Genomic DNA, 72089 nt, shown 5'->3' on the forward strand with positions numbered 1-72089 from the left:
CGTCCGTCCGTCCTTCCGTCCCCCTTGGGGCATTTTTGTGCGGCCTACAACTTGAAAACTACTGCATAGATTCCTTACGAACTTTGTGAACACTTTCTATACCAATAGGGGAGGTGCAATGCGAATTTTGAGTATTAGTGTAATAACCATATAGGAAACTAACGTCCAGGCGGAAACTGGAGTGCGCGGGTCAGGCAGAAGCAAATTTCGGACATACAAGTCTTTCTAGAAAGGGGCGGGGTATATACATGTAGTTATAGAAAGGAATTCCGTCCATCCGTCCTCCTTGGAACATTTTTTGTGCGACCTACAACTTAAAATCTACTGCATAGAATTTTGTGAACACTTTCTATACCAATAGGGGAGGTGCAATGCGAATTTTGATTTCAATATTTGGATTGTCTGACAAAATGCAGCTATTTCTAATATATTTACTAAGAATATTTTTGCTCAAACAATTTTGCGACCTATAACTTGAAAACCACTTCATTGACTTTTTTCCTTTTAAGACCCTTGAGGAGATTCAAATAACAGTAAGGCCTCGGTTTGGGGAATTAGCTATTGCGAGCTAGCCTTGAAACAAGAGAGAAGAGAGCTGTGAGGTCCCTAGGGTTTATTCAAGTAAGTGTGTCATACCATTCAAATTACATCAATTAATATATAATAGTGACGTACAATGATAATAATGATAATAATATGCTAACACAGCGTCCATCTAATAACGGCATAATAATAAAGGCAATGTATTTGATATTGGAGTATGTACAGTAACAATATTATACAACAGATGCAATATTTACTAAAGTCATATCGGTATTGCCAAATAACATTTCTTAACAGCCTAATTGAGTAGTCGTAACATTTTAATAGAGCATGTACGGTAGACTGCGCAAAACTGCTTAGATGAGAAACATGACATTTACTTATGAAAAGACGGTAAACATAAATATTTGTAGTTTCACAACATAATAATTTCGGCAAATACAGAAAGTAAATACTTGATCCAAATAAAGATACGAATGTACGCAGTAGAAGATTTAGCTCGGTTTTAGTTAGTGCAATTATTAGTTTTAGTAGTGACTACTTTGGTGACTACGATAATGAATCACGGCAGCTGTGTTCCAATTGAGCTAGACGATAACAACTAATAGAGTGAATACGGTAATTGTATACCTAAACGGTGCGCGTTTGAATGTACGTTGATATAAAGTTTGATGGATGACTATAACAGTATTTAAATGACTACGGTACTGAAATTGTGGTAAAGGCTGTGTTGTAGCATATGCAACTATATGAGGGACGGGACTCTTTACAATATATTCAAAAACTTACTTAATGAGGATAAAACCTAGGAAATATGGAATGCGTTGTTATAGCCTATTCTGTAAGCGCACGCGGAAGGTAAAGCAGCTCATATAACCTTTGATCGGTGGATTGTCGGAAAATATGGAATAACCGACCTACGTATTAAATAAATCTTGCTTGAAACAGTTGTGTTAACTCTAGGAACCGTTTTGTGACTAAGCTACATGTACGCTACGCTACTGCACGGAAATATAAACTGTATATGTATCTGGCATTTTGAACAGATGATGTTAGACATCGAAGGGGGATATAATCATGAATGTCGAAATATAGGAGAGAACTATTGGTGCCGCATATTAATGACACATAAACTGGAGGAGCCCACGACGCATTACACTTCAAACAACACTGGAAAGTGTTAAACGGTAAATAATTTATAATGAGCAGTCATTTAGAACTTGTACACAGTAAATTGAGCGTTACAATATGGCAGTAGTGATTCAACTTAACTATAACATTTTCTAGACAAAAATAACAATGAAATAAGAAGATTAGTCATAAAATAGGAATATTTAAATATTTCTTACCGTGAAACAAGAGGGAAGAGAGCTGTGAGGTCCTTAGGGTTTATTCAAGCAAGTGTGCTGAGGACCAACACCAAAGGTATTACATTGTATATACCCCCACAGCTCTACTCGTATCACATTAACAATTACCATCTGCCCGTACCTGCCGACTTTATCTATGATTACGTAATTTACTGTTCGCGTGAATGAGCTTGCCAAGGGGCAGCCGTCATGGTCGACCACTGGCGATAAAAAAGAGAAATACTGGTCTAGCAACTTTCGAATTTTAGAAATTCCTAGTTTAAGTTGAATTTGTGAAAAATATAAAAAGTATAATGAAATATGTGCACTGTAATGCTACCCCTGTGCGTCGTGGAGCTATTGTCCTCAAAAGCCAAAAAAAAGAGACCGAACTGAAGCGAATGTATACATAGATAATCAAAATACAATGATACAATAGATTACGTTGGACATGAACAAATGTGTGCATGAAGATAGTTTGATAAGTTGAAAACATAAGGCACACGATTTCCATTACAAAGATTCTGAAACATACCTACACATTAAACTACAAGAAAACTGACAATTTGAAGTAATGAACAAGCATTTCTGTGAAGTGGAACCCGGTTAACATGAACATACATAATATGGATTGAGGAAAGGTTGTGTGATGAGGGAGTTTTTAGCGTTCGCCTACAATTTGCCCTTACACTGTCAAACATTTCACATCACGCTAGGTCTACGATTTTGAAAGTATCCGTGGTGAAATATTAGGATATACGCGGAAAAAGGGTGCTTAAAGAGTTTGTTTCACTTGGAAGTGAGACACCAAAAGGCGGTTGGATTTAAGTTTATTTGTGAAAAATATAAAAAGTATAATGAAATATATGCACTGTAATACTTATTGAGCGAACGGTTTCCATACTTACAGAAGAGTTGCAGTGCTAAGTTTGATTTAAATATGTGGATTGTCTGAGAAAATATGAATTTGTACATTTTGATTACGTTTTTTTTTACTTCCACATTTGTGCGACCGATAAACTTGCGACCTTAAACGTGGCTTCTTTAAAAATTTAAGAAACACTTTCTATTCTAATAGGAGAGGTGCAGTGCAAAGTTTGATGTTGATATGTGTATTTTCTGAGAAAGTATTATTTTTTTCATATTTTGAACTTTTTGTCTTCAAAATGTGAAACCTATTTCTTCTATTCCAATTGGAGGTATAGTTTCTATACCAATAGGAGAGGTGCAGTTCAAAGTTTGATTCTGATAAATGTATTTTCTGAAGAAAATATTGGGTTTTTTTCATGTTCTGAACTGAGAACTATGTTGGAGTCAAAGTCGGGGGTATTAGTGAGCCCTGTTCGCTTTTTGCCATGTTTTCATGTATTTAGCTAAAGTACCAGTATCAACCATTGTTTGTCCACCCTTTAAATAATCAGTAACAATCATTGTTATTTTTATTCCTTGATGTTTCCCGTCTCTCATAAATGTGTAATGGCAATGTGTGACAGGTACATGCGCTCACTTTTTCGCGAACACCTGGTATAATCTCTATTTGATAGTGATTCATGAACACATGTTCATGATATAGTCGGAATCGTAAATGAACGATGTGTTTGGCAGAGATTTATTATGAATATGGAAAGAGTTTTGTCGCTTTAAATTAAGTGTATAAATTAGTTCTGAAAGATCTACACGTATCTCGGATCTATCTGAAATGAAATTTGTAATATCTGCTTGAAAATCTGTGCTATGTTAATTTACTTCCTCTTAAAGTATGCAGTGTTTGGGCGACTGTTATCAGCCAAGTAATACTTTGGTGACGTTTTTTGGTTACAGGTTGTTTCATATAAAATTTAATGTTTAAGGCCTTGGTAAATCTAAATACAATTACATATAGAATCGACTGTCGTCCGTTCAACCGGTCAGAAATTGCTGAATGAAGGGAATCAATCAGGACTTTGAAAATAAATGTACTTCTGTACTTGTGTTTTTTAGGGGCGGTCGGGTAGCCTAGTGGTTAAAGCGCTCGCTCGTCAAGCCGAAAACCCGGGTTCGATTCCCGACATGGGTACAATGTGTGAAACACATTTCTGGTGTCCCCCGCCGTTGCTTAAAGCGGCGTAAAACCACGTACTCACGCACTTGTGGTTTTAAGTCGAATGGATGAGCAGACATCTGGAAAATTGGTTTTGTTCTGATTTTTCCCTAAACCCCAGCTGGGATGTCTTGCCACTTCTATCGAAATCAGTCTTGCAGGTGTCTTGCTTAATCCGGATTGAGAGGGGGTTGTCTCAAAGCAAAGGGTAAATATATCAGGGTTCAACCAAATTAGATGTGTATTACATGGCCTACATGAGCGAATACATTGATATACATTAACAGTTTATTTGTATTACAATATTCATATAAACTACACATTCAAGTGGGTTTGTGTATTTAGATAGTCCGTCATTGGAGCGACCCTTTGAATTAATTTCAGTGCCAATACACATGTCTTTATGTATGCTCACAGTGTTCAGGAATATCGATGTGCGTTCTTACTGCAATTCATTGAGGGGCTGTTGAAGTGTAATTGAAGACATCAGAGTCAGAGTAAGGTTTCGTTTCAGTCAGGTCGTGTCACCATGATTATGTGTGTTGACAAAGTAGAGTATATCAGTGTGCTTGTGAATTGTCACGCTTTCAAATGTGGCGGATAAAAGTGCAATCTGACTACTTTATTTCGCAAGGGCTTATTTTAATACAGAAGCAACCTGAGTATAACGAATACTGGCTGTCCTTCATCGTCCTGTGCATGACATTGCGTAAGACTACTGACCTGACAAGTTGACTGTCTATATACAGTCGTGGTATTGTTAGTTGTAGCAGTGGTAGTCGTAGCTCTAGACATTAACTAGTAGCATTTGTAGTAGTAGTAGTAGTAGTAGTAGTAGTAGTAGTAGCAGCAGTCGGTGCAGTGACAGTAGTAATACTGGTAGTAGAAGAAGTAACAGTCGGTGAAGTGACAGTAGTAGTAGTAGTAGTAGTAGTAGTAGTAGTAGTAGTAGTAGTAGAAGTGTAGGTGATGATAGTAGAAGTAGTAGTAGTAGTAGTACTGGTAGTAGTAGTAGTAACAGTTGGTGCAGTCACAGTAGTAGTGATGGTGGTGGCAGTAGTAGTATAAGTAACAGTCGGTGCAGTGAAAGCAGTAGTAGTAGTAGTAGTAGAGGTGGTGGTGGTAGTAGTAGTAGTAGTAGTAGTAGTAGTAGTAGTAACAGTCGGGGCAGTGACAGTAGTGGTAGTAGTAGAAGTGGTGGTGGTAGTAGTAGTAGTAGTAGTAGTAGTAGTTGTTGCAGTAGTAGTAGTAGCACTAGTAGTAGTGGTAGTAGTAGTAGTGGCAGTAGTAGTAACAGTTTGTGCAGTGAAAGTAGTAGTGGTGGTGGTGGTGATAGTAGTAGTAGTAGTAATAGAAGTGGTGGTGGTAGTAGTAGTAGTGGTTGTTGTGGTTGTGGTGGTTGTGGTGGTTGTGGTGGTGGTGGTAGTAGTAGTAGTAGTAACAGTCGGTGCAGTGACAGTAGTAGTAGTAGTAGTAGTAGTAGTAGTAGTAGTAGTAGTAGTAGTAGTAGTAGTAGTTGTAGTAGTAGTAGTAGTAGTAGTAGTAGTAGTAGTAGTTATTATAGAGTGTCACTAGAGTGTGGAGTAAATTGACTCACGTGTTAATTGGTCGCAGCCGACTTAATTGGCAGTCAACACATCAGGGCCCACCTGCACAAAGCGATCTTAGCGCTACGACTATTGTAAGCCTATGTTAAAGTATTTGAGTTACGATCATCTTAGCGCGGTCCGTATCTTGTCAAAGTGTTGTTTTAGCTACTCTCCTTTTTATCGCTGTAATACTGTTGTGTAGCTAAACTGGTTGTATATTTGCGCTGATGGAATTAAATTGTGATCTCTGTCAGCGCAGATAGGCTTTACCTTTTCTTTAATTGTCAATTATTTCTACAATTAGCCGTCATTAATAAACCTGTGAACCTATGACCAAGTTTATTCTTTTTTTATGACACCCCTGATCATTGGAGCACAGCTCCGTGACACCTGACTAGACTAACATCTAGGCTCTCAAATGAACATCATTTACAGAATAAAAACAGTCTTAATTATCTAAATGAAATATAATAACAAGAGTCTTCAATATTTGATAAATAAACACAAGTTTTGTGAACTACTCCTGCCATATATAATGTTGCCTGTAAATACTGTTTTTGACACGAACCCTTGCTTTATTGTGAACTTGCATGGTGTTTGTTGTCTTGTACAAATGTGCATGTATATGTATCGAAAAGGGGCGGTCGGGTAGCCTGTCGGTTCAAGCGTTCGCTCGTCACGCCGAAGACCAGGGCTCGATTCCCGACATGGGTACAATGTATGAAAATCATTTCTGGTGTCCCCGCCGTGATATTGCTGGAATATTGCTAAAAGTAGCGTAAAACCGTACTCACACACTGATAAATACCGCTTTGTCAATGATGTTATCACACGTGATAAGGGGGCGGTCGGGTAGCCTAGTGGTCACGCCGAAGACCCGGGTTCGATTCCCAACACGGGTACAATGTATGAAGCCCATTTCTGGTGTCCCCGCCGTAATATTGCTGGAATATTGCTAAAAGCGGCGTAAAACCGTACTCACACACTGATAAATACCGCCGTGTCAATGATGTTATCACACGTGATAAGGGGGCGGTCGGGTAGCCTAGTGGTCACGCCGAAGACCCGGGTTCGATTCCCGACACGGGTACAATGTATGAAGCCAATTTCTGGTGTCCCCCGCCGTAATATTGCTGGAATATTGCTAAAAGCGGCGTAAAGCCGTACTCACTCACTCACTCACAGTTGAGATGTTTATGAGTAAACCACACAGTCGGTAATAATATGACGTGCATTACCACCCAGCTCCTACGCCATGGCATTGGCATTAAACAAACACCCACACTTCAATGTCCATGTACTATACCCTGAACATAATTGGGAATATTTAAACAATTCTATGGGATGCATCGAACGTCTTGTCATTTGAACGCACTTTGTGATACCGCACACAGGACCTCCTTGCAACATTTATCTGCATATCATCAGTTATATGATTGTGTGTTGACACATGTGAACACACAGATAGTGAAAGGGATATGTCAAGGTGTAGGAACTATATGGATGAATTGAGGACAATTGATGTACATAACACAACGCGATGTGAAGCTGCCTAAGGCTCTATGTATTGAATATTGTTAATGCCCAGTCCATTTGTTCTGTGTGCAGAGTAACTGGCTTCGAGTTGTGTTGAAACGTGATCTATATCAATGTAAAGTGTGACGGCCTAGGGCAATCCACTCCCTTTGTTTAGCATTACATTGTGTTCCCAACACTGCTCGCTAGCACATCCAGGCAGGCAAAGCATCGCTATTTGGGTGTGTGTGTGTGTGTGTGGGGGGGGGGGGGGGGGGGGGAGGTGTTCAACGTATATGCATTCCGAAAGACGGAATGAATGTTTAAATGAATGGATGGCTGTAAATGAATGAAGAGACGTTTATGCTGCCGTTAGCAATATCAACGTTTACCAACGTGAACAACGCTGTTTGGACAAGTTGACACACAATCATTAAGGTCAGACATTGTGGCCAGGGCTTCGTGATCCTAAAATGTCAGGTATTGGGATTGCCTGGAGGTAATATAGACACATTTGACTTCATCATCAGTAGATGATTAGGCGTTTAAGGATTGAGATCGTCAGTACTGTCAGATACAGTTGTGAAGTGTCGGGAGTTTGCAATGGCTTCAACTTCGTACAATATTGTTCGATACGACTCATCATTCAAACGTTCACCAAACTCGCTGAGAAGAGGAAAACGAACCTGGTCAGACGTTCCCAAACGCCAACGATATGGCTTGCTGATCTAGGGTTGAATTTCCAGTCAATATTACCTTTCAGAAGGTAAAGACTGATTACGTTCCTGGCTCTTTTCTGCTCCTGCTTGTTGCAGTTCTTTAGCTGCACTGATAAAGTTAGTACCATTGTCACACCATATTTCTTTGACAGGTCTTTTCGGGCTATGGACATTGAAGCATGAAGGAACGAGTCTGTATCCAGAGAATTTGCTGTCCCAATATGGACGCCTCTGCTCACAAGACATGTAAAGAATGCACCAAAGTGTTTTATATTATTATTAACATACATTTTTAATCATTTGAAACATTAGAATTAAAGTGTTCGGTTCGTACAGTCATAAACATCAATATTTATATTGGCATTTGTATCAACACAAGCCTCCAGCGTGACCATCAGCATCACAATCAGCACAAACACCTTTGTTGACACATGCAACATCTGGATCTTGAACACGTGTATTGAAGAGCACACACAGAGAGCAAACATAGAGTTAGTTCTTTAACAAGTGTAATACAAGAATCAACTAGGGATTACAACTGCCTCGTGTGCAAATCTTGTATTGATCTTCAATGATTATGACACGTTTTTACATTCCCAAGCACTACGGCAGATCTTTTGGCTGTTCTATGCACTTTCCGTCCTTAAGCCATTGTTTCATATCTGTGTGAGATTTTCTCGTAAAATTTCCATGTAACTTGGCACACAGCTGACACCTCCAATCAAAATTTGTTCTTGAATTAATGTATTCATACTTGTGCTTCTTTTCTAAAATTGCCCCCATAGCTGTCTCATTCCTCTCCAAATATCGGATATAGTTCGCCAAACTCTTTGGACTGTCAAATGATGCTGTGTTGATGAAGGTTCCTTCTGGCAGAAGACGTGCATAGTCAGCGCCTCCACGAACGATGGGAATAGCTGAAGTCATGAACGTGTTGTAGAACTTCTCTGTGATGTAGTCTTTACATAGGGAATTTTCAAACGAAAGATAAAATCTATACGTGGTGTTTAACAGACCAAGACACTCGAAGGACCTTCCTTTTGGACAGTCATAACTCTTGGTATTTCTGCAGGCGCCATAAATGTCGACATCAATATGTTTCCGCAGTTCTCGAACATACACTTCCCTCTTTGAGGGTGTACGACAGTTGCTTACAAACCAAGCAATAGATCGGCTTTTCCGTCTCACAACATCACTTATATTCACACTGCCTCCAGTGTACACTATCCTATTGTAAGGAAATGGTATATCCGAATCCAGTCGGTATGTCAATGTCCAGTTAAAACGTCCATTCCAGTCAGGACGGAAAATCGTGTTAGTTGAATAGTGGGGAGGTGCTTCCCATCCATACATAATCCACACCTGGTTCATGTCCGTGTTTGGGTGTTTTGATGATGGCAAATTAACACCATTGACAACCACAGCATCAGCTGATGAAATATGTGCCTCGTCTGTACTTATTTCACACGAACGAACGTAACAGTGGGCGAAAGATGTAACTGTCTTGTACCAGGGTGGGACGTTCATCCACACAATGCGTTTAGTTGCATGAGGAGAATCTGCTGAAGTGATGACCACATTTCGTCTACGAAGTACGAGGGGATGCTTTTGAGAGACCTCGAGGATGAATGTTTCTCTTATGGACGTGTTAACTTTTGTTGAATTGAAAGTTGTGATTTGGAACACACCCACATCTGGATTAACTGTCCAATAGAAAGCTACAGCAGCGAGAGTTGTCATTGACAGACATATAAACAAACATCTTTGGTAGTTGGAATTCATTATGTCCGGAGCTGGAAAAAAACGTTGTAAAGAATTATTATTATGGCATGCTTTATTACTTTTATGGACATACATTGTGTCCTGAACACTGATGAACTAAGATTCAATATTCCGTGGTGTTGTGTGTGCATGAAACTTCTACATGTATTTGCCCACGTGAATTCCGGCTTTGTTGGTTGGTTTGTTGTTTAACGCCGCACTCGGCAATATTCAAGCTATATGACTGCGGTCTGTAAATAAACGAGTCTGGACCAGACAATCCACTGACTAATATCATGAGCATCGATCCACGTAATTGGGATCGATGACATGTATCAACCAAGTCAGCGAGCCAGACCCCCCGATCCCGTCAGTCGCCTCTTACGACAAGCACGGTCGCCTTTTACAGCAAGCATGGGTTGCTGAATACCTATTCTACCCTGGATCATCACGGGTCTCGGGTTGGGAAAGGACCCCAAATCGAGTGAGTGAGCATGGTTTTACGCCATCGTGAGCAATATTCCAGCAATATCGCGGCGGGGTACACCAGAAATAGGCTTCCCACATTGTGCCCATGAAGGGAATCGACCCCGGGTCTTCAGCGTGACGAGCGAAACGCTTTTACCTATAGGTTACCCCACCTCCCCACATGTGTTTGGAACATTGCCGACAAAATAAGACAAAATAATGTTTGAAAGTTAGAATACTACGTTTGATTGTTTTTTAAATAACTCAATCATGCACATTGTAATGACTAACTGTGTCCAATCAATAGTCTAATGCTGATGCTTATATCGTGAAAAAATAAGTCCTAGAAATGTTACGTTGTGCACCCGGTTCTACAGAGGCGAACTCGCTATCTTTGACGTTTTTAACAATCAGCATGTGTTGTAGTGTGCAGCAGTAGGCGAAGTGTTTATTCTGCACACGTAAAACTCCACACAGTCAACTGAGTACGGGGTATTGAGAGAGCTGGTTATATTTTACAACACAGTTTCAGGGCGTAAGCCAATCTTAAACCACTTCGAATATCGATTTCCAAACCAAATGGGAAAACCCACTGCTACTACTATTATGAGGTTAAAATGCGTCTAAAAACTTAGAAAATGGTAACAAAATTGTAACAAATCAAACTGTTGATAACTGCAATGGTGTGGTTGCATTAGGTATATAAAGTTCGTGACAGAGAATTATGAGTTAGAAATGAATTAATGGAGACATGACATTTCATATTTATCATAAGAGTATTCTGGACATTTCATATTTATCATTGGATTGGGGAAGCGTATTAAATTACTTTTGCTTTCTGCATGTAAGACGTGCGAACTGTCTTTGTTTTTTGTTAGCGCACTCTGTTAGGTTTATTTTGAGGGGTTTTTTACATGAAGAAAAGCCACGCCCTTACAAATCCGTGTGGCTGAGGGGTAGAGATTGAGATATACAGACTTGTAGAAAAGTTAAAACTATATCTGATTGATATAACCAAAGTAATCAATGATGCGGTTACTTCAATGTTGAGCATTTGTCCATTTAAGACCCGTGGTCTTCACAATATATGATTTGTTCTATGGTGTTGAAGTGTTGCATCTATTGTATAAGATTTCTGACCTCTGAGTTATAGTTATTAATTTACACACACATATATAAATGATGTCAAGACATTACTGACGTGCATGTAGAAATATATCAAACGTCATTAATATTTGGAGACAACAAGTTAAACGCAATAGAAAGAGTATAAATGACGTTTGATATGTTTCTACATGCGCGTCAGTAATTTCTTCACATCATACTTGTGAAGAAACTATGATTTGATAACTTTTAAAGCATCTAGAAAATGGATTTTCAAGAGATTTGTATTCATCACTGCATAAACAACAGTGATCGTTTTCTCTTTTTTCCAATTTAATATAAACATTACCACAATTGCTACAGTTCGGTGTAAAATTATATAAGGAAGATTTTATGCATAACTATCTTCAGAAAATTTATGAATTATGTCGAAGCATTTTTGGAGATAATTGTGTATTAGCGTGGTGTTTAATTTAAGTTCCCATTCCCTGTATTTAGGGACTTCACAAGATCAGAAAGTAACTTACAAATTATATTTTCTTTGTTCTTCCGTTTTTACTGTACCAATGTATTATGACGATTTATCCAATAATGTGGAATAGAATGTATAAGTTTGAAATAGAGAAGATATGTTCCAGTTAGGCTAAACTCGTCTTTAAAACATCAAATTACTTCAAATGTCTGTCAATACGTCAGCAAAGGTCCGTCAGTGGTTAAGCGTTGCTGTGCATTGGGCACGAATGAACACCACTGAGAGGAGAATTAACAAACCAATATTTATTTTGGCGGATAAATCTACAAGAAAGAACTTGAACTTTAGAATCAGAGCTTATCTACAGAATATTATACCGTATATCACAAGTTCAGCTATTCCTGTGGAAAAACGGCTTTTAGTTAAGACTGTGCAAAACGCTGCTTTTAATAAGTATATAACCATATGGGAAACTAACGTCCAGGCGGAAACTGGAGTGCGCGGGTCAGGCAGAAGCAAACTTCGGACATACAAGTCTTTCTAGAAAAGGGCGGGGTATATACACGTGGTTATAGAAAGGAATTCCGTCCGTCCGTCCGGCCGGCCGGCCTTCTTGGGACATTTTTTGTGCGACCTACAACTTGAAAACTACTGCATAGAACTTTGTGAACACTGTCTATACCAATAGGGGAGGTGCAATGCGAATTTTGATTTCAATATTTGGATTGTCTGACAAAATGCAGCTATTTCTAATATATTTACTTGGAATGTTTTTGACCTATAACTTGAAAACCACTTCATGGATTTTTTCCCTTTAAGACGCTTGAGGGTTTATTCAAGTAAGTGTGTCATACCATTCAAATGACATCAATTAATATATAATAGTGACGTACAATGATAATAATGATAATGTCCAAGATTATTGCGCTTATATAGCGACGTGCATGCACGTCTGTGCGTGTGTGGCTGCTTGTACTAGTCCGAACTGATGCCGATTTATAGTGCTAGCTCACTGAGATACCATGCCGCAGTTTAACATGAATACCCCACTTAGACACAGTATACTGACTCCGAGCCGACCAGTCCTTGTTTTAGCCCCTCTTTACCCCCACAGCTCTACTCGTATCACATTAATCATTACCTCGAAGTTGTAATTTCGGTCTCTGTTATCTGCCCGTACCTGCCGACTTTATCTTTGATTACGTAATTTACTGTTCGCGTGAATGAGCTTGCCAAGGAGCAGCCGTCATGGTCGACCAGTGGCGATAAGAACGAGAAATACTGGTCTAGCGACTTTCGAATTTTATAATTTCCTAGTTTAAGTTTAATTTGTGAAAAATATAAAAAGTACAATGAAATATATGCACTGTACTATTCTAGTACATATTGGCTCAAATGACCTTATAGGCCTTATAGAGGGTAAAGAGATGTGTAATCTCATGGATGCAGACATGGATGAACTACATAAGATCCTGCCAAAACCTAGCATTATCCTGTCGGAAATGTTGCCGCGCAGAACAATAGTTCTTGTGATAAGGTGTTTTATTGAAAGCATTTGAGATAAAATTCATTACTGGCAATTGAAAGCAACGTACAGGGTGATAACTCGACAACTTTTGGATAGGTTATTCAGGTCATCCACACGAATTGTCCTTTCCTGTTGAACTTTTAAAGTGGTCTACACGTAGGTAGCATTCTCCCACCCTCCCTCCCAATGTATGCTATTGTGCTGTAAATGCATATTTTAGAAGCAATTCATTATTACATTTTGCTCAATTTAATGTCATGTATGTTTAAGACCATATTTTAACATGTATGTTGTTTTTCTCATCATTTATCTTTCAGCACTACCAGCAGTTGACATCCCCTACAAAGCATGAGACATTGACAAATGGAGCAGGTAAATTGGTTTGGTTTGGTATGGCTATGGTTTGGGGTTGGTCCAGCGGCCGATGTTCCGACGGCCCGTCGGGTTTTTGCTTGATTTAGCAGGGAGGCTTGCCGAGTGTTATTCGACGGCTTGTCGACGGGGGCAGGGAGGGGAGTTGCTCATCTGTGGTTACCCTCGTGGGTTATCTATCCTGGGGTTTGAGATGTTCGGGTGTTTTATAATGGCGATAGGATATTATTTGTGAAAGGTATCTCTCCCAGGGTACCGCCACCAATACTGAATAAACTGCGCCGATATTCTGCCACACACAAGTGTTTTGTTTTGTTTTCATGTTGGACGTTTTAATTGTTTGGTTTTTATGAATGGATATCACAATAGTTCTTTCGATAATGATAATAATCCCTTTGTATTGCTTTTTTCCATGCTAGATATCATGCTCAAAGAGCATTATATCAAAACATGACGTTTGCCTGGACCGGATTCGTGTATTTTCAGTCCGCCGTTACATAGCTGCAATACTGCTTTCTTCGGCATTGAACAACATTTCTCAGTCTTCATTTGATTGCCCGTAAGTTAAACATGATTTCTTTGCACAGTTACTTATTGCTTACTGTTTGTATCGTCAACCTCACTTCACTGACCCATGTGCTATCTAAATCAATCACGATACTTGTCAAAAATTGTCACTGGTGAAATATATTGCAACCACTGTTAAGACACGTTTCCGCCTTTATCATTCCAATCAACATGTGCAGATCTGGGAGTATCAAACAAAATAATATGAAGTCTGACCTCTCCCCTTTCTTCCGTCAATAGCCACGACACTATTACATTCTCCACGATTTTTATTCCAGGGTCGATCCAAAAACGGACACACAAACGCACGCACGCGCACGCACGCACGCACGCACACACACACACACACACACACACACACACACACACACACACACACACACACACACTTTCCCTCTGAAAATTACGCATAAATCTGCCATGACCGCCATCTTTTCCTCCCCGCAAAAATATAATTACAAATTACGTTTGAAAAATAGTCGAACTTATAAGTATCATCCGTCAGAGGAATAAAAGAAATCTAAAATATATCCAACTTTGTGTCCTGATTTACAAAATTATTTATCCGTCTCTAATCGATATCCATATGATATGATCCAAACACATTTAAAACACGATGACCTAATAAGGTAAGATACAAGAAAGCAAACACCGACAGGCCAGCGAGGTCATTGTGACCCTGTGTTCAACACCGAAGCGATCAAATCTGGTTGATTGTGGCAGCTTCATTCAACATCACTGTGCTTTTGAAGAGATTGTTTCTTCAAGCACCAGACTGTACCCGAACTTAGCTCTGTCCTTGAAAAGTCATGCCCTGGCCTATTATTGTGTTACAAAGTGACATGAAAATTTAGAACGGACATTATAAACCAAATGACAAGTTTTACGCTTCACTGATATAGTATTGTTTTCTTACGTGCAGTAACAGGAATGACAAAACAAGGGATGGCTTTGTTGGCATCAAAATGAAGACGTACCTTGGACAACCAGAATCCAGTTAGGTATCCGACAGCGAAATAGAATCCTGTATGAACTACACCCACCACCCCATATACTCCAACCAGCAACACACCTCACACAAATAGATCTAGAGTTACCTTCAGGTGATCACACTGATGTACAATAAGCTGTTTTAAGCTCCGCTTTAATCCTCTAGATAAATATGTATGGACTCATCTCGACATTCAACTGGGCCCTGGGTTTACGTCATTAAGTTTCTGCTAGGGGTGGTTGCTATGTGGTTGATGAGTGCTGTGTTGTAAGTGTGTCAGGCTTCGGGAAGCGTATGAAATTACTATTGTTATCTGCATATTAGACGTGCGAACTGTCGTTGTTTTTGTTAGCGCAATGTGTACCACAAGACCACTCTTTTGGATTTATGTTTTGTTTTTGTTAGATATAGAAAAGCCACGCCCTTACAAACCCGTGTGGCTAAGGGGTGGAGATAGAGATATACATACATGTTGAAACTACTACGTGGCTTCTTTTCAAATTTAAGAAACACTTTCTACTCTAATGGGAGAGATGCAGTGCAAAGTTCGATGTTGAGATGTGTATTTTCTGAGAAAATATAATTTTTTATTTAATTAGCTGAAGCAACAGCATCAACCATTGATTGCCCACCCCTTGAATAATCAGTAACAATTATTGAATCATTGCTATGTATATTCTTTGATGTTTCCCGACTCTCATAAATGTGTAATGGCAATGTGTGACAGGTACATGCGCTCACCTTTTCGCGAACACCTGGTATAATCTCTATTTGATAGTGATTCATGAACACATGTTCATGATATAGAAGGAATCGTAAATGAACGATGTGTTTGGCAGAGATTTATTATGAATATGGAAAGAGTTTTGTCGCTTTAAATTAAGTGTATAAATTAGTTCTGAAAGATCTACATGTATCTCGGATCTATCTGAAATGAAATTTGTAATATCTGCTTGAAAATCTGTGCTATGTTAATTTACTTCCTCTTAAAGTATGCAGTGTTTGGGCGACTGTTCACAGCCAAGTAATGCTTTGGTGACGTTTTTTGGTTACAGGTTGTTTCATATAAAATTTAATGTTTAAGGCCTTGGTAAATCTAAATACAAATACATATAGAATCGACTGTCGTCCGTTCAACCGGTCAGAAATTGCTGAATGAAGAGAATCAATCAGGACTTTGAAAATAAATGTACTTCTGTACTTGTGGTTTTTAGGGGCGGTCGGGTAGCCTAGTGGTTAAAGCGGGATGTCGTGCCACTTCTATCGAAATCAGTCTTGCAGGTGTCTTGCTTAATCCGGATTGAGAGGGGGTTGTCTCAAAGCAAAGGGTAAATATTTCAGGGTTCAACCAAATTAGATGTGTATTACATGGCCTACATGAGCGAATACATTGATATACATTAACAGTTTATTTGTATTACAATATTCATATAAACTACACATTCAAGTGGGTTTGTGTATTTAGATAGTCCGTCATTGGAGCGACCCTTTGAATTAGTTTCAGTGCCAATACACATGTCTTTATGTATGCTCACAGTGTTCAGGAATGTCGATGTGCGTTCTTACTGCAATTCATTGAGGGGCTGTTGAAGTGTAATTGAAGACATCAGAGTCAGAGTAAGGTTTCGTTTCAGTCAGGTCGTGTCACCATGATTATGTGTGTTGACAAAGTAGAGTATATCAGTGTGCTTGTGAATTGTCACGCTTTCAAATGTGGCGGATAAAAGTGCAATCTGACTACTTTATTTCGCAAGGGCTTATTTTAATACAGAAGCAACCTGAATATAACGAATACTGGCTGTCCTTCATCGTCCTGTGCATGACATTGCGTAAGACTACTGACCTGACAAGTTGACTGTCTATATACAGTCGTGGTATTGTTAGTTGTAGCAGTGGTAGTCGTAGCTCTAGACATTAACTAGTAGCATTTGTAGTAGTAGTAGTAGTAGTAGTAGTAGTAGTAGTAGTAGTAGTAGTAGTAGTAGTAGCAGCAGTCGGTGCAGTGACAGTAGTAATACTGGTAGTAGAAGAAGTAACAGTCGGTGAAGTGACAGTAGTAGTAGTAGTAGTAGTAGTAGTAGTAGTAGTAGTAGAAGTGTAGGTGATGATAGTAGAAGTAGTAGTAGTAGTAGTACTGGTAGTAGTAGTAGTAACAGTTGGTGCAGTCACAGTAGTAGTGATGGTGGTGGCAGTAGTAGTATAAGTAACAGTCGGTGCAGTGAAAGCAGTAGTAGTAGTAGTAGTAGAGGTGGTGGTGGTAGTAGTAGTAGTAGTAGTAGTAGTAGTAGTAGTAGTAGTAGTAGTAACAGTCGGGGCAGTGACAGTAGTGGTAGTAGTAGAAGTGGTGGTGGTAGTAGTAGTAGTAGTAGTAGTAGTAGTTGTTGCAGTAGTAGTAGTAGCACTAGTAGTAGTGGTAGTAGTAGTAGTGGCAGTAGTAGTAACAGTTTGTGCAGTGAAAGTAGTAGTGGTGGTGGTGGTGATAGTAGTAGTAGTAGTAATAGAAGTGGTGGTGGTAGTAGTAGTAGTGGTAGTGGTGGTTGTGGTGGTTGTGGTGGTTGTGGTGGTGGTGGTAGTAGTAGTAGTAGTAACAGTCGGTGCAGTGACAGTAGTAGTAGTAGTAGTAGTAGTAGTAGTAGTAGTAGTAGTAGTAGTAGTAGTAGTAGTAGTAGTAGTAGTAGTAGTTGTAGTAGTAGTAGTAGTAGTAGTAGTAGTAGTCATTATAGAGTGTCACTAGAGTGTGGAGTAAATTGACTCACGTGTTAATTGGTCGCAGCCGACTTAATTGGCAGTCAACACATCAGGGCCCACCTGCACAAAGCGATCTTAGCGCTACGACTATTGTAAGCCTATGTTAAAGTATTTGAGTTACGATCATCTTAGCGCGGTCCGTATCTTGTCAAAGTGTTGTTTTAGCTACTCTCCTTTTTATCGCTGTAATACTGTTGTGTAGCTAAACTGGTTGTATATTTGCGCTGATGGAATTAAATTGTGATCTCTGTCAGCGCAGATAGGCTTTACCTTTTCTTTAATTGTCAATTATTTGTACAATTAGCCGTCATTAATAAACCTGTGAACCTATGACCAAGTTTATTCTTTTTTTATGACACCCCTGATCATTGGAGCACAGCTCCGTGACACCTGACTAGACTAACATCTAGGCTCTCAAATGAACATCATTTACAGAATAAAAACAGTCTTAATTATCTAAATGAAATATAATAACAAGAGTCTTCAATATTTGATAAATAAACACAAGTTTTGTGAACTACTCCTGCCATATATAATGTTGCCTGTAAATACTGTTTTTGACACGAACCCTTGCTTTATTGTGAACTTGCATGGTGTTTGTTGTCTTGTACAAATGTGCATGTATATGTATCGAAAAGGGGCGGTCGGGTAGCCTGTCGGTTCAAGCGTTCGCTCGTCACGCCGAAGACCAGGGCTCGATTCCCGACATGGGTACAATGTATGAAAATCATTTCTGGTGTCCCCGCCGTAATATTGCTGGAATATTGCTAAAAGTAGCGTAAAACCGTACTCACACACTGATAAATACCGCTTTGTCAATGATGTTATCACACGTGATAAGGGGGCGGTCGGGTAGCCTAGTGGTCACGCCGAAGACCCGGGTTCGATTCCCAACACGGGTACAATGTATGAAGCCCATTTCTGGTGTCCCCGCCGTAATATTGCTGGAATATTGCTAAAAGCGGCGTAAAACCGTACTCACACACTGATAAATACCGCCGTGTCAATGATGTTATCACACGTGATAAGGGGGCGGTCGGGTAGCCTAGTGGTCACGCCGAAGACCCGGGTTCGATTCCCGACACGGGTACAATGTATGAAGCCAATTTCTGGTGTCCCCCGCCGTAATATTGCTGGAATATTGCTAAAAGCGGCGTAAAGCCGTACTCACTCACTCACTCACAGTTGAGATGTTTATGAGTAAACCACACAGTCGGTAATAATATGACGTGCATTACCACCCAGCTCCTACGCCATGGCATTGGCATTAAACAAACACCCACACTTCAATGTCCATGTACTATACCCTGAACATAATTGGGAATATTTAAACAATTCTATGGGATGCATCGAACGTCTTGTCATTTGAACGCACTTTGTGATACCGCACACAGGACCTCCTAGCAACATTTATCTGCATATCATCAGTTATATGATTGTGTGTTGACACATGTGAACACACAGATAGTGAAAGGGATATGTCAAGGTGTAGGAACTATATGGATGAATTGAGGACAATTGATGTACATAACACAACGCGATGTGAAGCTGCCTAAGGCTCTATGTATTGAATATTGTTAATGCCCAGTCCATTTGTTCTGTGTGCAGAGTAACTGGCTTCGAGTTGTGTTGAAACGTGATCTATATCAATGTAAAGTGTGACGGCCTAGGGCAATCCACTCCCTTTGTTTAGCATTACATTGTGTTCCCAACACTGCTCGCTAGCACATCCAGGCAGGCAAAGCATCGCTATTTGGGTGTAGGGGGGGGAGGTGTTCAACGTATATGCATTCCGAAAGACGGAATGAATGTTTAAATGAATGGATGGCTGTAAATGAATGAAGAGACGTTTATGCTGCCGTTAGCAATATCAACGTTTACCAACGTGAACAACGCTGTTTGGACAAGTTGACACACAATCATTAAGGTCAGACATTGTGGCCAGGGCTTCGTGATCCTAAAATGTCAGGTATTGGGATTGCCTGGAGGTAATATAGACACATTTGACTTCATCATCAGTAGATGATTAGGCGTTTAAGGATTGAGATCGTCAGTACTGTCAGATACAGTTGTGAAGTGTCGGGAGTTTGCAATGGCTTCAACTTCGTACAATATTGTTCGATACGACTCATCATTCAAACGTTCACCAAACTCGCTGAGAAGAGGAAAACGAACCTGGTCAGACGTTCCCAAACGCCAACGGTATGGCTTGCTGATCTAGGGTTGAATTTCTAGTCAATATTACCTTTCAGAAGGTAAAGACTGATTACGTTCCTGGCTCATTTCTGCTCCTGCTTGTTGCAGTTCTTTAGCTGCACTGATAAAGTTAGTACCATTGTCACACCATATTTCTTTGACAGGTCTTTTCGGGCTATGGACATTGAAGCATGAAGGAACGAGTCTGTATCCAGAGAATTTGCTGTCCCAATATGGACGCCTCTGCTCACAAGACATGTAAAGAATGCACCAAAGTGTTTTATATTATTATTAACATACATTTTTAATCATTTGAAACATTAGAATTAAAGTGTTCGGTTCGTACAGTCATAAACATCAATATTCATATTGGCATTTGTATCAACACAAGCCTCCAGCGTGACCATCAGCATCACAATCAGCACAAACACCTTTATTGACACATGCAACATCTGGATCTTGAACACGTGTATTGAAGAGCACACACAGAGAGCAAACATAGAGTTAGTTCTTTAACAAGTATAATACAAGAATCAACTAGGGATTACAACTGCCTCGTGTGCAAATCTTGTATTGATCTTCAATGATTATGACACGTTTTTACATTCCCAAGCACTACGGCAGATCTTTTGGCTGTTCTATGCACTTTCCGTCCTTAAGCCATTGTTTCATATCTGTGTGAGATTTTCTCGTAAAATTTCCATGTAACTTGGCACACAGCTGACATCTCCAATCAAAATTTGTTCCTGAATTAATGTATTCATACTTGTGCTTCTTTTCTAAAATTGCCCCCATAGCTGTCTCATTCCTCTCCAAATATCGGATATAGTTCGCCAAACTCTTTGGACTGTCAAATGACGCTGTGTTGATGAAGGTTCCTTCTGGCAGAAGACGTTCATAGTCAGCGCCTCCACGAACGATGGGAATAGCTGAAGTCATGAACGTGTTGTAGAACTTCTCTGTGATGTAGTCTTTACATAGGGAATTTTCAAACGAAAGATAAAATCTATACGTGGTGTTTAACAGACCAAGACACTCGAAGGACCTTCCTTTTGGACAGTCATAACTCTTAGTATTTCTGCAGGCGCCATAAATGTCGACATCAATATGTTTCCGCAGTTCTCCAACATACACTTCCCTCTTTGAGGGTGTACGACAGTTGCTTACAAACCAAGCAATAGATCGGCTTTTCCGTCTCACAACATCACTTATATTCACACTGCCTCCAGTGTACACTATCCTATTGTAAGGAAATGGTATATCCGAATCCAGTCGGTATGTCAATGTCCAGTTAAAACGTCCATTCCAGTCAGGATGGAAAATCGTGTTAGTTGAATAGTGGGGAGGTGCTTCCCATCCATACATAATCCAAACCTGGTTCATGTCCGTGTTTGGGTGTTTTGATGATGGCAAATTAACACCATTGACAACCACAGCATCAGCTGATGAAATATGTGCCTCGTCTGTACTTATTTCACACGAACGAACGTAACAGTGGGCGAAAGATGTAACTGTCTTGTACCAGGGTGGGACGTTCATCCACACAATGCGTTTAGTTGCATTTGGAGAATCTGCTGAAGTGATGACCACATTTCGTCTACGAAGTACGAGGGGATGCTTTTGAGAGATCTCGAGGATGGATGTTTCTCTTATGGACGTGTTAACTTTTGTTGAATTGAAAGTTTTGATTTGGAACACACCCACATCTGGATTAACTGTCCAATAGAAAGCTACAGTAGCGAGAGTTGTCATTGACAGACATATAAACAAACATCTTTTGTAGTTGGAATTCATTATGTCCGGAGCTGAAAAAAAACGTTGTAAAGAATTATTATTATGGCATGCTTTATTACTTTTATGGACAAACATTGTGTCCTGAACACTGATGAACTAAGATTCAATATTCCGTGGTGTTGTGTGTGCATGAAACTTCTACATGTATTTGCCCACGTGAATTCCGGCTTTGTTGGTTGGTTTGTTGTTTAACGCCGCACTCGGCAATATTCAAGCTATATGACTGCGGTCTGTAAATAAACGAATCTGGACCAGACAATCCACTGACTAATATCATGAGCATCGATCCACGTTATTGGGATCGATGACATGTATCAACCAAGTCAGCGAGCCAGACCCCCTGATCCCGTCAGTCGCCTCTTACGACAAGCACGGTCGCCTTTTACAGCAAGCATGGGTTGCTGAATACCTATTCTACCCTGGATCATCACGGGTTTCCTTTTGGGAAAGGACCCCAAATCGAGTGAGTGAGCATGTTTTTACGCCATCGTGAGCAATATTCCAGCAATATCGCGGCGGGGTACACCAGAAATAGGCTTCACACATTGTGCCCATGAAGGGAATCGACCCCGGGTCTTCAGCGTGACGAGCGAAACGCTTTTACCTATAGGTTACCACACCTCCCCACATGTGTTTGGAACATTGCCGACAAAATAAGACAAAATAATGTTTGAAAGTTAGAATACTACGTTTGATTGTTTTTGAAATAACTCAATCATGCACATTGTAATGACTAACTGTGTCCAATCAATAGTCTGATGCTGATGCTTATATCGTGAAAAATAAGTCCTAGAAATGTTACGTTGTGCACCCGGTTCTACAGAGGCGAACTCGCTATCTTTGACGTTTTGAACAATCAGCATGTGTTGTAGTGTGCAGCAGTGAGCTAAGTGTTTATTCTGCACACGTTAAACTCCACACAGTCAAGTGAGTACGGGGTATTGAGATAGCTGGTTATATTTTACAACACAGCTTCAGGGCGTTAGCTAATCTTAAACCACTTCGAATATCGATTTCCAAACTAAATGGGAAAACCCACTGCTACTGCTATTATGAGGTTAAAATGCGTCTAAAAACTTTGAAAATGGTAACAAAATTGTAACAAATCAAACTGTTGATAACTGCAATGGTGTGGTTGCATTAGGTATATAAAGTTCGTGACAGAGAATTATGAGTTAGAAATGAATTAATGGAGACATGACATTTCATATTTATCATAAGAGTATTCTGGACATTTCATATTTATCATTGGATTGGGGAAGCGTATTAAATTACTTTTGCTTTCTGCATGTAAGACGTGCGAACTGTCTTTGTTTTTTGTAAGCGCACTCTGTTAGGTTTATTTTGTGGGTTTTTTACATGAAGAAAAGCCACGCCCTTACAAATCCGCGTGGCTGAGGGGTAGAAATTGAGATATACAGACTTGTAGAAAAGTTAAAACTATATCTATTCGATATAACCAAAGTAATCAATGATGCGGTTACTTCAATGTTGAACATTTGTCCATTTAAGACCCGTGGTCTTCACAATATATGATTTGTTCTATGGTGTTGAAGTGTTGCATCTATTGTATAAGATTTCTGACCTCTGAGTTATAGTTATTAATTTACACACACATATATAAATGATGTCAAGACATTACTGACGTGCATGTAGAAATATATCAAACGTCATTAATATTTAGAGACAACAAGTAAAACGCAATAGAAAGAGTATAAATGACGTTTGATATGTTTCTACATGCGCGTCAGTAATTTTCTCACATCATACTTGTGAAGAATCTATGATTTGATAAACTTTAAAGCATCTAGAAAATGGATTTTCAAGAGATTTGTATTCATCACTGCATAAACTACAGTGATCGTTTTCTCTTTTTTCCAATTTAATATAAACATTACCACAATTGCTTCAGTTCGGTGTAAAATTATATAAGGAAGATTTTATGCATAACTATCTTCAGAAAATTTATGAATTATGTCGAAGCATTTTTGGAGATAATTGTGTATTAGCGTGGTGTTTAATTTAAGTTCCCATTCCCTGTGAAGTGTATTTAGGGACTTCACAAGGTCAGAAAGTAACTTACAAATGATATTTTCTTTGTTCTTCCGTTTTTACTGTACCACTGTATTATGACAATTTATCCAATAATGTGGAATAGAATGTATAAGTTTGAAATAGAGAAGATATGTTCCAGTTAGGCTAAACTCGTCTATAAAACATCAAATTACTTCAAATGTCTGTCACTACGTCAGCAAAGGTCCGTCAGTGGTTAAGCATTGCTGTGCATTGGACAAGAATGAACACCACTGAGAGGAGAATTTTATATTTTCCTAGTTTAAGTTTAATTTGTGAAAAATATTAAAAGTACAATGAAATATATGCACTGTACTTCCTACTACATTTTGACTCAAATGACCTTATAGGCCTTAAGGGTAAAGAGATGTGTAATCTCATGAATGCAGACATGGGTGAACTACATAAGATCCTGCCAAAACCTAGCATTATCCTGTCGGAAATGTTGCCGCGCAGAACAATAGTTCTTGTGATAAGATGTTTTATTGAAAGCATTTGAGATAAAATTCATTACTGGCAATTGAAAGCAACGTACAGGGTGATAACTCGACAACTTTTGGATAGGTTATTCAGGTCATCGACACGAATTGTCCTTTCCTGTTGAATTTTTAAAGTGGTCTACACGTAGGTAGCATTCTCCCACCCTCCCTCCCAATGTATGCTATTGTGCTGTAAATGCATATTTTAGAAGCAATTCATTATTACATTTTGCTCAATTTAATGTCATGTATGTTTAAGACCATATTTTAACATGTATGTTGTTTTTCTCATCATTTATCTTTCAGCACTACCAGCAGTTGACATCCCCTACAAAGCATGAGACATTGACAAATGGAGCAGGTAAATTGGTTTGGTTTGGTATGGCTATGGTTTGGGGTTGGTCCAGCGGTCCATTGGTCCATTTCTCAGTCTTAATTTGATTGCCCGTAAGTTAAACATGATTTCTTTGCACAGTTACTTATTGCTTACTGTTTGTACCGTCAACCTCACTTCACTGACCCATGTGCTATCTAAATCAATCACGATACTTGTCAAAAATGGTCACTGGTGAAATATTTTGCAACCACTGTTCAGACACGTTTCCGCCTTTATCATTCCAATCAACATGTGCAGATCTGGGAGTATCAAACAAAATAATATGAAGTCTGATCTCTCCCCTTTCTTCCATCAATAGCCACGACACTATTACATTCTCCACGATTTTTATTCAAAGGTCTATCCAAAAACGGACACGCACACGCACGCACGCACGCACTCATACGCACGCACGCACACACACCACACGCACACACACACACACACTTTCCCTCTGAAAATTACGCATAAATCTGCCATGACCGCCATCTTTTCCTCCCCGCAAAAATATAATTACAAATTACGTTTGAAAAATAGTTGAAATTATAAGTATCATCCGTCAGAGGAATAAAAGAAATCTAAAATATATCCAACTTTGTGTCGAGATTTACAAAATTATATATCCGTCTCTAATCGGTATCCATATGATATGATCCAAACACATTTAAAACACGATGACCTGATAAGATAAGATACAAGGAAGCAAACACCGACAGGCCAGCGAGGTCATTGTAACCCTGTGTTCAACTCCGAAGTGATCAAATCTGGTTGATTGTGGCAGCTTCGTTCAACATCACTGTGCTTTTGAAGAGATTGTTTCTTCAAGCACCAGACTGTACCCGAAGTCATGGTCTGGCCTATTATTGTGTTACAAAGTGACATTAAAATTTAGAACGGACATTATCAACCAAATGACAAATTTGACGCTTCACTAATAAAGTATTGTTTTCTTAAGTGCAGTAACAGGAATGGCAACACAAGGGATGGCTTTGTTGGCATCAAAATGAAGACGTACCTTGGACAACCAGAATCCAGTTAGGTATCCGACAGCGAAATTGAATCCTGTATGAACTACACCCGCCACCCCATATACTCCAAGCAGCAACACACCTCACACAAATAGATCTAGAGTTACCTTCACGTGATCACACTGATGTACAATAAAATGTTTTAAGCTCCGCTTTAATCCTCTAGATATATATTTATGGACTCATCTCGACATTCAACTGGGCCCTGGGTTTACGTCAATCAGTTTCTGCTAAGGGTGGTTGCCATGTGGTTATTGAGTGCGGTGTTTTAAGTGTGTCAGACTTCGGGAAGCGTATGAAATTACTATTGTTATCTGCATATTAGACGTGCGAACTGTCGTTGTTTTTGTTAGCGCAATGTGTACCACAAGACCACTCTTTTGGATTTATGTTTTGTTTTTGTTAGATATAGAAAGCCACGCCCTAACAAACCCGTGTGGCTAAGGGGTGGAGATAGAGATATACATACATGTTGAAACTACTACGTGGCTTCTTTTCAAATTTAAGAAACACTTTCTACTCTAATGGGAGAGATGCAGTGCAAAGTTCGATGTTGAGATGTGTATTTTCTGAGAAAATATAATTTTTTATTTAATTAGCTGAAGCAACAGCATCAACCATTAATTGCCCACCCCTTGAATAATCAGTAACAATCATTGAATCATTGCTATATATATTCTTTGATGTTTCCCGACTCTCATAAATGTGTAATGGCAATGTGTGACAGGTACATGCGCTCACCTTTTCGCGAACACCTGGTATAATCTCTATTTGATAGTGATTCATGAACACATGTTCACGATATAGTCGGAATCGTAAATGAACGATGTGTTTGGCAGAGATTTATTATGATTATGGAAAGAGTTTTGTCGCTTTAAATTAAGTGTATAAATTAGTGCTCGCTCGTCAAGCCGAAAACCCGGGTTCGATTCCCGACATGGGTATATTGTGTGAAACCCATTTCTGGTGTCCCCCGCCGTTGCTAAAAGCGGCGTAAAACCACGTACTCACTCACTTGTGGTTTTAAGTCAAATGGATGAACAGACGTCTGGAAAATTGGTTTTGTTCTGATTTTTCCCTAAACCCCAGCTGGGATGTCTTGCCACTTCTATCGAAATCAGTCTTGCAGGTGTCTTGCTTAATCCGGATTGAGAGGGGGTTGTCTCAAAGCAAAGGGTAAATATATCAGGGTTCAACCAAATTAGATGTGTATTACATGGCCTACATGAGCGAATACATTGATATACATTAACAGTTTATTTGTATTACAATATTCATATAAACTACACATTCAAGTGGGATTGTGTACATATTTAGATAGTCCGTCATTGGAGCGACCCTTTGAATTAGTTTCAGTGCCAATACACGTGTCCGGATTGAGAAGGGGTTGTCTCAAAGCAAAGGGTAAATATTTCAGGGTTCAACCAAATTAGATGTGTATTACATGGCCTACATGAGCGAATACATTGATATACATTAACAGTTTATTTGTATTACAATATTCATATAAACTACACATTCAAGTGGGATTGTGTACATATTTAGATAGTCCGTCATTGGAGCGACCCTTTGAATTAGTTTCAGTGCCAATACACGTGTCTTATGTATGCTCACAGTGTTCAGGAATGTCGATGTGCGTTCGTACTGCAATTCATTGAGGGGCTGTTGAAGTGTAATTGAAGACATCAGAGTCAGAGTAAGGTTTAGTTTCAGTAAGGTCGTGTCACCATGATTATGTGTGTTGACAAAGTAGAGTATATCAGTGTGCTTGTGAATTGTCACGCTTTCAAATGTGGCGGATAAAAGTGCAATCTGACTACCTTATTTCGCAAGGGCTTATTTTAACACAGAAGCAACCTGAATATAACGAATACTGGCTGTCCTTCATCGTCCTGTGCATGACATTGCGTAAGACTACTGACCTGACAAGTTGACTGTCTATATACAGTCGTGGTATTGTTAGTTGTAGCAGTGGTAGTCGTAGCTCTAGACATTAACTAGTAGCATTTGTAGTAGTAGTAGTAGTAGTAGTAGTAGTAGTAGTAGTAGTAGTAGTAGTAGTAGTAGAAGTAGTAGCAGCAGTCGGTACAGTGACAGTAGTAATACTGGTAGTAGAAGAAGTAGTAGTAGTTGTTGTAGTAGTAGTAGTAGTAGTAGTAGTAGTAGTAGTAGTAGTATTAGTAGTAGTAAGTAGTAGCAGTAGTTGTAGTCGTAGTAGTAGTAGTAGTGGTAGTAGTAGTAACAGTTTGTGCAGTGACAGTAGTAGTGGTGGTGGTGGTGATAGTAGTAGTAGTAACAGTCGGTGCAGTGAAAGCAGTAGTAGTAGTAGAAGTGGTGGTGGTGGTGGTGGTAGTAGTAGTAGTAGTAGTAGTAGTAGTAGTAACAGTTGGGGCAGTGACATTAGTGGTAGTAGAAGAAGTGGTGGTGGTGGTAGTAGTAGTAGTACTAGTAGTAGTAGAAGTTGTTGTAGTAGTAGTAGTAGTAGTAGTATAAGTAGTAATAAGTAGTAGCAGTAGTAGTAGAAGTAGTAGTAGTAGTAGTAGTAGTAGTAGAAGTTGTTGTAGTAGTAGTAGTAGTAGTAGTATAAGTAGTAATAAGTAGTAGCAGTAGTAGTAGAAGTAGTAGTAGTAGTAGTAGTAGTAGTAGAAGTAGTAGTAACAGTTGGGGCAGTGACAGTAGCGGTAGTTGTAGAAGTGGTGGTGGTGGTAGTAGTAGTAGTACTAGTAGTAGTAGTAGTTGTTGTAGTACTAGTAGTAGTAGTAGTTGTTGTTGTAGTAGTAGTAGTAGTAGTAGTAGTAGTAGAAGTAGTAGTAAGTAGTAGCAGTAGTAGTAGTGGTAGTAGTAGTAGTAGAAGTGGTGGTGGTAGTAGTAGTAGTAGAAGTGGTGGTGGTAGTAGTAGTAGTAGTACTAGTGGTAGTAGTAGTAGTAGAGGTGGTAGTGGTGGTGGTGGTAGTAGTAACAGTTTGTGCAGTGACAGTAGTAGTGGTGGTGGTGGTGATAGTAGTAGTAGTAGTAGTAGTAGTAGTAGTAGTAGTAGTAGTAGAAGTGGTGGTGGTAGTAGTAGTAGTAGTAGTACTAGTGGTAGTAGTAGTAGTAACAGTCGGTGCAGTGACAGTAGTAGTAGTAGTAGTAACAGTCGGTGCAGTGACAGTAGTAGTAGTAGTTGTAGTAGTAATAGTAGTAGTAGTAGTAGTAGTAGTAGTAGTAGTAGTAGTAGTAGTAGTAGTTATTATAGAGTGTCACTAGAGTGTGGAGTAAATTGACTCAGGTGTTAATTGGTCGCAGCCGACTTAATTGGCAGTCAACACATCAGGGCCCACTTGCAGAAAGCGATCTTAGCGCTACGACTATTGTTAAGCCTATGTTAAAGTATTTGAGTTACGATCATCTTAGCGCGGTCCGTATCTTGTCAAAGTGTTGTTTTAGCTACTCTCCTTTTTATCGCTGTAATACTGTTGTGTAGCTAAACTGGTTGTATATTTGCGCTGATGGAATTAAATTGTGATCTCTGTCAGCGCAGATTGGCTTTATCTTTTCTTTAATTGTCAATTATTAGTACAATTAGCCGTCATTAATAAACCAGTGAACCTATGACCAAATTTATTCTTTTTTTATGACACCCCTGATCATTGGAGCACAGCTCCGTGACACCTGACTAGACTTACATCTAGGCTCTCAAATGAACATCATTTACAGAATAAAAACAGTTGTTAAATTATCTTAATGAAATATAATAACAAGAGTCTTCAATATTTGATAACTAAACACCAGTTTTGTAAACTACTCCTGCCATATATAATGTTGCCTGTAAATACTGTTTTTGACATGAACCCTTGCTTTATTGTGAACTTGCATGGTGTTTGTTGTCTTGTACAAATGTGCATGTATATGTACCGAAAAGGGGCGGTCGGGTAGCCTGTCTGTTCAAGCGTTCGCTCGTCACGCCGAAGACCCGGGTTCGATTCCCGATATGGGTACAATGTATGAAGCCCATTTCTGGTGTCCCCGCCGTGATATTGCTGGAATATTGCTAAAAGTGGCGTAGAACCGTACTCACTCACTGATACACACCGCCGTGTCAATGATGTTATCACACGTGATAAGGGGGCGGTCGGGTAGCCTAGTGGTCACGCCGAAGACCCGGGTTCGATTCCCGACACGGGTACAATGTATGAAGCCCATTTCTGGTGTCCCCCGCCGTGATATTGCTGGAATATTGCTAAAAGCGGCGTAAAACTGTACTCACTCACTGATACACACCGCCGTGTCAATGATGTTATCACACTTGATTAGGGGGCGGTCGGGTAGCCTAGTGGTCACGCCGAAGACCCGGGTTCGATTCCCGACACGGGTACAATGTATGAAGCCAATTTCTGGTGTCCCCCGCCGTAATATTGCTGGAATATTGCTAAAAGCGGCGTAAAGCCGTACTCACTCACTCACTCACAGTTGAGATGTTTATGAGTAAACCACACAGTCCGTAATAATATGACGTGCATTACCACCCAGCTCCTACGCCATGGCATTGGCATTAAACAAACACCCACACTTCAATGTCCATGTACTATACCCTGAACATAATTGGGAATATTTAAACAATTCTATGGGATGCATGGTACGTCTTGTCATTTGAACGCACTTTGTGATACCGCACACAGGACCTCCTTGCAACATTTATCTGCATTCGCAAAACATATCATCAGTTATATGATTGTGTGTTGACACATGTGAACACACAGATAGTGAAAGGGATATGTCAAGGTGTAGGAACTATATGGATGAATTGAGGACAATTGATGTTCATAACACAACGCGATGTGAAGCTGCCTAAGGCTCTATGTATTGAATATTGTTAATGCCCAGTCCATTTGTGCTGTGTGCAGAGTAACTGGCTTCGAGTTGTGTTGAAACGTGATCTATATCAATGTAATGTGTGACGGCCTAGGGCAATCCACTCCCATTGTTTAGCATTACATTGTGTTCCCAACACTGCTCGCTAGCACAATATCAAAAGGAGCATCAGGACACAGCCATTCTCCAGGCAGGCAAAGCATCGCTATTTGGGTGTAGGGGGGGAGGTGTTCAACGTATATGCATTCCGAAAGACGGAATGAATGTTTAAATGAATGGATGGCTGTAAATGAATGAATAGACGTTTATGCTGCAGTTAGCAATATATACGTTTACCAGTGAACAACGCTGTTTGGACAGACATTGTGGCCAGGGCTTCGTCAGGTATTGGGGTTGCCCCTATCCAATAATACTCACAAGAGTAACATAACAGCAACATCTGACTTTAAGAATTGTAAATGCAGTATAAAATACAATTCATTGTCAAATGTACAAGACACTTCAAGGCAAAGCTACCTCAGCGATGTAGGCCTATTACGTAAACACTGAATGTCACCAAAAGTACTTGCCAGTGTTATACGATCTTTCTGTGTATTAAGATAGGGGATTGCACATTTTAATTTAATATCATGATGTAAAACAGCCTGAAAACATGTTCACCAATCGGGCTGAGTTTATCACACACCTCGCAGATATCCCCTGCATCAGCATCATTGTAGCGGCATCATATCGTTGCAGCCTTACCGTTAGCGTTATCAAATACATACGTTGAGGATCATAAGGTTCAGAAAATTACAATGAGAAACAAAACTCTTGCTAAGTTTTCCACACAATTTAATATAAAACTGCCAAAGTTTAGGCAGCTGGCTGGGTTTAAAGCCTGTACCTCAGTAGTAACAAATGCTTTAATTATAGGTTCAAGTGATTTACTCATTCAACCAACGACACTTATGGACTAATGTTAATATTTTAAAATATTATAATTAACTTATACTTTTAATCATTTGAAACGTTAGAGTGAGTGTTCTGCTCGTACACACAATGCCTCTTAAACATATATGTTTAAATACACTTGAAACGTGCAGGACTAACACAATATAACACTGCAAAATACTAGTATCAGTTCATCGTGTAACATTCTCTCTTTGTAATTATCGCGCATTCACTTGTAGTAAAATGTACTACAAGTTTGTGAACTGGTCTGCGGAATTCCCCTTTCAGTGTTCTCAATACCACACTTCTAACAAGTCCTCTTTTGTCGGAGTCGGTTGCGATCAGTCGTCCTATTGGCCAGTGGAGTCTAGGTGAGCTATGGTCCATGATCAGAACAACATTTGTCCAATTGCGACCGCGTGAGGACACATTTTATTTCTGTCGCACTTGTAAAGATACTACATACTCTTTCCACCAACAAGATCAGAATACATTTGCAGGATACTGGATCCTTCGCCATCTCCGCTGCATGTAGACATCGTCATGTTGAAAATGACCTGGAGTGAGTGAGTGAGTGGGTTGGTTTTACGCCGCTTTTAACAGTATTCCAGTTATATCACGGCGTGTCAGCTTAATGTGGGAGGAAAGCCCGAAGTGATGCAGGTTTCAGACGTTTACCACTTCGGTGAAACCTACGAGCACGGGTATGGTGCTGACAAACCTAGAAACATAATCGGAGCGAACCGGGATCCGAACCCACAATAATAGGTTTCTGGCGTGGCCAAGGGACGCAACTCTGCACAGCGAATCGCGGCGCCTTAGACGACTGGGCCACCCGTGCCCTCAAAATGACCTGGAGGTAATATAGACACATTTGACTTCATCATCAGTAGATGATTAGGCGTTTAAGGATTGAGATCGTCAGTACTGTCAGATACAGTTGTGAAGTGTCGGGAGTTTGCAATGGCTTCAACTTCGTACAATAGTGTTCGATATGACTCATCATTCAAACGTTCACCAAACTCTCTAAAAAGAGGAAAACGGACCTGGTCAGACGTTCCCAAACGCCAACGATATGGCTTGCTGATCTAGGGTTGAATTTCCAGTCAATATTACCTTTCAGAAGCTAAGACTGATAACGTTCCTGGCTCATTTCTGCTCCTGCTTGTTGCAGTTCTTTAGCTGCACTGATAAAGTTAGTACCATTGTCACACCATATTTCTCCGACGGGTCTTTTCGGGCTATGGACATTGAAGCATGAAGAAATGAATCTGTATCCAGAGAATTTGCTGTCTCAATATGGACGCCTCTGCTCACAAGACATGTAGAGAATGCACCAAAGTGTTTTATATTATCATTCACATACATTTTCAATAATTTAAAACATTAGAATTAAAGTGTTCGGTTCGTACAGTCATAAACATCAATATTTATATTGGCATTTGTATCAACACAAGCCTCCAGCGTGACCATCAGCATCACAATCAGCACAAACACCAGTATCGACACATACAACATCTGGATCTTGAACACGTGTATTGAAGAGCACACAGAGAGAGCAAACATAGGGTTAGTTCTTTAACAAGTGTATTACAAGTATCAACTGGGGACTCCCACTGCCTCGTGTGCAAATCTTGTATTGATCTTCAATGATTATGACACGTTTCTTACATTCCCAAGCACTACGGCAGATCTTTTGGCTGTTCTATGCACTTTCCGTCCTTAAGCCATTGTTTCATATCTGTGTAAGACTTTCTCGTAGTATTTCCATGTAACTTGGCACACAGCTGACACCTCCAATCGAAATCTGTTCCTTCTGAATTAATGTATTCATACTTGAGCTTCTTTTCTAAAATCGCCCCCATAGCTGTCTCATTCCTCTCCAAATATCGGATATAGTTCGCCAAACTCTTTGGACTGTCAAATGATGCCGTGTTGATGAAGGTTCTTTCTGGCAGAAGACGTGCATAGTCAGCGCCTCCACGAACGATGGGAATAGCTGAAGTCATGAACGTGTTGTAGAACTTCTCTGTGATGTAGTCTTTACATAGGGAATTTTCGAACGAAAGATAAAATCTATACGTGGTGTTTAACAGACCAAGACAAGACCTTCCTTTTGGACAGTCATAACTCTTATTATTTCTGCAGGCACCATAAATGTCGACATCAATATGTTTCCGCAGTTCTCCAACATACACTTCCCTCTTTGAGGGTGTACCACAGTTGCTTACAAACCAAGCAATAGATCGGCTTTTCCGTCTTACAACATCACTTATATTCACACTGCCTCCAGTGTACACTATCCTATTGTAAGGAAATGGTATATCCGAATCCAGTCGGTACGTCAATGTCCAGTTAAAACGTCCATTCCAGTCAGAACGGAAAATCGTGTTAGTTGAATAGTGGGGAGGTGCTTCCCATCCATACATAATCCACACCTGGTTCATGTCCGTATTTGGGTGTTTTGATGATGGCAAATTAACACCATTGACAACCACAACATCAGCTGATGAAATATGTTCCTCGTCTGTACTTATTTCACACGAACGAACGTAACAGTGGGCGAAAGATGTAACTGTCTTGTACCAGGGTGGGACGTTCATCCACACAATGCGTTTAGTTGCATGAGGAGAATCTGCTGAAGTGATGACCACATTTCGTCTACGAAGTACGAGAGGATGCTTTTGAGAGACACCGAGAATGGACGTTTCTCTTAAGCTAACTTTTGTTGAATTGAAAGTTGTGATTTGGAACACACCCACATCTGGATTAACTGTCCAATAGAAAGCTACAGTAGCGAGAGTTGTCATTGACATACATATAAACAAACATCTTTGGTAGCTGGAATTCATTATGTCCGGAGCTGAAAAAAAAACGTTGTAAAGAATTATTCTTATGGCATGCTTCATTACTTTTATGGACATACATGTACATTGTGTCCTGAACACTAATGAACTAAGATTCAATATTCCGTGGTGTTGTGTGTGCATGAAACTTCTACATGTATTTGCCCACGTGAATTCCGGCTTTGTTGGTTGGTTTGTTGTTTAACGCCGCACTCGGCAATGTTCCAGCTATATAACGGCGGTCTGTAAATAAACGAGTCTGGACCAGACAATCCACTGACTAATATCATGAGCATCGATCCACGTAATTGGGATCGATGACATGTATCAACCAAGTCAGCATGCCAGACCCCCCGATCCCGTCAGTCGCCTCTTACGACAAGCACGGTCGCCTTTTACAGCAAGCATGGGTTGCTGAATACCTATTCTACCCTGGATTATCACGGGTCTCCCGGTTGGAAAAGGACCCCAAATCGAGTGAGTGAGCATGGTTTTACGCCATCGTGAGCACTATTCCAGCAATATCGCGGCGGGGTACACCAGAAATAGGCTTCACACATTGTGCCCATGAAGGGAATCGACCCCGGGTCTTCAGCGTGACGAGCGAAACGCTTTTATCTATAGGTTACCCCACCTCCCCACATGTGTTTGGAACATTGCTGACAAAATAAGACAAAATAATGTTTGAAAGTTAGAATACTACGTTTGATTGTTTTGGAATGAACTCAATCATGCACATTGTAATGACTAATTGTGTCCAATCAATAGTCTGATGTTGATGCTTATATCGTGAAAAATAAGTCCTAGAAATGTTACGTTGTGCATCCAGTTCTACAGAGGCGAACTCGCTATCTTTGACGTTTTGAACAATCAGCATGTGTTGTAGTGTGCAGCAGTGAGCTAAGTGTTTATTCTGCACACGTAAAACTCCACACAGTCAACTGAGTACAGGGTATTGAGATAGCTGGTTATATTTTACAACACAGCTTCAGGGCGTTAGCTAATCTTAAACCACTTCGAATATCGATTTCCAAACCAAATGGGAAAACCCACTCCCACTGCTATTATAAGGTTAAAATGCGTCTAAAAACTTTGGTAACTATGGAATGGTAATAAAATTGTAACAAATCAAACTGTTGATAACTGCAATGGTGTGGTTGCATTAGGTATATAAAGTTCGTGACAGAGAATTATGAGTTAGAAATGAATTAATGGAGACATGACATTTCATATTTATCATTGGATTGAGGAAGCGTATTAAATTACTTTTGCTTTCTGCATGTAAGACGTGCGAACTGTCATTGTTTTTTGTTAGCGCACTCTGTTAGGTTTATTTTGTGGGTTTTTTTTACATAAAGAAAAGCCACGTCCTTACAAATCCGTGTGGCTGAGGGGTAGAGATTGAGATATACAGACTTGTAGAAAAGTTAAAACTATATCTGATCGATATAACCAAAGTAATCAATGATGCAGTTACTTCAATGTTGAGCATTTGTCCATTTAAGACCCGTGGTCTTCACAATATATGATTTGTTCTATGCTGTTGAAGTGTTCCATCTATTGTATAAGATTTCTGACCTCTGAGTTATAGTTATTAATTAACACAAACATATAATAGAGGGAAAACACTGACACGCACAAAAATAAATGATGTCAAGTAATTACTGACGCGCATGTAGAAACATATCAAACGTTATTAATATTTGGAGACAACAAGTTAAACGCAATAGAAAGAGTATAAATTACGTTCGATATATTTCTGCATGCGCGTCAGTAATTTCTTCACATCATACTTGTGAAGAATCTATGATTTAATAAACTTTATAGCATCTAGAAAATGGATTTTCAAGAGATCCGTGTTCATCATTGCATAAACTACAGTGATCGTTTTCTCTTTGTCCCAATTTAATATAAACATTACCACAATTACTACAATTCGGTGTAAAATTATATAAGGAAGATTTTATGCATAACTATCTTCAGAAAATTTATGAATTATGTTGAAGCATTTTTGGAGATAATTGTGTATTAGCATGGTGTTTAATTTAAGTTCCCATTCCCTGTGAAGTGTATTTAGGGACTTCACAAGGTCAGAAAGTAACTTACAAATTATATTTTCTTTGTTCTTCCGTTTTTACTGTACCACTGTATTATGACAATTTATCCAATAATGTGGAATAGAATGTATAAGTTTGAAATAGAGAAGATATGTTCCAGTTAGACTAAACTCGTCTTTAAAACATCAAATTACTTCAAATGTCTGTCAATACGTCAGCAAAGGTCCGTCAGTGGTTAAGCGTTGCTGTGCATTGGACAAGAATGAACACCAGAGAATTAACAAACGAATATTTATGTGGGCGGATAAATCAACAAGAAAGAACTTGAACTTTAGAATCAGAGCTTATCTACAGAATATTATACCGTATATCACAAGTTCAGCTATTCCTGTGGAAAAACGGCTTTTAGTTAAGACTGTGCAAAACGCTGCTTTTAATAAGTATATAACCATATGGGAAACTAACGTCCAGGCGGAAACTGGAGTGCGCGGGGCAGGCAGAAGCAAACTTCGGACATACAAGTCTTTCTAGAAAAGGGTGGGATATATACATGTGGTTATAGATAGGAATTCCGTCCGTCCGTCCTTCAGTCCCCCTTGGGACATTTTTTGTGCGGCCTACAACTTGAAAACTACTGCATAGATTCCTTACGAACTTTGTGAACACTTTCTATACCAATAGGGGAGGTGCAATGCGAATTTTGAGTATTAGTGTAATAACCATATAGGAAACTAACGTCCAGGCGGAAACTGGAGTGCGCGGGTCAGGCAGAAGCAAACTTCGGACATACAAGTCTTTCTAGAAAAGGGTGGGATATATACATGTGGTTATAGAAAGGAATTCCGTCCTCCGTCCGTCCTTCCGTCCCCCTTGGGACATTTTTTATGCGGCCTACAACTTGAAAACTACTGCATAGATTCCTTACCAACTTTGTGAACACTTTCTATACCAATAGGGGAGGTGCAATGCGAATTTTGAGTATTAGTGTAATAACCATATAGGAAACTAACGTCCAGACGGAAACTGGAGTGCGCGGGTCAGGCAGAAGCAAACTTCGGACATACAAGTCTTTCTAGAAAAGGGTGGGATATATACATGTAGTTATAGAAAGGAATTTCGTCCATCCGTCCATCCGTCCGGCCTTCTTGGAACATTTTTTGTGCGACCTACAACTTGAAAACTACTGCATAGAACTTTGTGAACACTGTCTATACCAATAGGGGAGGTGCAATGCGAATTTTGTTTTCAATATTTGGATTGTCTGACAAAATGCAGCTTTTTCTAATATATTTACTTGGAATGTTTTTGCTCAAACAATTTTGCGACCTATAACTTGAAAACCACTTCATGGAATTTTTTCCTTTAAGACGCTTGAGGGGATTCAAATAACAGTAAGGCCTCGATTTGGGGAATTAGCTATTGCGAGCTAGCCTTGATCCAAGAGAGAAGAGAGCTGTGAGGTCCTTAGGGTTTATTCAAGTAAGTGTGTCATACCATTCAAATTACATCAATTAATATATAATAGTGACGTACAATGATAATAATGATAATAATGTTCTAACACAGCGTCCATCTAATAACGGCATAATAATAACGACAATGTATTTGATATTGGAGTATGTACAGTAACAATACTATACAACAGATGCAATATTTACTGGAGTAATAACGGTAATGCCAAATAAAATTTCTTAACAGCTAAATTGAGTAGTCGTAACATTTTAATATAGCATGTACGGTAGACTGCGCAAAACTGCTTAGATGAGGAACATGACATTTACTTATGAAAAGACGGTAAACATTAATATTTGTAGTTTCAGTAATAATTATCACAACATAATAATTTCGGCAAATACAGAAAGAAACTTGATCCAAATAAAGATACGAATGTACGCAGTAGAAGATTTAGCTCGGTTTTAGTTAGTGTAATCATTAGTTTTAGTAGTGACTACTTTATTGACTACGGTAATGAATCACGGCAGCTATGTTGCAATTGACTACGCGCATTTCCTAAATATATACGGAGCTAGACGATAACAGCTAATGGAGTGAATACGGTAATTGTAAACCTAAACGGTGCGCGTTTGAATGTACGTTGTTATAAGGTGAGGTGAAATTGGGTTTAACGTCGCGTCCAAGATTATTGCACTTATATAGCGACGTACATGCACGTGTGTGTGTGAGGCTGCTTGTACTAGCCCGGACTGATTCCGATTTATAGTGCTAGCTCACTGAGATACCATGCCGCAGTTTAACATGAATACCCCACTTAGACACAGTATACTGACTCCGAGCCGACCAGTCTTTGTTTTAGCCCCTTTTTACCCCCACAGCTCTACTCGTATCACATTAATCATTACCTCGAGGTTGTTATTTCGGTCTCTGTTATCTGCCCGTACCTGCCGACTTTATCTTTGATTACGTAATTTACTGTTCGCGTGAATGAGCTTGCCAAGGAGCAGCCGTCATGGTCGACCAGAGGCGATAAGAACGAGAAATACTGGTCTAGCGACTTTCGAATTTTATAATTTCCTAGTTTAAGTTTAATTTGTGAAAAATATAAACAGTACAATTAAATATATGCACTGTACTATCCTACTACATATTGGCTCAAATGACCTTATAGGCCTTAAGGGTAAAGAGATGTGTAATCTCATGGATGCAGACATGGATGAACTACATAAGATCCTGCCAAAACCTAGCATTATCCTGTCGGAAATGTTGCCGCGCAGAACATTAGTTCTTGTGATAAGATGTTTTATTGAAAGCATTTGAGATAAAATTCATTACTGGCAATTGAAAGTAACGTAAAGGGTGATAACTCTACAACTTTTGGACAGGTTATTCAGGTCATCGACACGAGTTGTCCTTTCCTGTCGAACTTTTAAAGTGGTCTACACGTGGGTACAATTCTCAAAGAGCATTATATCAAAACATGACGTTTGCCTGGACCGGATTCGTGTATTTTCAGTCCGCCGTTATATAGCTGCAATACTGCTTTCTTCGGCATTGAACAACATTTCTCAGTCTTAATTTGATTGCCCGTAAGTTAAACATGATTTCTTTGCACAGTTACTTATTGCTTACTGTTTGTACCGTCAACCTCACTTCACAGACCCATGTACTATCTAAATCAATCACGATACTTGTCAAAAATTGTCACTGGTGAAATATTTTGCAACCACTGTTAAGACACGTTTCCGCCTTTATCATTCCAATCAACATGTGCAGATCTGGGAGTATCAAACAAAATAATAAGTCTGACCTCTCCCCTTTCTTCCGTCAATAGCCACGACACTATTACATTCTCCACGATTTTTATTCCAGGGTCGATCCAAAAACGGACACACAAACGCACGCACGCACGCACGCGCACGCACACACACACACACACACACACACACACACACACACACACACACACACACACACACACACACACACACACACACACACACTTTCCCTCTGAACATTACGCATAAATCTGCCATGACCGCCATATTTTCCTCCCCGCAAAATATAATTACAAATTACGTTTGAAAAATAGTCGAACTTATAAGTATCATCCGTCAGAGGAATAAAAGAAATCTAAAATATATCCAACTTTGTGTCGAGATTAACAAAATTATTCATCCGTCTCTAATCGATATGCATATGATATGATCCAAACACATTTAAAACACGATGACCTGATAAGGTAAGATACAAGGTAGAAAACACCGACAGGCCAGCGAGGTCATTGTAACCCTGTGTTCAACCCCGAAGCGATCAAATCTGGTTGATTGTGGCAGCTTCGTTCAACATCACTGTGCTTTTGAAAAGATTGTTTCTTCAAGCGCCAGACGGTACCCGAACTTAGCTCTGTCCTTGAAAAGTCATGGCCTGGCCTATTATTGTGTTACAAAGTGACATGAAAATTTAGAACGGACATTATCAACCAAATGACAAGTTTGACGCTTCACTGATATAGTATTGTTTTCTTACGTGCAGTAACAGGAATGACAACACAAGGGATGGCTTTGTTGGCATCAAAATGAAGACGTACCTTGGACAACCAGAATCCAGTTAGGTATCCGACAGCGAAATAGAATCCTGTTTGAACTACACCCGCCACCGCATATACACCAACCAGCAACACACCTCACACAAATAGATCTAGAGTTACCTGCACGTGATCACACTGATGTACAATAAGATGTTTTAAGCTCCGCTTTAATCCTCTAGATATATATTTATGGACTCATCTCGACATTCAACTGGGCCCTGGGTTTACGTCATTAAGTTTCTGCTAGGGGTGGTTGCTATGTGGTTGATGAGTGCGGTGTTGTAAGTGTGTCAGGCTTCGGGAAGCGTATGAAATTACTATTGTTATCTGCATATTAGACGTGCGAACTGTCGTTGTTTTTGTTAGCGCAATGTGTACCACAAGACCACTCTTTTGGATTTATGTTTTGTTTTTGTTAGATAAAGAAAAGCCACGCCCTAACAAACCCGTGTGGCTAAGGGGTGGAGATAGAGATATACATACATGTTGAAACTACTACGTGGCTTCTTTTCAAATTTAAGAAACACTTTCTACTCTAATGGGAGAGATGCAGTGCAAAGTTTGATGTTGAAATGTTTTCTGAGAAAATATAATTTTGTATTTAATTAGCTGAAGCAACAGCATCAACCATTGATTGCCCACCCCTTGAATAATCAGTAACAATCATTGAATCATTGCTATTTATATTCTTTGATGTTTCCCGACTCTCATAAATGTGTAATGGCAATGTGTGACAGGTACATGCGCTCACCTTTTCGCGAACACCTGGTATAATCTCTATTTGATAGTGATTCATGAACACATGTTCACGATATAGTCGGAATCGTAAATGAACGATGTGTTTGGCAGAGATTTATTATGAATATGGAAAGAGTTTTGTCGCTTTAAATTAAGTGTATAAATTAGTTCTGAAAGATCTACATGTATCTCGGATCTATCTAAAATGAAATGTGTAATATCTGCTTGAAAATCTGTGCTATGTTAATTTACTTCCCCTTAAAGTATGCAGTGTTTGGGCGACTGTTCACAGCCAAGTAATACTTTGGTGACGTTTTTTGGTTACAGGTTGTTTCATATAAAAATAATGTTTAAAGGCCTTGGTAAATCTAAATACGAATACATATAGAATCGACTGTCGTCCGTTCAACCGGTCAGAAATTGCTGAATGAAGGGAATCAATCAGGACTTTGAAAATAAATGTACTTCTGTACTTGTGGTTTTTAGGGGCGGTCGGGTAGCCTAGTGGTTAAAGCGGGATGTCGTGCCACTTTTTTATCTAAATCAGTCTTGCAGGGTTCAGGGTTCAACCAAATTAGATGTGTATTACATGGCCTACATGAGCGAATACATTGATATACATTAACAGTTTATTTGTATTACAATATTCATTTAAACTACACATTCAAGTGGGTTTGTGTATTTAGATAGTTCGTCATTGAAGCGACCCTTTGAATTAGTTTCAGTGCCAATACACATGTCTTTATGTATGCTCACAGTGTTCCGGAATGTCGATGTGCGTTCTTACTGCAATTCATTGAGGGGCTGTTGAAGTGTAATTGAAGACATCAGAGTCAGAGTAAGGTTTCGTTTCAGTAAGGTCGTGTCACCATGATTATGTGTGTTGACAAAGTAGAGTATATCAGTGTGCTTGTGAATTGTCACGCTTTCAAATGTGGCGGATAAAAGTGCAATCTGACTACCTTATTTTGCAAGGGCTTATTTTAATACAGAAGCAACCTGAATATAACGAATACTGGCTGTCCTTCATCGTCCTGTGCATGACATTGCGTAAGACTACTGACCTGACAAGTTGACTGTCTATATACAGTCGTGGTATTGTTAGTTGTAGCAGTGGTAGTCGTAGCTCTAGACATTAACTAGTAGCATTTGTAGTGGTAGTAGTAGTAGAAGTAGTAGTAGTAGTAGTAGTAGTAGTAGTAGTAGTAGTAGTAGTAGTAGCAGCAGTCGGTGCAGTGACAGTAGTAATAATGGTAGTAGAAGTAGTAACAGTCGGTGAAGTGACAGTAGTAGTAGTAGTAGTAGTAGTAGTAGAAGTGATGGTGTTGATAGTAGTAGTAGTATTAGTAGTGGTAGTCGTAGTAGTAGCAGTAGTAGTACAGTTGGTGCTGTGACAGTAGTAGTAGTAGTAGAAGTAGAAGTAGTAGTAGTGGTGCTGGTGGTGGTGGTGGTAGTAACAGTTGGTGCAGTGACAGTAGAAGTAGTAGTAGTAGAAGTGGTGGTGGTAGTTGTAGTGGTAGTAGTAGTAGTAGTAGTAGTAGTAGTGGTGGTGGTGGTGGTAGTAGCAGTAGTAGCAGCAGTAGTAGTAGTAGTAGTAGTAGTAGTAGTAGAAGTAGTAGTAGTAGTAGTAGTAGAAGTAGTGGTGGTGGTGGTGGTGGTGGTGGTGGTGGTGGTGGTGGTAGTAGTAGTAGTAGTAGTAGTAGTAGTAGTAGAAGTAGTAGTAGTAGTGGTGGTGGTGGTGTGGTAGTGGTAGTAACAGTCGGTGCAGTGACAGTAGAAGTAGTAGTAGAAGTAGAAGTAGTAGTACTGGTAGTAGTAGTAACAGTTGGTGCAGTGACAGTAGTAGTAGTAGTAGAAGTAGTAGTGGTGGTGCTGGTGGTGGTGGTGGTAGTAACAGTTGGTGCAGTGACAGCAGAAGTAGTAGTAGTAGAAGTGGTGGTGGTAGTTGTAGTGGTAGTAGTAGTAGTAGTAGTAGTAGTGGTGGTGGTGGTGGTAGTAGCAGTAGTAGCAGCAGTAGTAGTAGTAGTAGTAGTAGAAGTAGTGGTGGTGGTGGTGGTGGTGGTGGTGGTGGTGGTGGTAGTAGTAGTAGTAGTAGTAGTAGTAGTAGTAGTGGTGGTGGTAGTACTAGTAGTACTGGTAGAAGAAGTAGTAGTAGTAACAGTCGGTGCAGTGACAGCAGTAGTAGTAGCAGTAGTAGAAGAAGTGGTGGTGGTAGTAGTAGTAGTAGTAGTAGTGGCAGTAGTAGAAGAAGTGGTGGTGGTAGAAGTAGTAGTAGTAGTAGTAGTGGTGGTGGTGGTGGTGGTAGTAGCACTAGTAGCAGCAGTAGTAGAAGTAGTAGTAGTAGTAGTAGAAGTAGTGGTGGTGGTGGTGGTGGTGGTGGTGGTAGTAGTAGTAGTAGTAGTAGTAGTAGTAGAAGTAGTAGTAGTAGTGGTGGTGGTGGTGTGGTAGTGGTAGTAACAGTCGGTGCAGTGACAGTAGAAGTAGTAGTAGAAGTGGTGGTGGTAGTAGTAGTAGTACTGGTAGTAGAAGTAGTAGTAGTAACAGTTGGTGCAGTGACAGCAGTAGTAGTAGCGGTAGTAGAAGAAGTGGTGGTGGTAGTAGTAGTAGTAGTAGTAGAAGTGGTGGTGGTAGTAGTAGTAGTAGTAGTAGTAGTAGTCGTAGTAGTAGTAGAAGTAGTAGTAGTAGTGGTGGTGGTGGTGTGGTAGTGGTAGTAACAGTCGGTGCAGTGACAGTAGTAGTAGTAGTAGTAGTAGTAGTAGTAGTAGTAGTAGTAGTAGTAGTAGTTGTTATAGAGTGTCACTAGAGTGCTGAGTAAATTAACTCAGGTGTTAATTGGTCGCAGCCGACTTAATTGGCAGTCAACACATCAGGGCCCACTTGCACAAAGCGATCTTAGCGCTAAGATGATCGTAACTCCCATACTTTAACATAGGCTTACAATAGTCGTAGCGCTAAGATCGCTTTGTGCAAGTTGGCCCTGGTCCGTATCTTGTCAAAGTGTTGTGTAGCTAAACTGGTTGTATATTTGCGCTGATGGAATTAAATTGTGATCTCTGTCAGCGCAGATTGGCTTTACCTTTTCTTTAATTGTCAATTATTAGTACAATTAGCCGTCATTAATAAACCAGTGAACCTATGACCAAGATTATTCTTTTTTTTCATGACACCCCTGATCATTGGAGCACAGCTCCGTGACACCTGACTAGACTTACATCTAGGCTCTCAAATGAACATCCTTTACAGAATAAAAACAGTTGTTAAATTATCTTAATGAAATATAATAACAAGAGTCTTCAATATTTGATAAATAAACACCAGTTTTGTAAACTACTCCTGCCATATATAATGTTGCCTGTATTTACTTTTTTTGACACGAACCCTTGCTTTATTGTGAACTTGCATGGTGTTTGTTGTCTTGTACAAATGTGCATGTATATGCACTTGCTATAGTAGTTTGATAGATACCGAAAAGGGGCGGTCGGGTAGCCTGGTGGTTAAAGCGTTCGCTTCCCGGGAAGACCCGTGTTCAATTCCCGACATGGGTACAATGTATGAAGCCCATTTCTGTGGTCCCCCGCCGTGATATTGCTGGAATATTGCTAAAAGCGGCGTAAAACCGTACTCACTCATTGATAAATACCGCCGTGTCAATGATGTTATCACACTTGATAAGGGGGCGGTCGGGTAGCCTAGTGGTTAAAGCGTTCGCTTGTCACGCCGAAGGCCCGTGTTCGATTCCCGACATGGGTACAATGTGTGAAGCTCATTTCTGGTGTCCCCCTCCTTGATATTGCTGGAATATTGCTAAAAGCGGCGTAAAACCGTACTCACTCACTGATAAATACCGCCGTGTCAATGATGTTATCACACTTGATGAGTGGGCGGTCGGGTAGCCTAGTGGTCACGCTGAAGTCCCGGGTTCGATTCCCGACATGGGTACAATGTGTGAAGCCCATTTCTGGGGTCCCCCGCCGTGATATTGCTGGAATATTGCTAAAAGCGGCGTAAAACTGTACTCACTCACTGATAAATACCGCCGTGTCAATGATGTTATCACACTTGATAAGGGGGGGGGTCGGGTAGCCTAGTGGTCACGCCGAAGACCCAGGTTCGATTCCCGACACGGGTACAATGTATGAAGCCAATTTCTGGTGTCCCCCGCCGTAATATTGCTGGAATATTGCTTAAAGCGGCGTAAAGCCGTACTCATTCACTCACAGTTGAGATGTGTATGAGTAAACCACACAGTCGGTAATAATATGACGTGCATTACCACCCAGCTCCTACGCCATAGCATTTGCATAAAACACACACACACACACTTCAATGTCCATGTACTATACCCTGAACATCATTGGGAATATTTAAACAATTCTATGGGATGCATCGAACGTCTTGTCATTTGAACGCACTTTGTGATACCGCACACAGGACCTCCTTGCAACATTTATCTGCATATCATCAGTTATATGATTGTGTGTTGACACATGTGAACACACAGATAGTGAAAGGGATATGTCAAGGTGTAGGAACTATATGGATGAATTGAGGACAATTGATGTACATAACACAACGCGATGTGAAGCTGCCTAAGGCTCTATGTATTGAATATTGTTAATGCCCAGTCCATTTGTTCTGTGTGCAGAGAAACTGGCTTCGAGTTGTGTTGAAACGTGATCATTTTTTTTTACGCATGCGCGAGACAGGCAGGTCACGGATTTGAATGCTCCGACTGAAAAGTGAAAAACCTGTCATTTCGTAAGTCTTAATCGCCTTTTACATGTTTTAAATCAGCCCAGATCTTATTCTTGTGCTCCGTCTTCGATTTTACATCAAGAAGAAACTTTTACACGAGATATTTTATACTTGCAACCTCGACTAGGTGTGACGTGTTGAGAGACAGTGACAGTGAATTTGTTGAGACGGTCATGGCTGCTACATTCATAAGACAGATTAGAACGAAAAAGAGCAAGAGACGAAGAAAGAAACGAAAGTTGTTCTAGGCAAGACGAATCGAAGAAAAATGAAAAGTTCAGGAAATGCGAGCGAGCAGGACACGGTCGGCCCAAGCCAACATGGCGGGCTCAGGGAAGTTTCAAATCCAGCCAATGACACTGAAGTTAAAGGCATGCTTACCTTTCTGGTTAAAGAAATGTCACAAATGAGAACTGATCTCAACGACAGAATGTCGAGCTTTGAGAATAATCTAGAAACAAGGCTCACTGAGAAAATAGCAGCAATAATTGACGAGAAGATAAAGTTAGAAATAAACAGGGCGAGAAATGATATAGACTCAAGATTAGATAACTTCGAAAAGAAAATACAACAATTTGAAAAGACTTTCTCAGAAGCTGCTAAATCCAAACCTCAAGACAGGATCATCGAGAGATCTGTTGTTATTAAGAATCTGCAGGTTCACACAGACGAAGCAACGGACCCACAAGTTACAGTTAAAAAGGTAATGGCTCTTATCAGGGACGGGTTACACCTACCAGACGTGAATGTCTCTAATGTTGGGAGGAAGAAATCCTATGGTAAATACCCTGGAGTAGTGTTAGCAACTATTGACACTTTGGACCAGAAAACAAAACTTATGAAGGCTCAATCATCTCTGAAGAGCTCCCGTAAGTATAGTAACACTTTCATTGAAAATTGTACAACGTTGGAGGAGAGAATGCATAGCAACAATATGAGAACATTACTAAAGGAAATTGGGAAGGAAAATCTATATACTGTGAACAGAAGTGGATTTATTTCTAGGAAGAAAAATACCACAACTCCCCGGGCCTAGGGGGTCAGGCTTGGTCTGTGGAATGTCGGTGGATGGTCTCTAATGAATGTAAATAACAGACATTTTAGGGAAAATGCAGTTGGGTACTTTGACTATGATATTCTATGTCTCTGTGAAACATTTCTACGGGACCAAGAGGACATTAGTCTGGATGGATATGTATGGTTCGGTAATAATAGAACAAACCTGCATACAAAGGCTAAACGTGGATCTGGCGGTGTTGGGGTTCTTATAAAGACATCATTTTTATCTAGATATAAAGTTGAAGCACTGGACAGTGACCAGGAGGATGTGTTATGGCTCCGTTTGTCTTCTGATACTACAGTCGAGAATCTATGTTTGTGTGTAGCGTATCTACCTCCAGCCGCTTCTACTAGGTCACATGATGCAGAAGAATTTTTTGATATTTTACTTCAACATGTTTATGAATATCAAAATCTTGGAAAAGTTGTCATCGCTGGCGACTTTAATGCACGCATTGGTAGTAACTCCGACAATATCGAAGGTGTAGACAGTGTGGGGGAAAGGAATGCGATAGACGAGAGCGTTAATGCAGCTGGGTACCTACTACTAGACTTTCTTATAGACTGTAATGTGTGTGTTGTTAACGGTAGACTTGGAAACGACAACTTCACTTCTGTGTCGCATAGGGGTCGGGCCGTAGTAGATTACATTATTGTGCCTCATGAGTAGCTGAATGAAGTGTCAGATTTTAACGTGCATCTTATTTCAGACGTACATAATTTTACTACTCAGATGGGATGTGACTGTATTCCTGATCATTCTGTACTGGATGTAACGCTAGACTTACTTGCAATTCAACCAGATTCTCAGTCTGACGATATGAAGCTGTCATCGGGTTGCTGGGATATACCAAGGTACAATGTAGCTAATATACCGGACAGTTTCCTGAATGATGAACATACTGCACGCAAATTACAAGATACACTTCAGAAGATAGACGACGCTCACTCTGCATATGAGAAGTTTACTACTTTCATTAAAAAAGAAATGGACTTAAAGCTAAATAAGATAGAGACATTTACTGAGAAAAACACCAACAACAGGTATTATTGTAGGCGAAAGCCATATTGGACTGATGAATTACAATTATTATGGGATGGGGTTGGTGTAAAGGAAAAGCGCTGGTTGTCTTTTAAAGGTTGTGTTCATCGTAAACGTGTTCTTAAAGGCGTTTTTCAATCTGCAAGAAAACTGTTTGACAAAGCAAACCGCAAGGCGAGAAGATCATACCAGCTACAGAAACAAGAAGAACTAATTAGTTTACAGAACATTAACAGCGGCAGAGACTTCTGGAAAAAGATAGGTCGACTTGGTATAGCCAACGACAGAAAGTCTAGTTCCGTTATCCCTATGGAGGTGTTGATGCACGTCGGGTTCGTGACCTGTGAGACTGACACTGTATTGGATCACTGGAAAACCTCCTACAGCACGCTTTATAACGGTAGTGAGAATACAGCGTTTGAACGTGCTCATTATGATACTGTGTGCGAACGTGTGCGTAGCGGTACCGTGGAGTGTGCAGATTATGATCTGTCGGATTTGAACCGCTCTGTCTCAGTCCAGGAAGTTGACCTTGCTGTTATGCAGATGAAGACAGGAAAAGCGGCTGGGGTAGACGGTATACCGGTAGAAGTACTACGAAATCCTCATTGCATTAACTTACTTCACCATATTATTAAGTATTGTTTTGAACATTCAGTGTCGCCGTCTCAGTGGGGAGCAGGACTAATAACTCCTATTCCTAAGGACAAAAGTACCCCGTCAGATCCTTTGTCTTACAGGGGCATTACTCTCATATCAATACCCTGTAAAGTCTACACGTGTATACTGAACTGTAGGATACAGAAGTGGTTGGAGTCAAATAATATTCTTGTGGAAGAGCAAAATGGTTTTAGACCTAAGAGAAACTGCACTGATCACTTATATGCACTTTATAATATTGTTAATAACCGTAAAGCCTCTAAACGATCTACGTATGTCTGTTTTGTTGATATTAAGAAGGCGTTTGATAGGGTTAATCGCAATTGCCTTAGGTACAAGCTTATGTCTGTTGGTATTCATGGTAAAATGCTACAAGCTGTACAAGCCTTACATATGGACGTAAAGTGTGCAGTTAAGCTCAATGGTTTTATCACTGAATCTTTTAATGTTACCTTGGGCGTTAAACAAGGATGAAAGTTATCGCCAACGTTATTTTCCGTTTATATTAATGATTTGGTGTTAGACATGAATAAGTGAAACTGTGGCATACCTATTGAAAGTTCTGTGTTATCAGTTTTGTTGTATGCTGATGATATAGCCTTGTTAGCTGAAGACGAAGACTCGTTACAGAAAATGTTAAATGTTTTAAATATATGGTGTCAAAAATGGCGTTTGGATATTAATTCAGACAAAACCAAAATCATGCATTTCAGAAACAAATCTGTGGCTAGATCTGAGCGAGTATTTGTATGTGGCAAATCTATTATTGATTATGAAAGCTCTTACAAATATCTTGGTTTAACTTTTAATGAGCATTTAGATATGCACAAAACAGTCCAGGTACTGTGTAAATCGGCTAGCAGAGCTCTTTCTGCGTTGTATTCAAAGTTTAAACACGCGGGTGGCATGTCTTACGAAGTATTTAACAAGCTTTATAAAGCTCTTGTAGAACCTGTTCTATTTTAGGGTGCTGGCATTTGGGGTTTGAATAAGTATAAGGAAGTAGAAATAATTCAAAATAAGGCTTGTCGTTTGTTTCTAGGCGTAAGAAAAAATGCCCCAGTTACTGCTATTAGGGGGGACATGGGCTGGTGTTCTGTGAAAGTGTCACAGCACGTTGACTGCTTTAGATTATATTTTAGAATTCAGAATATGCAGGCCCATCATCTCCCTCTTATCATTCATAATTGGTCCAAAATCCCATCACAATCCTGGGATAAAAAAATCGTAAACATTTTAGCTCACTATAATTTGTCATATTTACCTTATTGTGGATACAGCATTAAACAGTGTGTTGACCGAGTAAAGTGTTTCTTAACTGCTGAAGATTGTGATATGTGGTATACTGCGCTTTGGAATGACAAGAATAATCCAAATGGCAATAAATTACGCACATACAGAATGTACAAATCATCACCTACTGCTGAGCCTTATTTATGTCATGTACGTTTTAGAGATCATCGAAGACTTTTAGCATCCTTTCGATGTGGTATTTTACCTTTACATGTTGAGACCGGCCGCTACGCCAAGCCACCTACCCCACTGTTGGATAGGACTTGTAAATATTGTCACGCCAATCCTACTAATGATCATGTAAATTATGTTGAAGATGAATGTCACTTTTTAATAGAATGTCCATTTTATGATGATTTAAGATACAACTAAGCTAGAGAAGCAACTTCTGTAGATAAAACATTTCATTATATGAGTAGTTTAGAAAAGTTTATTTTTATTATGAACGAAGAATCGCTCGAATGTATTTTAGCCAAATCAATTTACAACATGGTAAAAAGAAGGCAATTTCATTTTAAGCGAAGTATGTATGTATGACTTGTATGTATGTATGTATGTATGTATGTATGTATGTATGTATGTATGTATGTATGTATGTATGTATGTATGTATGTATGTATGTATGTATGTATGTATGACGTGGTGTGTATGTGTGCACGCACGCACGCACGCACGCACGCACGCACGCAAGCACGCACTCGGGGAGCGGGGGCGGCGCAACGCGGTGGGGGGAGTTAAGGGGGAGCGCACTGTTTAACTTAGGACTTTCGAAGTCAGTTGCCCTGTATCCTGGCATACTGGTGCGCTCCTCACTGAAACCGCCCTCGGCCGTGCTCCGCGCCTGCATCACGAGGTATGTTTTTTTAATTCTGTTTCAACTGAATAATTTTATGATTGATATGTTTTATAGTGTCTCGTAGGTCATATTTGGCCGGATGTTATATTTTACTGTTTTGTATATATCTTATTACGAAGTGTATATAACATGTGACACTTTAATAAACAATATTCTCTCTCTCTTTATATATATATATATATCAAGGTAATGTGTGACGGCCTAGGGCAATCCACTCCCTTTGTTTAGCATTACATTGTGTTCCCAACACTGCTCGCTAGCACAATATCAACAGGAGCATCGGGGCCAGCCATTCTCCAGGCAGGCAAAGCATCGCTATTTGGGTGTAGGGGGGGGGGGGGGGGGGGGGGGGAGGTGTTCAACGTATATGCATTCCGAAAGACGGAATGAATGTTTAAATGAATGGATGGCTGTAAATGAATGAATAGACGTGTATGCTGCTGTTAGCAATATCTACGTTTACCAGTGAACAACGCTGTTTGGACAAGTTGACACACAATCATTAAGGTCAGACATTATGGCCAGGGCTTCGTGATCCTAAAATGTCAGGTATTGGGATTGCCCCTATCCAATAATACTCACAAGAGTAACATAGCAGCAACATCTGACTTTAAGAATTTTAAATGCAGTATAAAATACAATTCATTGTCAAATGTACAAAAGACACTTCAAGGCAAAGCTACCTCAGCAATGTAGACCTATTACGTAAACACTGAATGTCACCAAAAGTACTTGCCAGAGTTATACGATCTTTCTGTGTATTAAGATAGGGGATTGCACATTTTAATTTAATATCATGATGTAAAACAGCCTGAAAACATGTTCACCAATCGGGCTGAGTTTATCACACACCTCGCAGATATCCCCTGCATCATCATCATTGTAGCGGCATCATATCGTTGCAGCCTTACCGTTAGCGTTATCAAATACATACGTTGAGGATGATGAGGTTCAGAAAATTACAACGAGAAACAAAACTCTTGCTAAGTTTTCCACACAATTTAATATAAAACTGCCAAAGTTTAGGCAGCTGGCTGGGTTTAAAGCCTGTACCTCAGTAGTAACAAATGCTTTAATTAAAGGTTCAAGTGATTTACTCATTCAACCAACGACACTTATGGACTAATGTTAATATTTTAAAATATTATAATTAACTTATACTTTTAAACATTTGAAACGTTAGAGTGAGTGTTCTGCTCGTACACTCAATGCCTCTTAAACATATATGTTTAAATACACTTGAAACGTGCAGGACTAACACAATATAACACTGCAAAATACTAGTATCAGTTCATCGTGTAACATTCTCTCTTTGTAATTATCACGCATTCACTTGTAGTAAAATGTACTACAAGTTTGTGAACTGGTCTGCGGAATTCCCCTTTCAGTGTTCTCAATACCACACTTCTAACAAGTCCTCTTTTGTCGGAGTCGGTTGCGATCAGTCTATTGGCCAGTGGAGTCTAGGTGAGCTATGGCCCATGATCAGAACAATATTAGTCCACTTGCAAGTTGCGTTTGGGCACATTTCATTTCTGTCGCACTTGTACATGTAAAGATACAAGATACTCTTTCCACCAACAAGACCAGATTACATTTGCAAGATACTGGATCCTTCGCCATCTCCGCTGCATGTAGACATCGTCATGTTGAAAATGACCTGGAGTGAGTGAGTGAGTGGGTTGGGTTTTACACCGCTTTTAACAGTATTCCAGTTATATCACGGCGTGTCAGCTTAATGTGGGAGGAAAGCCCGAAGTGATGCAGGTTTCAGACGTTTACCACTTTGGTGAAACCCACGAGCACGGGTATGGTGCTGACAAACCTAGAAACATAATCGGGGCGAACCGGGATTCGAACCCACAATCATAGGTTTCTGGCGTGCCCAAGGGACGCAACTCTGCACAGCGAATCGCGACGCCTTAGACGACTGGGCAACCCATGCCCCCAAAATGACCTGGAGGTAATATAGACACATTTGACTTCATCATCAGTAGATGATTAGGCGTTTAAGGATTGAGATCGTCAGTACTGTCAGATACAGTTGTGAAGTGTCGGGAGTTTACAATGGCTTCAACTTCGTACAATATTGTTTGATACGACTCATCATTCAAACGTTCACCAAACTCGCTGAGAAGAGGAAAACGAACCTGGTCAGACGTTCCCAAACGCCAACGATATGGCTTGCTGATCTAGGGTTGAATTTCTAGTCAATATTACCTTTCAGAAGGTAAAGACTGATTACGTTCCTGGCTCTTTTCTGCTCCTGCTTGTTGCAGTTCTTTAGCTGCACTGATAAAGTTAGTACCATTGTCACACCCTATTTCTTTGACAGGTCTTTTCGGGCTATGGACATTGAAGCATGAAGGAACGAGTCTGTATCCAGAGAATTTGCTGTCTCAATATGGACGCCTCTGCTCACAAAACATGTAAAGAATGCACCAAAGTGTTTTATATTATCAGTAACATACATTTTTAATAATTTGAAACATTAGAACTAAAGTGTTCGGTTCGTACAGTCATAAACATCAATATTTATATTGGCATTTGTATCAACACAAGCCTCCAGCGTGACCATCAGCATCACAATCAGCACAAACACCTGTTCTGGATCTTGAACACGTGTATTGAAGAGCACACAGAGAGAGTAAACATAGAGTTAGTTCTTTAACAAGTGTCATACAAGAATCAACTAGGGATTCCAACTGCCTCGTGTGCAAATCTTGTATTGATCTTCAATGATTATGACACGTTTTTACATTCCCAAGCACTACGGCAGAACTTTTGGCTGTTCTATGCACTTTCCGTCCTTAAGCCATTGTTTCATATCTGTGTAAGATTTTCTCGTAAAATGTCCATGTAACTTGGCACACAGCTGACACCTCCAATCAAAATTTGTTCCTTCTGAAATAATGTATTCATACTTGTGCTTCTTTTCTAAAATTGCCCCCATAGCTGTCTCATTCCTCTCCAAATATCGGATATAGTTCGCCAAACTCTTGGGACTGTCAAATGACGCTGTGTTGATGAAGGTTCCTTCTGGCAGAAGACGTTCATAGTCAGCGCCTCCACGAACGATGGGAATAGCTGAAGTCATGAACGTGTTGTAGAACTTCTCTGTGATGTAGTCTTTACATAGGGAATTTTCAAACGAAAGATAAAATCTATACGTGGTGTTTAACAGACCAAGACACTCGAAGGACTTTCCTTTTGGACAGTCATAACTCTTAGTATTTCTGCAGGCGCCATAAATGTCGACATCAATATGTTTCCGCAGTTCTTGAACATACACTTCCCTCTTTGAGGGTGTACGACAGTTGCTTACAAACCAAGCAATAGATCGGCTTTTCCGTCTCACAACATCACTTATATTCACACTGCCTCCAGTGTACACTATCCTATTGTAAGGAAATGGTATATCCGAATCCAGTCGGTATGTCAATGTCCAGTTAAAACGTCCATTCCAGTCAGGACGGAAAATCGTGTTAGTTGAATAGTGGGGAGGTGCTTCCCATCCATACATAATCCACACCTGGTTCATGTCCGTGTTTGGGTGTTTTGATGATGGCAAATTAACACCATTGACAACCACAGCATCAGCTGATGAAATATGTGCCTCGTCTGTACTTATTTCACACGAACGAACGTAACAGTGGGCGAAAGATGTAACTGTCTTGTACCAGGGTGGGACGTTCATCCACACAATGCGTTTAGTTGCATGAGGAGAATCTGCTGAAGTGATGACCACATTTCGTCTACGAAGTACGAGGGGATGCTTTTGAGAGACCTCGAGGATGGATGTTTCTCTTATGGACGTGTTAACTTTTGTTGAATTGAAAGTTGTGATTTGGAATACACCCACATCTGGATTAACTGTCCAATAGAAAGCTACAGTAGCGAGAGTTGTCATTGACAGACATATAAACAAACATCTTTGGTAGTTGGAATTCATTATGTCCGGAGCTGAAAAAAAACGTTGTAAAGAATTATTATTATGGCATGCTTTATTACTTTTATGGACATACATTGTGTCCTGAACACTGATGAACTAAGATTCAATATTCCGTGGTGTTGTGTGTGCATGAAACTTCTACATGTATTTGCCCACGTGAATTCCGGCTTTGTTGGTTGGTTTGTTGTTTAACGCCGCACTCGGCAATATTCCAGCTATATGACTGCGGTCTGTAAATAAACGAGTCTGGACCAGACAATCCACTGACTAATATCATGAGCATCGATCCACGTAATTGGGATCGATGACATGTATCAACCAAGTCAGCGAGCCAGACCCCCCGATCCCGTCAGTCGCCTCTTACGACAAGCACGGTCGCCTTTTACAGCAAGCATGGGTTGCTGAATACCTATTCTACCCTGGATCATCACGGGTCTCATATAGCTGGAATATAGCTGAGTGCGGCGTTAAACAAGAAACAAACAAACAATTCTCTGACATGCATGATGATAAAGTTGATTCCACAATCAGGATCCCAAATCGAGTGAGTGAGCATGGTTTTACGTCATCGTAAGCAATATTCCAGCAATATCGCGGCGGGGTACACCAAAAATAGGCTTCACACATTGTGCCCATGAAAGGAATCGACCCCGGCTCTTCAGCGTGACGAGCGAAACGCTTTTACCTTTTAACACATGTGTTGTAGTGTGCAGCAGTCCGCGAAGTGTTTATTCTGCACACGGAAAACTCCACACAGTCAAGTGAGTACAGGGTATTGAGAGAGCTGGTTATATTTTACAACACAGCTTCAGGGCGTTAGCTTATCATAAACCACTTCGAATATCGATTTCCAAACCAAATCGGAAAACCCACTGCTACTGCTATTTTAAGGTTAAAATGCGTCTAAAAACTTAGAAAATGGTAACAAAATTGTAACAAATCAAACTGTTGATAACTGCAATGGTGTGGTTGCATTAGGCATAGAATACTACGTTTGATTGTTTTTGAAATAACTCAATCATGCACATCGTAATGACTAACTGTGTCCAATCAATAGTCTAATGCTGATGCTTATATCGTGAAAAATAAGTCCTAGCAATGTTGCGGTCGCTACCTTTGACGTTTTGAACATTCAACATGTGTTGTAGTGTGGAGCAGTGCGCTAACTGTTTATTCTGCACACGTTAAACTCCACACAGTCAAGTGAGTACGGGGTATTGAGAGAGCTGGTTATATTTTACAACACAGCTTCAGGGCGTTAGCTAATCTTAACCACTTCGAATATCGATTTCAAAACCAAATGGGAAAACCCACTGCTACTGCTATTATGAGGTTAAAATGCGTCTAAAAACTTAGAAAATGGTAACAAAATTGTAACAAATCAAACTGTTCATAACTGCGATGGTGTGGTTGCATTAGGTATATAAAGTTCGTGAGAGAATTATGAGTTAGAAATGAATTAATGGAGACATGACATTTCACATTTATCATAAGAGTATTCTGGACATTTCATATTTATCATTGGATTGAGGAAGCGTATTAAATTACTTTTGCTTTCTGCATGTAAGACGTGCGAACTGTTATGTTTTTTGTTAGCGCACTCTGTTGGGTTTATTTTTTTTATTTTTTTTTTGGGGGGGGGGTTACATAAAGAAAAGCCACGCCCTTATAAATCCGTGTGGTTGAGGGGTAGAGATTGAGATATACAGACTTGTAGATAAGTTAAAACTATATCTGATCGATATAACCAAAGTAATCAATGATGCAGTTACTTCAATGTTGAGCATTTGTCCATTTAAGACCCGTGGTCTTCACAATATAAGATTTGTTCTATGGTGTTGAAGTGTTCCATCTATTGTATAAGATTTCTGACCTCTGAGTTATAGTTATTTATTTACACACACATATAATAGAGGGAAAATACTGACACGCACATATATAATTGAAGTCACGAAATTACTGACGCGCATGTAGAAACATATCAAACGTTATTAATATTTGGACACAACAAGTTAAACGCAATAGAAAGAGTATAAATGACGTTCGATATATTTCTGCATGCGCGTCAGTAATTTCTTCACATCATACTTGTGAAGAATCTATGATTTGATAAACTTTATAGCATCTATAAAATGGATTTTCAAGAGATTCGTGTTCATCATTGCATAAACTACAGTGATCGTTTTCTCTTTCTTCCAATTTAATATAAACATTACCACAATTACTACAATTCGGTGTAAAATTATATAAGGAAGATTTTATGTATAACTATCGACAGAAAATTTATGAATTATGTTGAAGCAATTTTGGAGATAATTGTGTATTGCCGTGGTGTTTAATTTAAGCTCCCATTTCCTGTGAAGTGTATTTAGGGACTTCACAAGGTCAGAAAGTAACTTACAAATGATATTTTCCTTAGTTCTTCCGTTTTTACTGTACCACTGTATTATGACGATTTATCCAAAAATGTGGAATAAAATGTATACGTTTGAAATAGAGAAGATATGTTCCAGTTAGACTAAACTCGTCTTTAATACATCAAATTACTTCAAATGTCTGTCACTACGTCAGCAAAGGTCCGTCAGTGGTTAAGCGTTCCTGCGCATTGGACAAGAATTAACACCACTGAGAGGAGAATTAACAAACGAATATTTATATGGGCGGATAAATCAACAAGAAAGAACTTGAACTTTATCTACAGAATATTATACCGTATATCACAAGTTCAGCTATTCCTGTGGAAAAACGGCTTTTAGTTAAGACTGTACAAAACGCTGCTTTTAATAAGTATATAACCATATGGGAAACTAACGTCCAGGCGGAAACTGGAGTGCGCGGGTCAGGCAGAAGCAAACTTCGGACATACAAGTCTTTCTAGAAAGGGGCGGGGTATATACATGTAGTTATAGAAAGGAATTCCGTCCGTCCGTCCGTCCGGCCGGCCGGCCTTCTTGGGACATTTTTTGTGCGGCCTACAACTTGAAAACTACTGCATAGAACTTTGTGAACACTGTCTATACCAATAGGGGAGGTGCAATGCGAATTTTGATTTCAATATTTGGATTGTCTGACAAAATGCAGCTATTTCTAATATATTTACTTGGAATGTTTTTGACCTATAACTTGAAAACCACTTCATGGATTTTTTCCCTTTAAGACGCTTGAGTGGATTCAAATAACAGTAAGGCCTCGATCTGGGGAATTAGCTATTGCGAGCTAGCCTTTAAACAAGAGAGAAGAGAGCTGTGAGGTCCTTAGGGTTTATTCAAGTAAGTGTGTCATACCATTCAAATGACATCAATTAATTTATAATAGTGACGTACAATGATAATAATGATAATGTCCAAGATTATTGCGCTTATATAGCGACGTGCATGCACGTCTGTGTGTGTGTGGCTGCTTGTACTAGTCCGGACTGATGCCGATTTATAGTGCTAGCTCACTGAGATACCATTCCGCAGTTTAACATCAAAACCCCACTTGAACACAGTATACGCCACCAATACTGAATAAACTGCGCCGATATTCTGCCACACACAAGTGTTTTGTTTTGTTTTCATGTTTTAATTGTTTGGTTTTTATGAATGGATATCACAATAGTTCTTTCGATACTGATAATAATCCCTTTGTATTGCTCTTTTTCCATGATAGATATCATGCTCAAAGAGCATTATATCAAAACAGGACGTTTGCTTGGAAGTCTGACCTCTCCCCTTTCTTCCATCAATAGCCACGACACTATTACATTCTCCACGATTTTTATTCCAGGGTCGATCCAAAAACGGACACACAAACGCACGCACGCGCACGCACGCACGCACGCACACACACACACACACACACACACACACACACACACTTTCCCTCTGAAAATTACGCATAAATCTGCCATGACCGCCATCTTTTCCTCCCCGCAAAAATATAATTACAAATTACGTTTGAAAAAAAGTCGAACTTATAAGTATCAACCGTCAGAGGAATAAAAGAAATCTAAAATATATCCAACTTTGTGTCGAGATTTACAAAATTATTTATCCGTCTCTAATCGATATCCATATGATATGATCCAAACACATTTAAAACACGATGACCTGATAAGTAAGATTCAAGAAAGCAAACACCGACAGGCCAGCGAGGTCATTGTAACCCTGTGTTCAACACCGAAGCGATCAAATCTAGTTGATTGTGGCAGCTTCGTTCAACATCACTGTGCTTTTGAAGGGATTGTTTCTTCAAGCACCAGACTGTACCCGAACTTAGGTCTGTGCTTGAAAAGTCATGGTCTGGTCTTTGATTGTGTTAAAAAGTGACATGAAAATTTAGAACGGACATTATCAACCAAATAACAAGTTTGACGCTTCACTGATATAGTATTGTTTTCTTAGGTGCAGTAACAGGAATGGCAACACAAGGGATGGCTTTGTTGGCATCAAAATGAAGACGTACCTTGGACAACCAGAATCCAGTTAGGTATCCGACAGCGAAAGAGAATCCTGTATGAACTACACCCGCCACCCCATATACTCCAACCAGCAGCACACCTCACACAAATAGATCTAGAGTTACCTTCACGTGATCACACTGATGTACAATAAGATGTTTTAAGCTCCGCTTTAATCCTCTAGATATATATGTATGGACTCATCTCGACATTCAACTGGGCCCTGGGTTTACGTCAATCAGTTTCTGCTAAGGGTGGTTGCTATGTGGTTGATGAGTGCTGTGTTGTAAGTGTGTCAGGCTTCGGGAAGCGTATGAAATTACTATTGTTATCTGCATATTAGACGTGCGAACTGTCGTTGTCTTTGTTAGCGCAATGTGTACCACAAGACCACTCTTTTGGATTTATGTTTTGTTTTTGTTAGATAAAGAAAAGTCACGCCCTAACAAACCCGTGTGGCTAAGGGGTCGATATAGAGATATACATACGTGTTGAAACTACTACGTGGCTTCTTTTCAAATTTAAGAAACACTTTCTACTCTAATGGGAGAGATACAGTGCAAAGTTCGATGTTGAGATGTGTATTTTCTGAGAAAATATAATTTTTTATTTAGCTGAAGCAACAGCATCAACCATTGATTGCCCACCCCTTGAATAATCAGTAACAATCATTGAATCATTGCTATTTATATTCTTTGATGTTTCCCGACTCTCATAAATGTGTAATGGCAATGTGTGACAGGTACATGCGCTCACCTTTTCGCGAACACCTGGTATAATCTCTATTTGATAGTGATTCATGAACACATGTTCATGATATAGTCGGAATCGTAAATGAACGATGTGTTTGGCAGAGATTTATTATGAATATGGAAAGAGGTTTGTCGCTATAAATTAAGTGTATTAATTAGTTCTGAAAGATCTACATGTATCTCGGATCTATCTGAAATGAAATTTGTAATATCTGCTTGAAAATCTGTGCTATGTTAATTTACTTCCTCTTAAAGTATGCAGTGTTTGGGCGACTGTTATCACCCAAGTAATGCTTTGGTGACGTTTTTTGGTTACAGGTTGTTTCATATAAAATTTAATGTTTAAGGCCTTGGTAAATCTAAATACAATTACATATAGAATTGACTGTCGTCCGTTCAACCGGTCAGAAATTGCTGAATGAAGGGAATCAATCAGGACTTTGTAAATTAATGTACTTCTGTACTTGTGGTTTTTAGGGGCGGTAGGGTAGCCTAGTGGTTAAAGCGTTCGCTCGTCAAGCCGAAAACCCGGGTTCGATTCCCGACATGGGTACAATGTGTGAAGCCCATTTCTGGTGTCCCCCGCCGTTGCTAAAAGCGGCGTAAAACCACGTACTCACTCACTTGTGGTTTTAAGTCGAATGGATGAGCAGACGTCTGGAAAATTGGTTTTGTTCTGATTTTTCCCTGGACCCCAGCTGGGATGTCGTGCCACTTCTATCGAAATCAGTCTTGCAGGTGTCTTGCTTAATCCGGATTGAAAGGGGGTTGTCTCAAAGCAAAGGGTAAATATTTCAGGGTTCAACCAAATTAGATGTGTATTACATGGCCTACATGAGCGAATACATTGATATACATTAACAGTTTATTTGTATTACAATATTCATTTAAACTACACATTCAAGTGGGATTGTGTACATATTTAGATAGTCCGTCATTGGAGCGACCCTTTGAATTAATTTCAGTGCCAATACACATGTCTTTATGTATGCTCACAGTGTTCAGGAATGTCGATGTGCGTTCTTACTGCAATTCATTGAGGGGCTGTTGAAGTGTAATTGAAGACATCAGAGTCAGAGTAAGGTTTCGTTTCAGTCAGGTCGTGTCACCATGATTATGTGTGTTGACAAAGTAGAGTATGTCAGTGTGCTTGTGAATTGTCACGCTTTCACATGTGGCGGATAAAAGTGCAATCTGACTACCTTATTTCGCAAGGGCTTATTCTAATACAGAAGCAACCTGAATATAACGAATACTGGCTGTCCTTCATCGTCCTGTGCATGACATTGCGTAAGACTACTGACCTGACAAGTTGACTGTCTATATACAGTCGTGGTATTGTTAGTTGTAGCAGTGGTAGTCGTAGCTCTAGACATTAACTAGTAGCATTTGTAGTAGTAGTAGTAGTAGAAGTAGTAGTAGCAGTAGTAGTAGTAGTAGTAGTAGTAGTAGCAGCAGTCGGTGCAGTGACAGTAGTAATAATGGTAGTAGAAGTAGTAACAGTCGGTGAAGTGACAGTAGAAGTAGTAGTAGTAGTAGTAGTAGTAGTAGAAGTGATGGTGTTGATAGTAGTAGTAGTATTAGTAGTGGTAGTAGTAGTAGCAGTAGTAGTACTGGTAGTAGTAGTAACAGTTGGTGCAGTGACAGCAGTAGTAGTAGCAGTAGTAGAAGAAGTGGTGGTAGTAGTAGTAGTAGTAGTAGTAGAAGTAGTAGTTGTTGTAGTAGGAGTAGAAGTGGTGGTGGTAGTAGTAGTAGTACTGGTAGTAGAAGTAGTAGTAGTAACAGTCGGTGCAGTGACAGCAGTAGTAGTAGCAGTAGTAGAAGAAGTGGTGGTGGTAGTAGTAGTAGTAGTAGTAGTAGTTGTTGTAGTAGTAGTAGTAGTGGTAGCAGTAGTAGTAGTAGTACTCGTAGTAGTAGTAACAGTTGGTGCAGTGACAGTAGTAGTAGTAGTAGAAGTAGTAGTGGTGGTGCTGGTGGTGGTGGTGGTAGTAACAGTTGGTGCAGTGACAGTAGAAGTAGTAGTAGTAGAAGTGGTGGTTGTAGTTGTAGTGGTAGTAGTAGTAGTAGTAGTAGTAGTAGTAGTAGTGGTGGTGATAGTAGCAGTAGTAGTAGTAGTAGTAGTAGTAGTAGTAGTAGTAGTAGTAGTAGTAGAAGTAGTGGTGGTGGTGGTGGTGGTGGTGGTGGTGGTGGTGGTGGTGGTGGCGGTGGTAGTAGTAGTAGAAGTAGTAGTAGTAGTGGTGGTGGTGGTGTGGTAGTGGTAGTAACAGTCGGCGCAGTGACAGTAGAAGTAGTAGTAGAAGTGGTGGTGGTAGTAGTAGTAGTACTGGTAGTAGAAGTAGTAGTAGTAACAGTCGGTGCAGTGACAGCAGTAGTAGTAGCAGTAGTAGCAGAAGTGGTGGTGGTGGTAGTAGTAGTAGTAGTAGTAGTAGTAGTAGTAGTAGTAGTAGTAGTAGTAGTAGTAGTAGTAGTAGTAGTAGTTGTAGTAGTAGTAGTAGTGGTAGCAGTAGTAGTAGTAGTAGTAACAGTCGGGGCAGTGACAGTAGTAGTAATAGTAGTAGAAGTGGTGGTGGTATTAGTAGTAGTAGTACTAGTAGAAGTAGTAGTAGTTGTAGTAGTAGTAGTAGTAGTAGTAGTAGTAGTAGCAGTAGCAGTAGTAGTAGTGGTAGTAGTAGTAACAGTTTGTGCAGTGACAGTAGTAGTGGTGGTGGTGGTGATACTAGTAGTAGTAGTTGTAGTAGTAGTAGAAGTGGTGGTGGTAGTAGTAGTAGTAGTAGTAGTCGTAGTAGTAGTAGAAGTAGTAGTAGTAGTGGTGGTGGTGGTGTGGTAGTGGTAGTAACAGTCGGTGCAGTGACAGTAGAAGTAGTAGTAGTAGTAGTAGTAGTAGTAGTAGTAGTAGTAGTAGTAGTAGTAGTTGTTATAGAGTGTCACTAGAGTGCTGAGTAAATTAACTCAGGTGTTAATTGGTCGCAGCCGACTTAATTGGCAGTCAACACATCAGGGCCCACCTGCACAAAGCGATCTTAGCGCTAAGATGATCGTAACTCCCATACTTTAACATAGGCTTACAATAGTCGTAGCGCTAAGATCGCTTTGTGCAAGTTGGCCCTGGTCCGTATCTTGGTTTATTAGCCGTCATTAATAAACCAGTGAACCTATGACCAAGATTATTCTTTTTTTTCATGACACCCCTGATCATTGGAGCACAGCTCCGTGACACCTGACTAGACTTACATCTAGGCTCTCAAATGAACATCCTTTACAGAATAAAAACAGTTGTTAAATTATCTTAATGAAATATAATAACAAGAGTCTTCAATATTTGATAAATAAACACCAGTTTTGTAAACTACTCCTGCCATATATAATGTTGCCTGTATTTACTTTTTTTGACACGAACCCTTGCTTTATTGTGAACTTGCATGGTGTTTGTTTTCTTGTACAAATGTGCTATATATGCACTTGCTATAGTAGTTTGATAGATACCGAAAAGGGGCGGTCGGGTAGCCTGGTGGTTAAAGCGTTCGCTTCCCGGGAAGACCCGTGTTCGATTCCCGACACGGGTACAATGTATGAAGCCCATTTCTGTGGTCCCCCGCCGTGATATTGCTGGAATATTGCTAAAAGCGGCGTAAAACCGTACTCACTCATTGATAAATACCGCCGTGTCAATGATGTTATCACACTTGATGAGGGGGCGGTCGGGTAGCCTAGTGGTCACGCCGAAGACCCGGGTTCGATTCCCGACACGGGTACAATGTATGAAGCCAATTTCTGGTGTCCCCCGCCGTAATATTGCTGGAATATTGCTTAAAGCGGCGTAAAGCCGTACTCATTCACTCACAGTTGAGATGTGTATGAGTAAACCACACAGTCGGAAACAATATGACGTGCATTACCACCCATAGCATTTGCATAAAACACACACACACACACACACACGTCAATGTCCATGTACTATACCCTGAACATCATTGGGAATATTTAAACAATTCTATGGGATGCATCGAACGTCTTGTCATTTGAACGCACTTTGTGATACCGCACACAGGACCTCCTTGCAACATTTATCTGCATATCATCAGTTATATGATTGTGTGTTGACACATGTGAACACACAGATAGTGAAAGGGATATGTCAAGGTGTAGGAACTATATGGATGAATTGAGGACAATTGATGTACATAACACAACGCGATGTGAAGCTGCCTAAGGCTCTATGTATTGAATATTGTTAATGCCCAGTCCATTTGTTCTGTGTGCAGAGTAACTGGCTTCGAGTTGTGTTGAAACGTGATCATATTTTTTTACGCATACGCGAGTCAGGCAGGTCACGGATTTGAATGCTCCGACTGAAAAGTGAAAAACCTGTCATTTCGTAAGTCTTAATCGCCTTTTACATGTTTTAAATCAGCCCAGATCTTATTCTTGTGCTCCGTCTTCGATTTTACATCAAGAAGAAACTTTTACACGAGATATTTTATACTTGCAACCTCGACTAGGTGTGACGTGTTGAGAGACAGTGACAGTGAATTTGTTGAGACGGTCATGGCTGCTACATTCATAAGACAGATTAGAACGAAAAAGAGCAAGAGACGAAGAAAGAAACGAAAGTTGTTCTAGGCAAGACGAATCGAAGAAAATGAAAAGTTCAGGAAATGCGAGCGAGCAGGACACGGTCGGCCCAAGCCAACATGGCGGGCTCAAGGAAGTTTCAAATCCAGCCAATGACACTGAAGTTAAAGGCATGCTTACCTTTCTGGTTAAAGAAATGTCACAAATGAGAACTGATCTCAACGACAGAATGTCGAGCTTTGAGAATAATCTAGAAACAAGGCTCACTGAGAAAATAGCAGCAATAATTGACGAGAAGATAAAGTTAGAAATAAACAGGGCGAGAAATGATATAGACTCAAGATTAGATAACTTCGAAAAGAAAATACAACAATTTGAAAAGACTTTCTCAGAAGCTGCTAAATCCAAACCTCAAGACAGGATCATCGAGAGATCTGTTGTTATTAAGAATGTCTTCTGATACTACAGTCGAGAATCTATGTTTGTGTGTAGCGTATCTACCTCCAGCCGCTTCTACTAGGTCACATGATGCAGAAGAATTTTTTGATATTTTACTTCAACATGTTTATGAATATCAAAATCTTGGAAAAGTTGTCATCGCTGGCGACTTTAATGCACGCATTGGTAGTAACTCCGACAATATCGAAGGTGTTGACAGTGAGGGGGAAAGGAATGTGATAGACGAGAGCGTTAATGCAGCTGGGTACCTACTACTAGACTTTCTTATAGACTGTAATGTGTGTGTTGTTAACGGTAGACTTGGAAACGACAACTTCACTTCTGTGTCGCATAGGGGTCGGGCCGTAGTAGATTACATTATTGTGCCTCATGAGTAGCTGAATGATGTGTCAGATTTTAACGTGCATCTTATGTCAGACGTACATAATTTTACTACTCAGATGGGATGTGACTGTATTCCTGATCATTCTGTACTGGATGTAACGCTAGACTTACTTGCAATTCAACCAGATTCTCAGTCTGACGATATGAAGCTGTCATCGGGTTGCTGGGATATACCAAGGTACAATGTAGCTAATATACCGGACAGTTTCCTGAATGATGAACATACTGCACGCAAATTACAAGATACACTTCAGAAGATAGACGATGCCCTCACACAAGGTCAAGACGCTCACTCTGCATATGAGAAGTTTACTACTTTCATTAAAAAAGAAATGGACTTAAAGCTAAATAAGATAAAGACATTTACTGAGAAAAACACCAACAACAGGTATTATTGTAGGCGAAAGCCATATTGGACTGATGAATTACAATTATTATGGGATGGGGTTGGTGTAAAGGAAAAGCGCTGGTTGTCTTTTAAAGGTTGTGTTCATCGTAAACGTGTTCTTAAAGGCGTTTTTCATTCTGCAAGAAAACTGTTTGACAAAGCAAACCGCAAGGCGAGAAGATCATACCAGCTACAGAAACAAGAAGAACTAATTAGTTTACAGAACATTAACAGCGGCAGAGACTTCTGGAAAAAGATAGGTCGACTTGGTATAGCCAACGACAGAAAGTCTAGTTCCGTTATCCCTATGGAGGTGTTGATGCACGTCGGGTCCGTGACCTGTGAGACTGACACTGTATTGGATCACTGGAAAACCTCCTACAGCACGCTTTATAACGGTAGTGAGAATATAGCGTTTGAACGTGCTCATTATGATACTGTGTGCGAACGTGTGCGTAGCGGTACTGTGGAGTGTGCAGATTATGATCTGTCGGATTTGAACCGCTCTGTCTCAGTCCAGAAAGTTGACCTTGCTGTTATGCAGATGAAAACAGGAAAAGCGGCTGGGGTAGACGGTATACCGGTAGAAGTACTACGAAATCCTCATTGCATTAACTTACTTCACCATATTATTAAGTATTGTTTTGAACATTCAGTGTCGCCGTCTCAGTGGGGAGCAGGACTAATAACTCTTATTCCTAAGGACAAAAGTACCCCGTCAGATCCTTTGTCTTACAGGGGCATTACTCTCATATCAATACCCCGTAAAGTCTACACGTGTATACTGAACTGTAGGATACAGAAGTGGTTGGAGTCAAATAATATTCTTGTGGAAGAGCAAAATGGTTTTAGACCTAAGAGAAACTGCACTGATCACTTATATGCACTTTATAATATTGTTAATAACCGTAAAGCCTCTAAACGATCTACGTATGTCTGTTTTGTTGATATTAAGAAGGCGTTTGATAGGGTTAATCGCAATTGCCTTTGGTACAAGCTTATGTCTGTTGGTATTCATGGTAAAATGCTACAAGCTGTACAAGCCTTATATATGGACCTAAAGTGTGCAGTTAAGCTCAATGGTTTTATCACTGAATCTTTTAATGTTACCTTGGGCGTTAAACAAGGATGCAAGTTATCGCCAACGTTATTTTCCGTTTATATTAATGATTTGGTGTTAGACATGAATAAGTGAAACTGTGGCATACCTATTGAAAGTTCTGTGTTATCAGTTTTGTTGTATGCTGATGATATAGCCTTGTTAGCTGAAGACGAAGACTCGTTACAGAAAATGTTAAATGTTTTAAATATATGGTGTCAAAAATGGCGTTTGGATATTAATTCAGACAAAACCAAAATCATGCATTTCAGAAACAAATCTGTGGCTAGATCTGAGCGAGTATTTGTATGCGGCAAATCTATTATTGATTATGAAAGCTCTTACAAATATCTTGGTTTAACTTTTAATGAGCATTTAGATATGCACAAAACAGTCCAGGTACTGTGTAAATCGGCTAGCAGAGCTCTTTCTGCATTGTATTCAAAGTTTAAACACGCGGGTGGCATGTCTTACGAAGTATTTAACAAGCTTTATAAAGCTCTTGTAGAACCTGTTCTATTTTAGGGTGCTGGCATTTTGGGTTTGAATAAGTATAAGGAAGTAGAAATAATTCAAAATAAGGCTTGTCGTTTGTTTCTAGGCGTAAGAAAAAATGCCCCAGTTACTGCTATTAGGGGGGACATGGGATGGTGTTCTGTGAAAGTGTCACAGCACGTTGAATGCTTTAGATTATATTTTAGAATTCAGAATATGCAGGCCCATCATCTCCCTCTTATCATTCATAATTGGTCCAAAATCCGATCACAATCCTGGGATAAAAAAATCGTAAACATTTTAGCTCACTATAATTTGTCATATTTACCTTATTGTGGATACAGCATTAAACAGTGTGTTGACCGTGTAAAGTGTTTCTTAACTGCTGAAGATTGTGATATGTGGTATACTGCGCTTTGGAATGACAAGAATAATCCAAATGGCAATAAATTACGCACATACAGAATGTACAAATCATCACCTACTGCTGAGCCTTATTTATGTCATGTACGTTTTAGAGATCATCGAAGACTTTTAGCATCCTTTCGATGTGGTATTTTACCTTTACATGTTGAGACCGGCCGCTACGCCAAGCCACCTACCCCACTGTTGGATAGGACTTGTAAATATTGTCACGCCAATCCTACTAATGATCATGTAAATTATGTTGAAGATGAATGTCACTTTTTAATAGAATGTCCATTTTATGATGATTTAAGATACAACTAAGCTAGAGAAGCAACTTCTGTAGATAAAACATTTCATTATATGAGTAGTTTAGAAAAGTTTATTTGTATTATGAACGAAGAATCGCTCCAATGTATTTTAGCCAAATCAATTTACAACATGGTAAAAAGAAGGCAATTTCATTTTAAGCGAAGTATGTATGTATGTATGTATGTATGTATGGATGTATGTATGTATGTATGTATGTAGGTAAGTATGTATGTATGTATGACGTGGTGTGTGTGTGTGCACGCACGCACGCACGCACTCGGGGAGCGGGGACGGCGCAACGCGGTGGGGGGAGTTAAGGGGGAGCGCACTGTTTAACTTAGGACTTTCGAAGTCAGTTGCCCTGTATCCTGGGGGGGGGGTGTGTGTTCAACGTATATGCATTCCGAAAGACGGAATGAATGTTTAAATGAATGGATGGCTGTAAATGAATGAATAGACGTTTATGCTGCTGTTAGCAATATCTACGTTTACCAGTGAACAACGCTGTTTGGACAAGTTGACACACAATCATTAAGGTCAGACATTATGGCCAGGGCTTCGTGATCCTAAAATGTCAGGTATTGGGATTGCCCCTATCCAATAATACTCACAAGAGTAACATAGCAGCAACATCTGACTTTAAGAATTTTAAATGCAGTATAAAATACAATTCATTGTCAAATGTACAAAAAACACTTCAAGGCAAAGCTACCTCAGCAATGTAGACCTATTACGTAAACACTGAATGTCACCAAAAGTACTTGCCAGAGTTATACGATCTTTCTGTGTATTAAGATAGGGGATTGCACATTTTAATTTAATATCATGATGTAAAACAGCCTGAAAACATGTTCACCAATCGGGCTGAGTTTATCACACACCTCGCAGATATCCCCTGCATCAGCATCATTGTAGCGGCATCATTTCGTTGCAGCCTTACCGTTAGCGTTATCAAATACATACGTTGAGGATGATAAGGTTCAGAAAATTACAACGAGAAACAAAACTCTTGCTTAGTTTTCCACACAATTTAATATAAAACTGCCAAAGTTTAGGCAGCTGGCTGGGTTTAAAGCCTGTACCTCAGTAGTAACAAATGCTTTAATTATAGGTTCAAGTGATTTACTCATTCAACCAACGACACTTATGGACTAATGTTAATATTTTAAAATATTATAATTAACTTATACTTTTAATCATTTGAAACGTTAGAGTGAGTGTTCTGCTCGTACACACAATGCCTCTTAAACATATATGTTTAAATACACTTAAAACGTGCAGGACTAACACAATATAACACTGCAAAATACTAGTATCAGTTCATCGTGTAACATTCTCTGTTTGTAATTATCACGCATTCACTTGTAGTAAAATGTACTACAAGTTTGTGAACTGGTCTGCGGAATTCCCCTTTCAGTGTTCTCAATACCACACTTCTAACAAGTCCTCTTTTGTCGGAGTCGGTTGCGATCAGTCGTCCTATTGGCCAGTGGAGTCTAGGTGAGCTATGGCCCATGATCAGAACAATATAAGTCCACTTGCAAGTTGCGTTTGGGCACATTTCATTTCTGTCGCACTTGTAAAGATACAAGATACTCTTTCCACCAACAAGACCAGATTACATTTGCAGGATACTGGATCCTTCGCCATCTCCGCTGCATGTAGACATCGTCATGTTGAAAATGACCTGGAGTGAGTGAGTGGGCTGGGTTTTACACCGCTTTTAACAGTATTCCAGTTATATCACGGCGTGTCAGCTTAATGTGGGAGGAAAGCCCGAAGTGATGCAGGTTTCAGACGTTTACCACTTTGGTGAAACCCACGAGCACGGGTATGGTGCTGACAAACCTAGAAACATAATCGGGGCAAACCGGGATTCGAACCCACAATCATAGGTTTCTGGTGTGCCCAAGGGACGCAACTCTGCACAGCGAATCGCGACGCCTTAGACGACTGGGGAACCCATGCCCCCAAAATGACCTGGAGGTAATATAGACACATTTGACTTCATCATCAGTAGATGATTAGGCGTTTAAGGATTGAGATCGTCAGTACTGTCAGATACAGTTGTGAAGTGTCGAGAGTTTACAATGGCTTCAACTTCGTACAATATTGTTTGATACGACTCATCATTCAAACGTTCACCAAACTCGCTGAGAAGAGGAAAACGAACCTGGTCAGACGTTCCCAAACGCCAACGATATGGCTTGCTGATCTAGGGTTGAATTTCTAGTCAATATTACCTTTCAGAAGGTGAAGACTGATTACGTTCCTGGCTCTTTTCTGCTCCTGCTTGTTGCAGTTCTTTAGCTGCACTGATAAAGTTAGTACCATTGTCACACCATATTTCTTTGACAGGTCTTTTCGGGCTATGGACATTGAAGCATGAAGGAACGAGTCTGTATTCAGAGAATTTGCTGTCTCAATATGGACGCCTCTGCTCACAAGACATGTAAAGAATGCACCAAAGTGTTTTATATTATCAGTAACATACATTTTCAATAATTTGAAACATTAGAATTAAAGTGTTCGGTTCGTACAGTCATAAACATCAATATTTATATTGGCATTTGTATCAACACAAGCCTCCAGCGTGACCATCAGCATCACAATCAGCACAAACACCTGTATTGACACATGCAACATCTGGATCTTGAACACGTGTATTGAAGAGCACACAGAGAGAGCAAACATAGAGTTAGTTCTTTAACAAGTGTAATACAAGAATCAACTAGGGATTCCAACTACCTCGTGTGCAAATCTTGTATTGATCTTCAATGATTATGACACGTTTTTACATTCCCAAGCACTACGGCAGATCTTTTGGCTGTTCTATGCACTTTCCGTCCTTAAGCCATTGTTTCATATCTGTGTGAGATTTTCTAGTAGTATTTCCATGTAACTTGGCACACAGCTGACACCTCCAATCAAAATCTGTTCCTTCTGAAATAATGTATTCATACTTGTGCTTCTTTTCTAAAATTGCCCCCATAGCTGTCTCATTCCTCTCCAAATATCGGATATAGTTCGCCAAACTCTTTGGACTGTCAAATGATGCTGTGTTGATGAAGGTTCCTTCTGGCAGAAGACGTTCATAGTCAGCGCCTCCACGAACGATGGGAATAGCTGAAGTCATGAACGTGTTGTAGAACTTCTCTGTGATGTAGTCTTTACATAGGGAATTTTCAAACGAAAGATAAAATCTATACGTGGTGTTTAACAGACCAAGACACTCGAAGGACCTTCCTTTTGGACAGTCATAACTCTTAGTATTTCTGCAGGCGCCATAAATGTCGACATCAATATGTTTCCGCAGTTCTCGAACATACACTTCCCTCTTTGAGGGTGTACGACAGTTGCTTACAAACCAAGCAATAGATCGGCTTTTCCGTCTCACAACATCACTTATATTCACACTGCCTCCAGTGTACACTATCCTATTGTAAGGAAATGGTATATCCGAATCCAGTCGGTATGTCAATGTCCAGTTAAAACGTCCATTCCAGTCAGGACGGAAAATCGTGTTAGTTGAATAGTGGGGAGGTGCTTCCCATCCATACATAATCCACACCTGGTTCATGTCCGTGTTTGGGTGTTTTGATGAAGGCAAATTAACACCATTGACAACCACAGCATCAGCTGATGAAATATGTGCCTCGTCTGTACTTATTTCACACGAACGAACGTAACAGTGGGCGAAAGATGTAACTGTCTTGTACCAGGGTGGGACGTTCATCCACACAATGCGTTTAGTTGCATGAGGAGAATCTGCTGAAGTGATGACCACATTTCGTCTACGAAGTACGAGGGGATGCTTTTGAGAGACCTCGAGGATGAATGTTTCTCTTATGGACGTGTTAACTTTTGTTGAATTGAAAGTTGTGATTTGGAACACACCCACATCTGGATTAACTGTCCAATAGAAAGCTACAGCAGCGAGAGT

At 39.8% G+C, this 72089-nt stretch overlaps 4 protein-coding genes across 6 annotated transcripts in view; all 4 read right to left on the minus strand.

The window, feature by feature from the left end:
- Positions 1-7450: 7450 nt before the first annotated feature.
- On the minus strand, positions 7451-15165 carry LOC124130906 (glycoprotein 3-alpha-L-fucosyltransferase A-like). The gene is made up of 2 exons (XM_048390880.1): positions 15045-15165; positions 7451-9588 (listed from the first exon to the last, which is right to left on the minus strand). The coding sequence occupies exon 2, from the start codon at positions 9575-9577 to the stop codon at positions 8399-8401; it is 1179 nt and encodes a 392-aa protein (XP_048246837.1). The 5' UTR covers positions 9578-9588; positions 15045-15165; the 3' UTR covers positions 7451-8398.
- A 5154-nt stretch (positions 15166-20319) lies between these two features.
- On the minus strand, positions 20320-40928 carry LOC124130907 (glycoprotein 3-alpha-L-fucosyltransferase A-like). Of its 2 annotated transcripts, XM_048390881.1 has the most exons (3): positions 40485-40739; positions 34259-34399; positions 20320-21666 (listed from the first exon to the last, which is right to left on the minus strand). In XM_048390881.1, the coding sequence occupies exons 2-3, from the start codon at positions 34386-34388 to the stop codon at positions 20618-20620; spliced, it is 1179 nt and encodes a 392-aa protein (XP_048246838.1). In that variant the 5' UTR covers positions 34389-34399; positions 40485-40739; the 3' UTR covers positions 20320-20617. The 2 variants fall into 2 exon arrangements, with proteins under 2 accessions (XP_048246838.1, XP_046349921.2); XM_046493965.2 differs by lacking the exon at positions 20320-21666 and having other exon boundaries at positions 32864-34399; positions 40485-40928.
- Positions 40929-53319: 12391 nt separating this feature from the next.
- LOC124130912 (glycoprotein 3-alpha-L-fucosyltransferase A-like) lies at positions 53320-59411 on the minus strand. The gene is made up of 2 exons (XM_046493967.2): positions 59286-59411; positions 53320-54850 (listed from the first exon to the last, which is right to left on the minus strand). The coding sequence occupies exon 2, from the start codon at positions 54837-54839 to the stop codon at positions 53658-53660; it is 1182 nt and encodes a 393-aa protein (XP_046349923.2). The 5' UTR covers positions 54840-54850; positions 59286-59411; the 3' UTR covers positions 53320-53657.
- Positions 59412-70601: 11190 nt separating this feature from the next.
- The window catches only part of LOC124130910 (glycoprotein 3-alpha-L-fucosyltransferase A-like), a 15901-nt gene continuing 14413 nt past the window's right edge, over positions 70602-72089 (minus strand). For both annotated transcript variants that reach the window (XM_048391351.1, XM_048391350.1), the window contains exon 2: positions 70602-72089. This exon is cut by the window's right edge and continues 59 nt beyond it. In XM_048391351.1, the coding sequence (XP_048247308.1) occupies positions 70956-72089 (1134 nt within the window). In that variant the 3' untranslated portion in view covers positions 70602-70955.

This window comes from Haliotis rufescens, unplaced genomic scaffold (assembly GCF_023055435.1).
Source record: "Haliotis rufescens isolate VD_foot unplaced genomic scaffold, xgHalRufe1.0.p SCAF_9, whole genome shotgun sequence".
Classification (NCBI taxonomy): Eukaryota; Metazoa; Mollusca; class Gastropoda; order Lepetellida; family Haliotidae; genus Haliotis; species Haliotis rufescens.

Excerpts from the sequence above, each read along its gene's own strand:
- LOC124130912 (XM_046493967.2), bottom strand. The coding sequence starts at position 54,839 with ATGAATTCCAACTACCAAAGATGTTTGTTTATATGTCTGTCAATGACA.
- LOC124130907 (XM_048390881.1), bottom strand. The coding sequence starts at position 34,388 with ATGAATTCCAGCTACCAAAGATGTTTGTTTATATGTATGTCAATGACA. Across the intron at positions 21,667-34,258 it reads AACTTTCAATTCAACAAAAG|TTAACACGTCCATAAGAGAA; the intron begins TTAGCTTAAGAG and ends ATTCAACAAAAG.
- LOC124130906 (XM_048390880.1), bottom strand. The coding sequence starts at position 9,577 with ATGAATTCCAACTACCAAAGATGTTTGTTTATATGTCTGTCAATGACA.